Source organism: Aphelocoma coerulescens, chromosome 2 (genome assembly GCF_041296385.1).
Source record: "Aphelocoma coerulescens isolate FSJ_1873_10779 chromosome 2, UR_Acoe_1.0, whole genome shotgun sequence".
NCBI classification, from domain to species: domain Eukaryota; kingdom Metazoa; phylum Chordata; class Aves; order Passeriformes; family Corvidae; genus Aphelocoma; species Aphelocoma coerulescens.
In genome coordinates, this window is record NC_091015.1 from 85,638,286 (window position 1) to 85,710,374 (window position 72,089).

Below are 72,089 nucleotides of genomic sequence, written 5' to 3' on the forward strand. Positions count from 1 at the left end.
CAACTCAGGATAGTTATTGATTCTGTGAAAAACCTTTTGAAACAACTGAAACACCTGAAAATTACCTTAGGGCATTACAACTGGTCTGTCATGAGGGTTAAGTGTTACAGACTCAAACTGATACCTCAGAAAGCCTCATGATGCCTAAATATCTGTTTCTGGATAATATTTTCAAAGTGGTTAAGGTTATCAGTGAATCATTGACATTAGACATGATCATTGACTTTGGATATATAATTAGGCTTGTAGCAGTTGAAAAAAGGCTGCTTGGGTTTTTCAGGTACTGGGAGGGCAGTTGTGTTTGATTGCTTGGTGGGGGGCATTGGGGAGAAAGCTTTAATTGTCTTTTCAGGGTTTGGAATAATGTTCCTTTGAGCATACTGTATGAACAATGAAAAAGGCATTAACAAGGAGGGGAGCCTCACACATATGTTAGTGGACAGAAGGCATAATGAAAAGATAGAAGGAGAAATGAATCATAATGATTCTTCCATAGAAAATATCTTCCACTGGAGTCTAATCACCCATTTAATGTTAAAAGAGATCTTATGGAATATGGTGAATGTCTAATGAATAGTGATGAGATTCACCTCATTAATGACCTTAGCAGGTGAAACTGATTTTTAAGCTGAATTGTTATCTGGAGAGATTGATTGAATTGATTCCAATTGCAACTGGTTACATACTAATTTGGTACAGATTTTCTTGCAAGTAGTGTGAACTGAATCAGTTTTCAGAGCTTTAATGGCAACAGCAACTAATGTTGATTGTTCTTTGCTCATTTCCAGATAATCCTCTGAAACATGATAGCTCAAGATGTTTCTTTATAATGTAAAAATTAAGCCAGAAGAGGTTGGTTTATTTGACAGTAATTTTGGGAGGGTTTCCTCCCATGTGTTTTCTGGTTTTGATATGTCAGAAGTATTATTTTCCTTGGTCCTGTTACCATAGGATTGCTTGAGATCTGTGGTATGAAAGGATGTTCAGATGTCTCAGATTCTACAAAAATAGAGGAGTTGGTAAAAATATTAACATTTTTTCCTCAAAAATAACTGTTCTTACCCACTCATATTTTATAAAACAAAATAAAATTCAATATACTCTTTTCTGAATACTAGGATTTTGAAAAAAAAGCTTACATTGCATCTATATTCATCAGATCTCTCATCATTCGCTTTGTTCTGACGTTTTTCCTGGCATGAAAATGCAGTATTAAATCCAGGTTTTGTAGCTTTCCCTGTAGTCTTTTGGAGGCTCTATATATTCAACAAACTTTTCAGTATTGGACTAGTACTCAAAAGGTTTATTATAATCCTATTTTTTTTGCAACTGAAAATAATTTTTCAGAAGAAAAGAATAAAGAACACAAAACCAAGCCTCCCTTTACACTAAATAGCTCCATTGTTTCAAAGCTGTTCATACACCATAAAGATTGGAAAGACAATAAATGGCAACTTTTTTCCTCTAAAAAAAATACAGCCACACTTCAGTAAAATCAATTATTTGACTGTGTTGTGTTCATGTTTTTTTTCTCTTTTGATGAATGATAGAAAGTCTATGGTTTTGTAGGACTGATTTCCAAATGAGAAAGAATTAAAGTTGTAAAAAAGGCTGAATTTGCCAATAACCTCACAACAAAATATAAACAATTCTTATTTTTCTTTCAAAAGACAGCTGAAAGGGTACCTTGGAAATTTAATCTGCAGAAATTCCAGCTAGCATACCACTGATTTTGGTCCTGTTGCCAAGGAACAGTTCTCTTCTGTCTCCCTTGGTGCTAATCTCTACTTTTAGCACTGTTCCCCTATTCTCATTAGTCATGCAATGCTTCTTTTAAATGCTGAAGCTAGTGCTGAACATTTTGCCAATTCGTGTATCTGGCAATCTCGAAAATGTGCACACTATCTGTGCACAGCCTGTGCATTGACTACCAGGTTACAGCAAGCTGAAACTCAAGTGCACTACTGCACAGATGCTTTTATACATGTGTCTATATTTTAAATGAGTTTAATAAATTGAAATTTAGTTGAAATGAAACAATTTAGGTTTCCAAAGAGAAATGCCAAAAGAGTTGTGGTAACTGAAAGCTGCAATATTGCCTTTAAGAGTATTTAATTCTGCACAAGTTGTGAGTAAGCAAGGGAACAACTCATTGTTAATTCTGCAACTGAAAATAATTCAGTCTATTTTACATTTGATAAAAGAGTAGTAGTATAGCCCAAATAATGTGGTAGATATTTCTGAAATAAAGAATTATATTTGTTTGTAGATCTAAGTAAAGAACATGTCAGGAGAGAAAATGTCTCAAAAATCCCCTTCCAAATAAAAAATCCAAAGCATACAAAACCATCAAACAACAACAAAAAAATACATCAAATGACTAGTAAATTGGCTAGCTTGGGTTTAGTTCACTATGTTGTACTTATACATGGATCCTCATCCAACAACATAATGGAGCAAAACATTCTATATTTTAAGAGTACAAGTATAAAGGTATAGGTAGAAATGTAAAAACCTTAAGGCCAGCTTAAGTTTATACTACAATTTATAGAAAATCCACAAGAGTCAGATTCCCATTTTGAAACTTAAGACATCAATACATCGTTTAATTTCAACTTAGATGCACTAATACAAATTTAAGTATTTTCAATCAATATTTCATAAATAATTTTATGCACTTATTCAGCTCACTACTGAAATGTAACCATGCCTACAAAATTAAAACTGGTGCCAATATCAGTTCCATATGAACCTCATGGTGTTCTGTGCTTTTTTTTCAAGTTTTGGTTATTCTCAGCTCTGAATTTTACAAGAATTCATGAGCTCAGAGAAAAGCTTGCTAATGTAAATGCCGGTGGCTGAGAAAGGAAGAAAATACATTATGGTCTATATTCCAAATCTTTGAAATTTTGTGGAGGATGATAACAAGTAACATACCCATGGTCTAGAGAAGTGTTAAGACTTCACTTCTGACAGTTTTCTAGAATAGAATGCGGTATTGATTTTCCTTACTCTCTTCCATGTCTTTTCAAAGAAAAGCAGGGTTCCAGTTGTGAATATCTACCACAACAATTTTTAAAAAAACAGCTGTTTGAAAGACACAGTGTAAAGACACATTGTGTTCCTTTGTTTTGTTTAGCTTTGTAATCACTGAGCATTGTAAATTCCAGTGTACTTTATCAATGAGGCACAGTTTGTATGTTTGCTAGAATGAAAGCAGATCTAGAAAGGGGGGTTTGTTTGGTTATTACATAGTGGGTTTTTTCAAAAGGGAAGACTAACTAAATCCTCAAATAGAGCAGGACTTGCAATGAAATCTGAGTTGAAACTTAAAGGTGACAAAGAACAATTAACAATTCTCCGTACATTAATGAAGTAATTGGAAGTATTTCATTAGTTGCCAGGCAAATGTATTGTTAGTGCTGCATTTACCACAAATCATTGTTCTGGCTACCATGTCAGCAGCATGAGCCATTTTAACTTGTTAGCTGCCTGCCAAATCTCCCTGCTGCAGCATAATTTAACATCCTGAGAATATTAATTATTCACATGGGTATTTGTCAAAGAATAGCTTTTCAGTTTTTCTTTTGATCTTCCAAATAAAGTGGATCCATCACATCCCTAATGCAAAACAATCTTAGGAACAGCAAAATGGTGATCGCTGCTCTACTGGTGACTGTTTTGCTAGCAGAACACAGATGGCAGGAAATGCCATCCAGTAGCTCCAGTTTACTGGGTAATTTGAATCAAAGAATAATTCCAGCTGAAACGGATCTCAGGAGATCTCTAGTTCAGCTTCCTGGTCAAAAAAAGAGGTCAGATCAAGTTGTTCATGTTTTTTTTCTAGTTGGATTTTGGAAACCTTGAAGGACAGAGACTGCAAGGCTTCTGGGCAGACTTTTCTGCTGCTTGGCTCTCCTCAGGCTGAGAAAGTTTTCCTTATATGCTGAGTAAAACTCATGTTTCAGCTTATGTTCATCAGCTCATCTTCCTACCATGTACTGCTGAAAGATCCTGTTTCATCTTCTTACCTCCTCTCAGGTAGGGGCAAGCTGTACTGGGTTGCCCCGAGGCTGTGACTTTCCAGGCTGAACAAGCCCATTCTCTCATCTTCTCCTCATAGGTCAGGTCCTACAGTTATGACTAGTTTGGCCCTTCACTGGTCTTTCTGCAGTTGGTTAGTGTCTTTCTGAGGGCCCCAAAACTGAGCAGAGTATCCAGATGGGATCTTGTGAATGCTGAACAGAGAGGGATAGTCCCTCATGGCTTTGTCACCATGACTACTTCCTAGGGTGCTGTTGGTCATTTTCACAGCTGGGGCACACTGATTGCTCATAATCAGCTTTTGTCTGCCAGGTCTTTTCCTGCAGAGATGCCCCTAATCAGGCCCCAGCCTGTGTCCTTGCACTGGTGTTTCCTGCATAAGGACAGCCCTTGATATTTGTCATTGTTGCATTTCATTAGACTTTTCTGCCCATTCCTACAGTCTGACAAGGTCCCTCTGGATGACAGCTCTTATTTCCTGCATATTGACTCACCCTGCAAAAGTACTATCATCTACAAAATTGGTGAAAATATCCTCCACTAGCTCCTCCAGATCCTTGATAAAGTAGTTAAACAGGTCAGGTCCCAACTTAGATCCCTGCTGCGCTCCATTTTGTACAGACCTCCACCACTTGTCACAGGTGTCCAGGTAGATTATGACACATTAACCACAGCCCTCTGAGCCCAGACATGGAGCTAGTGCTTAGCCAGCTAGATGTCTGCCTATTCAGAGACAGTAGGAGTCGTTATGAAAAGCTTTTCTGAAGTCAAGTTAGTTAACATTCATTTTTATGTATTAGATAATCTACTACATACTCTAGATAAACTCATCAAGGCTCACTTTCACACAAAACTTGGCTCAGATGATCTATCCCTTCCTTCAGCAAGTGGAAGTCTGTTTAATGCCCCGGATACATGTTCTGCTACTCCCTCAGTATCTTCAGCTTCACAGCCACTTCAGTTTCATGGGCACTACTGTAAAAGCTGTGATCGATTGCCCAATCCAAGCAGCTTTTCCACTGCCAGTGAAGAGAAGACACAGAATTGCCTTATGTCTGTTTGGTCTCTTCAATACCTGTATTAGTAAATTATCCCCAGCATCCTTCAGAAGTCTCCACTGCGTTGTCCTTCTAAGAGACATCAGAGAAGTTCAAGTCCTCCAAGAGCATCAATCTGTCATCCCATGACTTCCTTATGTCATGTGTTAAAGAAGTCTTGTCTTTGCACACTTTATCACTCTGATCTGGTGATCTGAAACAGTTCCATCATGTTATCACCCTCATTGGCCTCTCTTTAATTCATGAGCCATAAACCATTAATGAGTCCATTATCCATCCCACAGAAGAGTTGACACCTATGGTAAAGTTCTGTTTACCATAGGGGGAAACCTTCCTCACCGTCTTCCTTGCTTTTCGTTTGAGTTTGTTTCCATTCACAGAAGTACTCCATTTGTGCAAGCTGTCCTTTGACCTCTCAGTTACTCCAACAACATTGTAGTTTTATGACTACTCATGGAGCTTTTGCTCTTTCTGCACATTTCTCAGGCTGTATTCATTTTTTGCACACACACTTAAGGCTGGTGTCTTATCACCCTTTATTTCCTTAGGTGTCTCTGCTTGCCATTCCATTAATTGCTACCACATTTACCTGCTTGTATTCACCCTCTGCCATCATTCTTTGTTTAAAGCTCTCCTCAGAAGTTTGGTCCTCCTACTGGCAAAGACACTCCCACTCCACTTTAACGGGTGAATCCTGTCTATTCCCAGCACTACTGGATCCCCACAGAGACAGGAAGTCAGTGCACTAAACATGGATTTCTGTCCCTTGCAAGGAGTTTCCCCACTGCTGTCTCCTGCTGCTTACTCTTGGTGCAGACCCATGGTTGGCTCTGATACATGCCAGGACAAGACTTTCTGCCCTTTTCCTGCTACCAGGACACTGTTTATGCTCTGCAGTTTCAGATCTGCAAGGGAGGAGATGCCTTCGGTCAGGAGTGACTGGCCTCAGCCTTAGAGCTTGGATTCAACTGAGCAGAAACATTGGCTGCAACCTCCTGTGCACCAAGGGTTTCAGCCTTGTCTATTTAGGGCCTCAGTGAAGATTCTATCAATCTTTTACCTTCCCTGGTGCTTCACAGTCTGATCAGGTCCACCCACAGCCTCTTCACATGGGAGCAGCCCCTAAACCAATACACACATTTGCCAGGCACGGACACCCTCACTATCTCCTCCAGCCATGGAAAGGGACCATAGACAGTCCCATAGCTAGGGAGGTGCATCCTCCCTCTTGACCTGCTCTGGGTTCAGGCCTTTGATGTGCCAGGAGGGTTGCGCCAGTATCATGTGGTGTGGAATCACCATTGCTGAGCTGTTCCATCACCTCCAGTGGTGTTTTTCTTCCCTTCTGGATGAATTCTGTTATTTTCACTCAGAGCTGTGGTCCAAGGTCTGGCAGTTATATAACTGTCTTCCTGGAATGGTTGGAAGAGGATCTTGATGCTTCCTGACCCCTAATCTGATGCAAGATAGAGATAAACAGCACTATTTCACTGAAGTGAAGGAGACTAAAGGCTCTGAGAGATTAGGATCAATATTTTTGGAATGTAGATAAGGTAAAATAGTAGATAACCATGCCTATCCTACTCATTTGCTGCTTACAAGCATTCAGCAGCCTAGCCTGATACAAGTATTCATGTCAGGCTATCATCTTTTATAACTGACTAAACTGATACCATTGCTTTTTATACAAAGGATGTGGATAAGGGCCCCTATTGAGCTCAAAGACAAATTAAAATGTGTATCACATTATATTTATTAGAATCTTTTGTACATTTTGCCTGAGAGGGACAGCTATCTCTCTACAAGAAGGGTATAATTGCAAGGGATGCATCTCCACAGGACTTCCAAGATGAAATTGGAAGGTTATTTATAGTAAAGAATAAATGACTACATGGTGTGGCAACGGCAAAATATTACTGAGAATTAGAGAAATAAAACATGATGTTCTGAAGATGAAAGATAAAAATGAATACAGGAATTTACAACAGATAAAATACAGGAGGCCAGAAAAATAATGACATTTAGTTTTTGTGAATAAAATGGTAACCGTAGGAAATGTGCAAAACTGACAACTAGATACTGAAGTGCTGAGGATATCAGCAATAGATTTTTCTCAATAGATTAGCAACTCCCACACACAATTTTTCACAGGATAACAATAAAAAGGACAGTCAAGCTGCTTCCTTCTCAAAAGGTTAACATCTAAAAAAGAGTCAGAAGTTGCAAAGCTAAATTAGCTTTTTCTTACAATAGGATCTCAGTAATGTATAAAATAAAGTCTTCTGTTTAGAATGGAAGAAAAGATATTATAATGCAAAGCATAATGCCTTTGCTTTATTTTAAGGAGTCTGTCTTTACCAATGATTAAGGGGAACAGAGAAATAATCCAAATTACCGTCTCTATTCATATTGTACATATGTGTCTCCCAGCTAGGAGCGGTCTCAACTTGTAGATCTCACTGCTGTTCTTAACAACAGCTAGGAGGCTGTAAGGATTCATTTGGGTTCTGTCCCCTGAAAACACTCATCAAACTCTACTACACACTTTTCAACATCTCACATTTCCACCAACAAATTGAGGAAATGACCCTGTGGAAGGGGAGCTGGATCTTCAAAAAACAAAACGATTGCCTTCACACTCACTTGCCAAGGCTCACAGGCACCAGTATACTCATGTCCAAAAGCTCTAGCTGAAACTCAAAGCAACGACATATATTTGGACCACCCTAGTCCAACCTGTATTTTGTAGTTTCTTCTTAGGTTGGCTATTGTGTGCCATTTGGATATGCCTATTGTACCTTTGAGGTGCTCACAGTGATCACAGTCTACTTTCCATCCTGTCTTACTTTTCAGAGTCATTTGAATTTCTATTTTTTTCTTTCCTAGGGACAGAGGGAATAGTCAGGGCTCCAGCTCCAGTCCTTTCCCTTTTCATCGATATGTTAGGATAGCCTGTGTCTGAAAGTCTGACTTCGACTTTCATCCAGTGGAGGCAGTCTTGTGTTTTTCCACGAGTGTTTCATGAAGCGTTATGTGCCAGCTTGTGATCTTGATGACCTGCTGCTTTAGGCATTGTCTCCTGCTGCCATTCTTAACCATGCTTCCCTTTTTCTGTGGCTTCTACACCCAGGCATACTCTTCCAATCTCCACACATAGTAGATTTTACATTTCTGTTACAATTCTGTGAATCACACAAAAAATATGCTTGATAAAAGTGAGTTAGTGATAGAGCTCCTTACTGTAGATAAATGTAGGTGAATAACTTCCAGCTTTATTTATAAAATTGATAAAATGCATGTGAACAGAATTAAAACCAACAAGAAAGCAGGACCTCCAGTTTTCCAAATCTTCTCCCCTTTTTTACTGAAGGGTTGATTTGGAAACAATACTCAGAGAATGAATGCAATGAAAGTTAATAATACATAAGATTTGAACATATGAACAAATGAGATAGATTTATATTGCTTCGAATTATTAAAAGAAAATGTTGCCAAATATTATGGGTAATAATACAAAGTGCTTCTGGGGACGCAGGCAGGACGCCATTTCCAATCTGTCCAATGTTGAAATATGGGGTCCATACCTTGGACCAACCTTGGCAGATGTCACCATAGAGGAAAACATTTATCCATACAGAGAGAAATTTTTAAATATTCTTTGTTCATTTAACATTATCAGGGAAAGAACTTCCACATTAGCAGCCAAAAATTGGATACAGTTTAACATTCAATACTGTGTTAAAACAGAATGACAAGAAGTGGCTGATTTGCTAGGCCATACCAGCCATCAGACACTTTTAATTTTATACCAGGTCAGAGTTATTATGAACAGTGTCTCAAGCCTGAGACCACTATTTGGCAAAAATATAAAGCTTCATGAAGGACGTGGTGCAAAAAACCTAAATGTTGATAGACATTGACTAGCACAATCTGAAATTTCTTCCCTACTCTGCTTTTATCCCCTAATTCTAAACCACAAGACTTTTCCTATGATGATGGTATTGAATTTGATGATGGGTGATATGTCCTTGGACCTCACTACTCTTGCCTTTGGTTGCATTAGATTTTAACTCTAAAAGAGTTTTGCAATTTTTTTTTTTCTAAAAGCAAAACAAAACAAAACAAAAGAGATACTCTCTTACATGTAGTAAAGTTTTTGTTCACTGTCAAAAAGGAACCATGGAATTGAACATTTACCTAAGAAACAGCTGCTGTACCTCTCAGTGATATGAAGATGGTTCTGTTCTGCATGCAGCCATATGAATTACCTTTTACTGCTGCTTACCATGCCATGCTAGCTTTTCATGTGCAGCATCATAAGGCTGTAGCATCTGGTATTTGCCTCTTGCACAGAGCCAAAGCCAAGAACAAACTGTGGCTGATAGGTATGTACCTTTTAACCTTGAACAGGTTCTGTTACCATGAATTGGAAGAGTGTAGTCAGAAGATGCATTTCACAGCTAGGAGTTTCTGAGAACACAGTGAAGGGGTTTCACCTGACATCTGTTTTCCGGATACTGACTGTCACAGATATTGCTGTCACTCTCAGCTGTTTCCTTCATCTTGCAGGGGATTTCAGTGAGACAGTAGAAATGACAGAAGGAATCAGCTGGAGTCTAGTTAAGTTAAAACAGAGTCAGCAGTATCTGTTAGCATACCTTTGGAACAAAGGCCTGATTTCTAGCTCAGACTTCACAAAACTTCACAAGCTAAATTGCTTATAGACATGCTTGTGAGAAAATGTAACATTCAATTCAAGGTCAGACTGAAGAGAAAGGAGGAAGTTAGACTTTCAGGGACCAGTTCCTAATACATCTTAACATACCAGTAACTTAAGAGCTAGATAAAGTCCATTGCTAGAAATTCAGAAGAACATTACAGAATTTGATTGGTACTATACATTTACAATGTACAAAAAGAAATTCCTTTCTAGAAGAAGAAACAGAATTATAGTCGAACATATTCTTTTTGTTCCAAAGGCATCAGCAACAAACCATAAAGCTTTGGCCCAAAGACTAGTCAATGTTCTGAACAAAGTATCAAAAATCTATGTAGTAACTGGGAAGAATTAACTAAATAAGAGGTGTTAAACAGTGCTAGAATATGGTGCCATTAAAATAAGAGAGACCAAAGAAGGAAAAAATGTCTCCAGAATTACCACTATACTCAGGTTAGTACTTTAAATCCCCTGGAGATTCATATTCCAAAATCTGATCCCAGAATTAGATTCTGATAGGCTTTTCTAAAGAATACTCCCTTCTTTAAAGCTTAGAAAAGGTTGTTTAACTTCTCTGTTCAAACACAGAAAACACCCAGGCTCAGCCTCCCTCTTAAACTACAAGGATTCATCTTTCCCCTCAGTGAACAGCATTTTGGTTAATATGTGGCTATAGATTACAAACACTTTTCTCCCTTTCTCTGACATTCTTTGAATGCTGATTGCACTGTTCTGTTTAATTAAAAAAAATAAAAAAGGAAAAAAGAAAAAAAGAAGAGAAGAGAAGAGAAGAGAAGAGAAGAGAAGAGAAGAGAAGAGAAGAGAAGAGAAGAGAAGAGAAGAGAAGAGAGAAAAAGAAAAGAAAAGAACAGAACCACCCACAAATAAAAGCAGCAAAACCAAAAACAACAAAGCAAAACAAAACAAAACAAAAAAAAAATAAAAAATAAAAAAAAAACAAACAAAAAAGCCAAACCAAACCCCCCAAAACCCCAAGGAAGTGAAGGAAGAACACTGATTCCCACTGCTAAGACCTTGAACATTTGAATGGCGAATAAGGCTACCTAAGCATTCAGAAAGCCTTTCTGCCAGAAGTTCTAGAAATAAAATTCTTATGGGAAGAGACAAAGGCTTTAAAGGAGTTTCTCAGATTCAGGCAGAAATCAGAAAACTCAGATTACTTACCTTTATCTGATTTATTTCCCCAAATTTAAAATGGAACTGTCACTACTTTCAACCTCATATTTCTTTTCCCAAAATATACACATTAAAACTGATGAGAGGGAGCATGAATACAAAGTAGTGGGAGTCATGTGATTTAACACAGTGAAAGTCTCCCATTCACTTTCTTGCCTTCACACTTTTGGTTCCCTTCCTCAAACCTTGAACCAATCATGATGCTTCACTCTCTGTACACCTAACTGATCATCCAGATAGCTAATCACAGCAATATTTTAAATGGCTGTATTCTGAGCCTGCTTTTTCTTGCTCTTTATTCCCCCAGCAGCGCGAGTTAATTTTTTTTCTGTTTGCTTCTCTTTCCTGCTATTTTATTTGAATACGTTTTTCTTTTCCCATTCTATTATAATAATTCATCCACTAAAGCACATTACAACTATCATTTCTCCTTTAACTGTAGTATTTCTACACGTAGGAAAAATACCTTATCTCTCAGAGGATAAAACTATAGCAAAGGTATTATCTTTTATGTGCTACTGTAAGTGAGCTTATAGGGAGGAAAGGCTTTAAAGTGTGCAAGGTTATGAAATTCTAAGCAAAAAGGTATTCTAACTCATCACAATTTTGAGCAATGTTACCTATGAACTAACAATGAATACATAAAGTGTCAACCCACAGGGTAACCCCTTCAAAGTTATAAGCACTTGAAACTTAGAGCCAATGAACACTTTTGCAACCACAGTCGCCATGACAGAGTAAATACACTGACTGAATGCTACTGCATCTCACAATCAGAAATATGGAGAAAAGCCATGGACTAGTTGCTAAAATAATAAGCTGTAACACGTAAAACAAGGAGACAAGATGTACTGAAGCAGAACAACCAAAAAAAAAAAAAATTAACTTGTCTGTCCCAGAGTTATCACAGCTCCCACTTAAATACCCACATCTTAAAAACATAACTTACACTGCAAACTACTTTAAGGTCGTTTTATGTTACATTTTAGCTGTCAATTATTCCTGAGCAACTGACACTGACTTGGTGATGTGTATGTACAATATGTTCAGAAAACCAAAATATAATGTATATACGAGGGGAAAAAAAATCAGAAAACAAGAAGAAAATGTTATGTCAAGTAATACTATTGACCTTTTCCTGTAGCAATATGTTTTAACTCACTATACCTGTAACTTACCAGTAATGGATACGAGTGGAAGTCTAAGCAAGATGGAGAAAAGAGTCTTTTTATAACATTGTCGATAAAGTTTAGAGGAGGCTCGCACAGAAACAGCAACTCCATGGAAATACTGTAGTTATAAATACACCTAGAAATTATGTTTTATTAATGGGACAAGCAAAAATTACATTCGGTCCTATATTAATTTATTAACTTTTTAATTCATATGTTATATCATAAATGACAGTCATCAGATTCTTTATTTTGGTGAACAGAGATGGTCAGATTTAAGCAATAATTGCAAATGTGTTTGGCATGCTATTTATAGCCACCAGTTCTACAAAGCAGAAAGAGACTTAAATGACTACAATCACTTCAAAACTCAGTTCTGAAATTCAAATTTTTTAAAAGCATCAACACAGATTCAAAAGCATATTTCTTTCCAAATGGATATTTACATTTGAACATGGATTTCTTTCTTCATGCTGATTTGTTACAGAGATTGCATTGGTAGAAAAACATCGTAGTATTTTGTGACAAACAATAACATAGCAATCAGATTATATCATGCAAGAGAAGATATATGAAAGGTCTTGTCAACTGAGAAAGAAATCATTAATTTAAATAATTTATTATATTTGGTTTATGTGGCAAGGTTTTCGTAGCAGGACAGTGGGAGAGACTGCAGGGGTGGGATCTGTAGGAAGATATCAGAAGTTGTCCCCATGTTGGACACTTCCATACTGGAGTTCCAGCGGATTCCAAGAAGGACCTGCCACTGGCCAAAGCTGAGCCAACCAGTGACGGTGTTTTCACCTCAATGACAACATATATAAGAAAGGGTAAAAAATGCTGTGCAACAGCAGTAGGGAGAGAGGATTGAGAGTATGTGAGAGAAACATACTCTCTTGGTCTGCAGGACCAAGACTGTGATGAGACAGACGGGCTGTCCCCTTGCAGCCCATGGAAGACCATGGTGGGACATATATCCACTCTGCAGGCCATTGGGGACCCACTGATGGAGCAGGTGAATATGCCCTGAGGAAAGCTACAGCCTGTGGAGTGCCCATGCAGGAGAAGACTCCTGGCAGGACCACTGATCCTCTGGGGGACCCACACTGGAGTAGTCTGTTCCTGAAGGACTGCACCATATCCCAGAACAGTTCTTGAAGAATTGGAGCCTATGGGAAAGATGCACATTGGCGCACTTCATGACGGATTGTATCCCATGGAAGGGAATCCATGCTCGACCTGGACAACTGTGTGTGAGGAGGAAGGAGCAGCAAAGACACTGCTTTATGAACTGACCAAAAATCCTATTTCCTATGCACCTGCACCACTCAGGGGAAGGAGGAAGAAGAGTTAGAAGTGAAATTGAGCCTGGTAAGAAGGGAGGGGCAGGGTGAAGGTGGCTTTAATTTTGTTTTATTTCTCATTGTTTCACTCTGTTACAATTAATTGGCAATAAATTAAATTAATTTCCCCAAGGTGAATCTGTTTTGCCTTGTCCTTTTCTTGACCCATGACATTTCATTATATTTTCTCCCCGGTCCTCTTGATGGAAGGGGAATAGTACAGTGGCTTTGTGTGCACCTGGCAGCCAGCCAAGGTCAATCCACTACCTTTATCTAGAAAAAAATATTTAGTATATATTTTTTAAAATGTACTAATTAATCCCTTATATGTATGTGCATCTCTAGAGTACTTGTATCATTTACTGTGTTTTTTTTTTTTTTTTCTGTTTAAGGAGTTTGTTTGCTTGTTTGTTTGTATTTTCTTTATTATTGATAGCTTCAGCAATTCCAAATCATGATATTTGCCAAATTTCTGTGAGAATTTAGTAATTATCTGACCTAGAAATCAATTTTTTAAAAATTGAAATTTGATCTTATACCCTTTTCCTCTATTTTAAATACCTATTTAACTGCCATGAAGACCGAAAGTTCCTGGTATCGTAAAAAGTCTTGTTAAGATCATGAAAAATAAATTTTCTTCCAAATAATTCAGACATACCTGCAAATATTAAATGCACAATACCTATCAATAGCTAGCAGATATTTGGTGATATGGTAACATATCAAAATCATAAAGTAAATTGTCAAATTTCTCAGAAATAAAAATTGTTCATTCTAACCTTTATGCCATCATTTTAATGCCAGCCACAATTTTAAAGTCTATATTATAAGAAACCTGGGAAAAAAAGCATCAGATAACATTTGGCAAAAAATTTACAGAACATTTTGCTTTATTAGCTTGATCAATGGATCCTCAAGCTCAGGAAGAATAAAACCTTGGTTTTCTGTACTTAAATTATGATAATGCAAGCATACTTCAGTGGTAAGTAAAGACTGATAAACAATACAGTCATTGCTCACCATCAGAAAAAGACAGACAAATATAAGCATTTTCAAAACAAATATACTTTTGTGATCATTATTTACAATACAGACAGATTTAACAAACTCCAAAACCAAGAATATGTGGGGAAAACAGAATCCTTTCTTCTCAGCTGGAATTACTCATCACATTAAATTCACTTCTTTTATAAGACCTAATTTTGCAAAAACAACATTTCAAAGACTGATTTTGTCTTATTTCAAGGCCAAGCAATTGTTTTCCAAGAAAAAATCTGGGGTTTTTCCAAGTCTTTTTCATCCACTGCTTTTTGATGAAAATCCAGGATTTTTAGCAGTTGTTGCTTTTCACACTCTCTCCAGCCTTATTCACAGCAAGTTTGACTCATGGAAACTGTTTGTTTCTTCAGAACCATGAACACAAATGAAGGTAATAATAAAAAATATAAAATAAGAAAAATCTTGAAATAAAACATTCAAGTATCACGTGTAGCTGCTTCAGTCCCCATTTTTAATCCCTGAGATTATGTCATCAAGATAGTATTTTCCAGTTTGTATGAAGGTAGTAGGACTTACAGTGCACAAATGCTCAGCAACAGAAAGGAACAGTTTATGACAGGAGACTTAACTCCATGAGCTCAGCTGCTAGAAAAGAAGTGGGGCACAAGATGACACTGCAAGTAACTAGAAAAGCATTTCTAATCCTAATATATATTTCTGAAGAGAAACATTTTTTTGAATGAGAAATCTTCCCTGGATGTTGAGAGTTATATTTTCTCAGTTTTTTCCCCATTTAATGAGCCCCACTTTATGTCCAAAAGTAAAGCTAGGTTTATCCCATTTTGCAAAGTCTGGTATACACAGTAGATTTTTCTTAGAAATTGCCATGGAACAAAATCCTTATAGGCACCTTGATTACACGAGTGTAACAAATATGCTATCCTAACTCAGCCTGCTGTCACTGATGCTGTGACCCTTCTGGCTCTGTCAGCAATGGAGAAAAAAATATTATGGCTCCTCAAACACAATGTAATCTCAGATTTGGATAAAAATAATGAATTCAAGATTCATTATGATGTTATTAATCTATTAAAAAAGTACAAAGGATGCAACTTTCTTATTAGACAGCATTCAGTCTCTTCTTTATATAACTAAAATTGATTTTTACTGTTCACAACCTTTAAAAGTAGCATGTTATTCAAATATACACACTAAGTGAATAATCAGGCAAAGTTTTAACATATGAGATTGCTGGTTGAAGTGTACTTAAGTTTTTCTGGAAGCCTATTGCTGTTAAGGGAAATAAAAATAAATAGCATCCTAAGAAAAAAGCCTGTTTTTAAACCCCAAAGATTTATCTTTTAGCCAAAATCTCTTTGGAGGGGTTATGATCCATGAGGAAGAAGCTCAAAGGAATTTTTTTCAAATATTTTCGGAGTAACAGAATTTACTAGAAAGGTATTTGATTAGTTTATTCTGTGCTAGTGATTTTTATTTTTGTAATGCAAAGTTGTTGTTCTTATACCATATATACATATTTTGCACACAACACTATTTCTAGAATTGCAAAATCAGATAAAGAAGTGAAATGAAATCTGCATTTATTTTTAGCCATGAATTTACAACACTCAGATACCTCACACAAAATGAAGAAGATAAAGTTCATATTAGCTAAGCAGTGATGGTAAAGTAGGTTATTTTTAGTATGAAAGAATACAATGTGGCACAATTTCTAATTCCACTGTGTATCACTAGATGCTATGGCTTATTGTTGTGGAGTAAAAGTACCAATGATAAGAAACAATATATTAGAATATTTATTAGAACATCACAATTGAAGTACTCAATGTTTATTGTGCTGAAATGTGTCATTGCAGTTAAATGAGAAAAGTATTCTGGTTAGTGAAATATTTTGTCTAGCATAGCTGAGGTTTTGCTTATTTACTACAGACCTACGAAATTTTAAGCATTAAGATATATTTAAATATTTATGTAAATATAATGCTCATTCTATCCACTGTTTGGAACCATTCCTCAAAAACTTGCTAGAACTAAGATGAGGAACAACAGTTTTCAGCAGCAAATAGTTAAGAAGCTTATTTTTTTCTTTTTCAGTTTAAAACAAAATTTATGTATTGTAAAAGACTCAATGAGAACATACCACAGCACTTTTTCCCCTGTGAAAGTAATACATGCTAGTTTTCAGGTATTTTAAGTATTCTTTTATCACAATTAATGTCAGTTAAAACATTTATTTAATTCTATTTCTTTAAGCGAGTGCTGTTAAATATATTCAGTATTAATTTTTAATTGTCATTTAGCCCATGTTAATTAAACATAAAATAATCAGACCTACTGAAGGGAAAAAGCATCAAACAAGAGCTTTCTCATAAAGGGCTCCCCTTAAAACACTCTTCTTGCTAATATGAATATATTCAGTGCTACTTTCATGTCTCAAGAAAGAGCAATGCAGTACTTTAGCCAACCATTTCTTAATTTATTTTTCATAGGCAACTGAAGAACAAGGTTTGCATTGCTTGGTATGGAGCTGGGTTCTATGATGAAGTAAAATAGGTGTTAATTGATTCTGACAGAAAAGATAAAATTATTAGATGTGTCACTTCGGATGGTCCCTGAGGCCTCAAAAACAAGGACAAACAGTTTTCTTAAATGAATCACTGCAGCCCTGTGAATAGGAATGTCTCATGCAGGTACCTACACTTTCGAAACAGCAAAATGTTCATCAGAAATAAATTAATTTTAGGTGCAATGAAGAATCGGATAAATGAAGGTTTGTGAGTGCACTCATGGCAGCTAACAATGCTAGTTCTCCCACCAGCCTGTACCCTTTCACTCATCTCACCTTTTCCCAGCTACTGTTGTATCTTTAGGACTTCACCTGTATTATTGAGCAATTTGGAATTAAAGAATATTGGTAAATCAAAGCAGTAGGTAGTGAGGCTCCTCATACCTTAACTAAATGAGCCTTATGAGAAATTAGGTGTAGTCCCTTGACAAAAGATCATCATTTTTCACACATGCAATGCTGTTTAAAACACCAAAACAGTCATGCTGGGAGGATATATTTTCTTCTTCAAGTGATGTCCCCATTTCTGAGAGGTACCACACTCACCTTTCACCTCTTCCTGGAGGAAGAGGTGAAATTATTGTCCCTACCATCACTGCTCTTTTAAAAAATCTTACATGCAAAATGCTTCTAATTCCATTTGTGCTACTCTCTAGGTGAAACTATGACAGCTGTCCAGTCCTCACAGGGATGGTATCTTCAGTTTCCAGAAAAAGATCACATTCTGCCCAAGTATTTAGATTTCACCTGTGGTTTCCATGCCTTGAGGAAATGGCGGTATCTATGTGTTCTCAGCTGCCTATAATCCCTTTTCACACACAGAAGTCTTCACAAATAAAAAAGATTTCAGTGTTAACCAATATTTGTAGCCAAATATTTCTTGTTTTTTCCAGAGCTTTGAAAAGCTGCACCACATGCCTTATGCTAAAGCACTTAACTTCTAGTCACACAGTGCTGATTCCATCCCCTGTGTTTATAAATTTCTTTCCCTTCCCTCTCTGCTTTGATTGTCTCACAACTTATATCAGATAAATGTAGCTCCTGTGCTACTGATAGCCCTCTATAGACCCTTGTTTTCTCCCAGATACCTGTTTTCAAGAACTGGTGGCAAGCATATACAAACAAATAAAATACCTTAACTACTTAATGATTTCTAGGATTTTCTAAGTGGGCCTAATCTCTTTCCATATATTGCAACATGAAGAGTCCACTAAAAGGAATGGTTTCACTGCAGATTTTTTTTCTCCTTCTGCAGGCAATATCACACAGGCATTTATAGTTTATAATCAGCAAGAATCAGAAGATATGGAACTGATAAGGACTTGATAATTTTTTAATGAGATTGAGTTTGAGAAATGTGACAGATTGTTTCACTAGTCTGAGCTCAGTTTGTGAGTTATATTTTGTTAAAAAAGAAAATGAGTTAGACTGAGCCTTAGAAGAGAGATTGTTTTCCTGGTAAACCTCTGAATCTGGGGGAGATGGATCCCGGGTCCAAACTGTGCAAAAGGAGCAGTGAGGGAATCAAAGCAGGGATCTTGGAGCAGAAATAGAGTGAAGTGGTGGACAGGGAACAGCCCCAGACAGATCTTTGAGGGAATGGACAGAAGTCTTCATGTCTTCATGGAGATCGGGAGCAATTGGATAGTTTCTTCTAACTCACAAAAGGCAGCAAGAAATTTAACCTGGAGTCAAAGACTCTTCCAATTCAACTATTTAAAATGTTAAGTATTGTAGTTTTGATTTAAATATAACCTGAACTTTCAAATATAGATTATATATCTGAGGCCTTCTTTTGCGAGGTATCAATAAGGAAAACTTCTCAACAAATTTACTTCAAAAAAGGTCCTGTCATTTTAATACTCACCAGGTATTGTAGGAAAGTGAGCACCTGACATGAAAAAAATATTTTATGGTCTATATTTTAGAATTTCCAGCAGAATTTTCCACTTTGGAGATCTCTAAACATACAAGATAGCCAGGTATCGATGGAAAATTTTGCCACTTGTGGAAGAACCTTGATATCATATCTGCACCCTTGATCCTTTCTCATTTCTATAGTGTATTGAAAAAGTCCTGCATTTCCTCTTTTTAAATTATTTTCTGAGCCTAGTATAGCCCCTTTACAGAGCAGGGTTGGATATACAGATATATGTAGCAGAGACTCAATACATTATTTCCAAAAATCTGGATATATTTATGTGTAATCTATTTCCATTACATGCATATGTCAGCCTTCTGACAAAGTTGATCACAAACATTAATTTGGGCAATTACGGTCTTAGATATCCTTGTCTGGAAATGAAAGCAGAATTTTATAGAGAAAATATAATTTAAGAAAATAATTCTAAAAGAAAACAAAGTAAATATTTGTTTGTTTATTTGTTTGTTATATAATAGCACACCTCTGTCCTTACAGCTGATGTGATGTCATAGTATGTCTTCCATAGCAGAATATTTGTTCACATTCTTTATGGAACCTGGAAAACATCTAGGTTTGTCCTAGCTGGTGACATCCCTTTTTCTAAAAAAACCCCAGAAGTTTATTTAATGGTTTTGGTACTTCATAAAAAAAGGGTAAAATCATGACAGTAGAAATAACTGGAATCAAAAAGAAAAGCATTGTAAAAATGTCAAGTTTGAATGAATGCAAGGCATTTAAAGAACACTATTTCTAATATTTTCATTGTAAAGAAATAAAACATAATGCAAATATTACCAGGTCACAAATGATTGCCCAATACACTTCCTGAGTCACCTTGAACTGTGAAGACTGATCTACTCATAAAGGTTAACTTCAGTAAGCTTGGAAATTCAGCAGTGAGTAGATCCTTTAGCAGATAAAACTAAGGAAAAAGGAAATTTGTGAAAAACCGCCAACTCTTCAAAGTTATAATGCTGAAAGTATAAGTATTTAAACAGAAAAACGTAGAAAGTTTGTAGGAGATCAGCTTAGATAAACTATAAGTTCTTCATTGCCCTCAAATAGAAGAAGAAAGGGTTTAGAAACTAAAAATTAGGAGAGATTACTGAAGAGAAAAATAAAGCCTAGGCATAGAAGAAAAGAACTGAAAGGTCAAGACACAAATGAGATGGAGTTAGCAAAAGGCATAAAAGTGACAAGAAATCAGTTTCTAAGTATAAGAGGAAGACCAAAGAAGGCATTGTTCTGCAACTAATCAAGAAGGAATGCTATGCACAGATAACACAGAGAAGGATGAAGCTTTTAATGACTTTTTTTTGCACCAATCTGCAGTAAAAACATCCATTAAGGAGAAGTGCCTAGTATAATTAATATCAGCAACTAAAGGAGAAAATCTCAATATGGAATAGGAAAGACATGAGTTGCAAGCACTTAGATAACTCAAATCAATGTGATCTGATGAACTTCATCCTAGGATACTGGCTGATGTAATCAAAAAACTCTTAGTGGTTTTCTTTGAGAACTCTTGGAAGACAGCTGTGGCACCAAATGAGTTGAAAAAATAAAAAACCCTGTTCATAAAAGAAGAGAACATAAGAAGCTGGAGAATTATACAGCAGATAGTCTGACTTCATTCCTCAGAATAAAAACAGATCTTTTTAAAATTAAAAAAAAACAAGCCAAAAACTACTTTTGAACACTATGAAGACAATAAGGAGATGACTAAGAGTCTACATACGTTTTTCAAGAACAAATCCAATCAAACCCAGCTGTCTTCCTCTTCTGGCAGGGTAATAAGAATTTGATTAGAGAAGAATGAGGGGAGCAAGGATGAAGCAGTGCTATATAAGCCAAATTTGGAAGTTATTACTGCTACATTTCATATAAAAGTTTAAAAAAACAGGAATTAATGTGTATTTTATTTAGTTCTTATGCAGATGAGAGCTAATTGTGAGGTAGAGAAGAGCTCTATTTATCTGGTGAAATCCTTACATCTATGTGATGAAGTGAGTAAGAAAATAAAGCAGCTGAATATGAGAAAGAAACAAATCTGTATATTGAAGACAAAAGCTTGTCAATCTCATATAGGATAGTGAGTGGTTAAAGACTACACTACCTGATTTAACAGTGATTGGCTTCATGTTGGTGAGCAAATATAGGTTTGAGCAAACTAAGAAATTCATGTCAGACAGAAGTGAAACAGCAATATCCAGGAGAAGAACACACGACACTGTGATAAAAATAACCAAGAACTTGAAAAGGCAAATTACATGTGGCTAGGAAAACTCTTTCCTGAAAGGAGTATATTGGGAACACATTTTGAAGCAAACAGCTGAAGCTGGCATCTGATCAGTACAACTCTGGATGGCTGAAAATTATAAAATCCTGTAACTGGAGTGCAGGAGTTTCCAAAGTGCCTGTGTGGCTCAGATGTCACTGCATCAATTGGTCAGTAATATTTAGTAGCCACAAATTCAGAACAGAACAGGCAACTTGTGATGTAACAGTGGCTTTAAATACTATTTCCTGTGACATGCCCAAGAACAAAACACAGAAAAAGGGTAAAGACTGAACCACAGTAACACACAAACCTGAAAAGTTAATTTTCAAGGAGCAGAGCTGCTCTTCTTAGCAAAAAGGAGCCTGTCTTGACTCTGACTCATTTCTGTGTTATAATTATTTACCTGTATTCTGCAATAAATAAAAAACAAAGACATAGGAATAGATCAAATGCTAGAATTATAAATTACTACACTGAATGGGTATAGCCAGCTGTACTGGTAGAGGATATAAACCCCAGAACAAAGGATCTGGAGTTTTTGGCAAATGACTGGTTGCTAATGTACTGAGATTATGCTTTTACAGTGAATACAAATATGTCACAAAGCCGTTATGAACAGACTTATGGGCTACTGATCACATTATTCCTACCTGTGTAATAATTCAGATGTTTACGCAGTCTCCTACTTTATGCACATTGGTAAGGAAGAGTGTACATAGTTTGACATGTTGCACTTCAGGAAAGATTTGTACTTATTGTTAAAATCATAGCACACCAACAAATATGACAGAAATGTAGGAAGCTCCTGAGGCAGGACCTTAAGTCAGCCAGGCTTTTGTACTAAGCCTATGCCTACTTTTTTTCTTTATAGTGAAATCCCCAAAGAAGAATAAATTGTTCTTAAACTCACAAAAGCCAGGGATTATTAAACTATTAACTAGAATTCTTAGCTTTTAAAATAAAGACAGATTAGAAATATACAGGATTTATATGCAGTTATGTCTCTCCCAACTCACTGCTTCTTTCCTTCCATCCTGTTCAGTGACTAAGACAGAGAAAATAAAGCCCAGTTTTCTGTGCTCCCTCTGCAACACTTCTGAAAATTTTCTTCGGCTCCCTATTTCTTCTGAGCAGCTCAGGTTCTCCTCCACCTGCAGACTTCTACATAATTCAAGTGACTTTCTCACCCTTTTCTGCTTGCCACAGCATGCAGTTTCCAGGAGCCCTGCTTTCTGCCAGCTTCTGTTGCTTCCTGAGAAGAAACGTCTCTTCTCTCTACAAAGAAGTATCTGAATTAATCCCTCTCCTGAAAGGAGGATAACATGCAATAAAAAAATGCAAAGTTACCATCTGTCCCATTCCTGTAAGTTCTCATTAGAAATAAACTGTTCTTTATGGCAGATATGGAGAAGAAAAGAAATAATAATCTTAAATTTCAACAAGAAGGATTCAGGCTAAAGACAAGACAGTGGAGCTGATTACTTGGAAGACTGGAGTCTCTCTCATCATAGATACTTTTAAAAAGAGTCAGCTATTCATCTGTCAGGAAAAATATCAATATAGTTTACCCACAGAATATAAGCAAGAAGATCCCCTATAACCTTTATTTTTTCAAAGTTTATTCAAATGTATTCTGTAGATGCTCTCACATTGTTGATTTCAGCAGGTGTTGAAGCTGGAGAATTCTCCATATTCACGATTACTGGGGACTGGGTGAACCTTGGGAGTGGCATGAAAGCTTACGAGCAGAAAAAAACTACTTGATAAATATATAATGGTTGAGTAAGGACTATTTTAAACACAATGCTTTCAAAGAAGTTATGCTTTAAAGATTTGAGTCTATTTTACTCATACTCATGGCTATGCCCAAAATCTTTTAAAATTGATGTGATGTCGTAACAACACTCTGCACAGGATAGTAGATATCATTTTAGTTCAGTACTGAATGGGCAGAGAAGTGATTTAATGTCTACAGTTAGTTTTTTCTTTGTCAGAAGTATTTCTCCACCCAAACTTGAAAATGTATGAACAACTCAAAAATTAGGTATTAGTGTAGTAACTTTTGAAAGAATTAAGAAAAGATTTTGTTTAAGGTTTTCTTATAGTTGTTCAGCTTAAATTTCATACCACAGGAAAGCAACTGACGGTTTTGTTTTGGTTTGTTTTTTTGGGTTTCTTTTGGTTGGTGTTTTAGTGTTTTGTTTGTTTGTTTGTTTTAGTTTATTCGGAGATACAATCCTTGGTGGTTTTCTTAGGGGTAGGTTGTCTTAGTTCCATTCTGTTTATTGATTTTTTTATTATCATTATTCTCCCTGGGTCTTTTCTTTTAGCTGAGACTAGTAAAGGATTCAAAGTTTTGAGCAGATATTTCAATATTAGTTAGTTGTCAATATTTCTTCTAAATGATACTTTTAACTTGTTCCTGAATTTACTTACGCTATAATTTATAACAGGTTCAGTGCTTAAAAATAAAACTCTAGAATAATGTTTTGGCATTTCTGTGTCAGTTTTACTTTAACCTTCTATAAGAAACATAATCTTTATTTTATGCAAAGGAAAAAAAACACAATGTCATGTTCCACACAGCTCACGGGCCTTGTTTTTTTCCACCAGAGTTATGTATGTTCAATATATGTCCAGAAAACATTTGTAAATGAGGCTTTTTTTTTTGTGCACATCCAATCACACCCAGAATGGCATTTGTGACATTTATTAAGAAAGACAAAAAACTCAAAAAAAAAAAAACAAAACAAACAAGGAAAACAACAACAACCAAAAAAACCCCAAAAACAAAAAAAACCCAGCCAAACAAAACAACAAAAAAAACCCAACCAAACGAAAAAACCCACAAACAGACAAAAAAAAAAAAAAACGATTAAAAACGAATGGGATACTTGTATGGCATAAAGAAATCTTATGGTTATATTTAAAACAGATTTGTATGTTGTTCAGACAGCAAATGTGAAAGTTTAGGAATAGCTGTAGCAGGTTGGTTGGTCCACACACACATGGTAATTTAATATACTATGAGGGGCACCTGCATGGTCGACCTGCAAGGAGACTTCAGCACCATCCACCTGTCTTGACTGAGAACTACAGATAAATGGGATGAAATTGGATCCTATCATATTTACATGTGCTTCATACACAACCTTATCCCTCACAGCATCAGCCAAACAGCCTGGAATTCTGACTCTGGGAATGAATAGAAAGAAGCAGGTCACTTACACCATCTCTGTGTATTTTCCAGTCTTATTTGTTTGTGAAGAAGTTGCTGTGATGGACTGAGCTTTGCTAGGATGGGCTGGTTGAACTGTGCTATTGTTTCTCTGATGGCCCAGGACCAATGTCTTAAGCAAAGTGTTTCACAACAGCGAAGGGAAACGGCTGATAAGCAGATCCTGCTGAGGTGGGGTAATGCTTTTTATCACGTCAATGTCCTTCCTCCCAGTAAGGAAAACTCCCCTCAGGGGAGGTATTGGAGAGCTCACAAGTAAGCCTGAAGGTATGCCTCTCTTCACTCATGTCACTAAGAAGACATAAACCATCACAGACTCCAGAAGCACCCTCTTTCCCCATCCATCCACCCGACTCATTTTCAGTCTGGCATCAGACAGGGCAAATCCCATCCCAAGGGAGTAGTCAGGACATTCCTGTGTAAACCTGAACATACATAACCTTTCAAACTTTGTTGCTCAGGCTCTCATGCTTACCCTCTGTGGATCAAGACTATGAGCTTCACTCCTGCCACAGACACTCAAACTGCAATGATCAAGTCTCTTGTACTTTCCTTCTCTTTCTTTCTTTTCCTTATATATTTTGCTTGTGGTATTTTGTACTTTTATAGGAAAGAACCAAACCATCTACATACCTCCTTTCCATTGCAACCAAATTGTTTTAAAATAAATCTGCCTCATATATAGACCAGTCACTTAGCATTGTCCCACTTTAATCTGCACCAAGGGATCTATTAACAAGAACCTCAGTTACCTGGCCTCAGATTTGGGTCATAATAGATGCAAAAAGACCATCAAATGGGTGCACAAAGCAACAGCAAGGTCAGCATTCACATTAAAATTTCAGGTTTAATATAGGGAGGAGGCCCAAAATTGTCACCCATACAGAGCTGAAAGGAAGTTTTCTAAGAAGGTACTATATCTATGTATAATGACTGTTGTAAATTGCATAATAATTTTTTGTGTGAACTTGTCTTACAGTATAGAGACATCTTTTTGGCACAGTTGTCACACAAACAGGATTACAGAAAGGGGAATGAAGTAGCTTTCAACAAATTAGGTGGTACACTTAAATGACAATTCCTCAGTCTCCCTCTGGAGTTCCTGAGTTGTCTCTTTGATGTTCAGAAGTGTGATAGAGACCAAAATCCACTTCTGGATACTTTTCTTGTGTAGGCCTAACATTTCTTCAGGGACTTTGGGAGGACTCAAACTCTCATTTTAAATAGAACATAAATCAGAACATAGGATTGAAAAAGAATGGAATGACCAATCTCTGCTTTGGACTTTCACTGTGGTGCTTAAATTTCTTAGGGATGAAAATTCACTGAGAGTTCTGTTGTCAAACTGCCAGGTGAAAGGGATCCTTACCTCTTGGTGTTTGCTTCACAACTTAACATTTGTTGTCTTCTAGTATATAATTTCAGCAGAAGACATAGAGTCAATTATACTTTGGTTTGTCTCACCCTTGCTTCCACAGATGGCACTGAGAAGAAGGTAAGTTGCTATGAATAACTTCTCCACAGTAAAGTACAGGGAATTTTATTTCACAGCAGGGAATGGACAGTATTGGTATTCTTTAATCTTTCCAAAAGATGTATTATGATGTATTTAAAACATGTCAGAGAATCAAGGCTTTACTTTAACCCTTTTTTCCTAATATTATGCAATCTAAGAAAGTATATTTCTCTAAATATAATAGATTTGGAAAGAAAATATATGTAACAAATTTATGCCACCTAACTGAAAAATGACTATCATTTCCTCAGCTACCCACCATGAAAAAAATTATTATTAATAGTAGACACTCAATGCTAGCTGAGTTCTCAGCAGGATTATCTTATGCACAGTTTAGTGGACTTTACTGGATTAGTAAAGTCTTCAGGGGCCTATTCCTTTATGAAATAAATTCTCATGTGGTTTTAGAGACTATATAATGTTTGATAAGACTCAGAAAAATCCTTCTGGGAAAGAGGAGAGAACAGCTTCACCACCCCTCTACGTATAACACACCAGGACAATTCACACAACTTGTGAGTCCCTGCCTGCTGAGCAAGAGCTTCCCACATGGAGACAGAAAGTTAGTTTTTGGCTATGTAGGTTGCTCTGGGCACTGGCATACTGGTCCCTCCATCTCTCTCTCTTAATGAAAAAGCTTTTGTATGACTGGAAAATAGGTGTGCTAGCCACATGAGGAAGTGCATTTCAGGTATGTAATATGTGCAGAGCTGTTAAGAGACTTCAGACAGACCTCTGAACAGTCAAGCTCTGCTTATACACCAACAGCATTTCCTCTGTACAACATCTTAGCACAGTAAAAATTCTGTATTTCTATTTTTAATGAAGAGAGGGGAATTAGGATTCACAGCTAGATAACTGATTTTCAGTTAAGGCCATAAGCAAGAAAAATGCAATTTTGCAGTACACTGCAGCAGGTCCTTTTTTGTAACACCGCGAAGGAAACACAGCAGACTGGCATGACCACAGTGAAAACTGTGTCAAGGTTGTGCCCATTTCTCAGTAGCATCTACAAGTGTGGAGAAAACCAAAATTAGCGCTTTTAGAGGCCTTCTCTCTGTGTGAAAAGAAGACCTGAAGGAAAAGCACACACATACAAGGCATAGGACGAATTCCTTTCTTCCCATTTACATCATCACACTAGTGGCATGGGATTATCCAATCTTTCATAAAACTAGCCAATGTGTTACATACTACAGACTTAAAACTCGTTTTTTGTTTGCCTGAGAAATTGTTCTCAGTTTAAAGCATACTAGGACTTTTTAAGAATTTAAAGAGAATTCTGAGGTGCAAACAGAAGTTATTTTTCATTATTTTTATTCTTTAATATTTATTTTGTGGGGTTTTTTTAAAGTGATCATTTTTATTCAGATGCTAACATAGATATTTCAAGGCACCATGTACTGAAACAGAATAGATATTTTTCTGAATTCACTCCAACATGAATTTTCAGATCAGAGACTATTGTTAAATATAAAGCTAAGCGTACCATTCTTGAATTTTTGGTGATTTATGGATCAAGGCATTACTTGTTTGGATCTTTTCTAAGACATAGTTGCTTTAAAGGACTTCCACAGGGGTTACTTTGTGAAACTGGAAGCCTCCCAAGATGCCTTATTTTGACTAATGGCCAAGACAAAACTGTGTTAGAACTTTATATGACTACACAGCCTCCTCCTCAGTGTATTTTAAGCATTCACTCACGTAGTGCTTATGCACACAAAGTTTCCGTCAGTCTTAAAGGAATAACACAAACAGAGGAACTAAGAATTTTTTTTTTTCTTTAAAAGCACCATTTCTCCTAAATTATACAGCTTACCCTTGAATAAAAACAATGTATTTGCAAGAGTTGGAAAGAAATCTTTGCAAAATCCTTTTCTTGTTTCGGATTGGAACATTCCCTCTTGCTGCACACTGCAGCAGAAAGCAGAAGTGATGAGGCACAAGCAAACGACTGAAAAACCATTTTAACTGAACATTTGTGGAATCTAAAAATATAGACCTGACATGGAGAAAGCAAATAAAAGGTGATAAGGATGTGTGATAAAGAATTTTAGAGTAGTGGATTTCCCTTTTTTTTGTCATGCATTTGAGGTTGTCTGTCTCTGGAGCCCATACTCATCTCCTCTATTATCTAGTCTAGAGCTAGTTAGTCCAACTTTCTCAACAACAATAGAAATGCAGTTTCACTCATGGCTCTCTGTTGGAAATATAAACAAATCAGCTAAAGACTTCTCCACCTGGGACCATAAAGCTGAATATTGGGATAAAAGATAAAACTGAAAATTTTAAATCCTCAGTGAACGTTAAAGTTTATGTGGAACACAAAATATGATAAAGTAAATGTGTCAAATGAGTTAAAATCACAACACAGGAAGGTCTTTGCTACCCAGTCTTTAATTCTTTTACTCCTTCTCTCTGTTTCACACATGAGTTGACCGAAGTTTTTGATTGATGGAAATGCCTGGAGAAGTGAAGGTGTATGTAGTGCTGTTCCAATTTATTGAAAGAATGTCTCAGAAGACTAAATCACCATTAATGTATTGTACATATAAATCTAGAATAACAATATCCAAACTCTTCTGATGGGGACTAGTAATCTTAACAGCACTAGACATGTCCTTAAGGAAACCTAAAATACACAAATTGTGACTTTTTATTAGTGAGGTACTTTCTCCCAAGATCATCATTAAAGGAAGTTTATTACACATACTAGCAGGATGCAGAGGCTTTTCAGAAATCTAATTTCTTTATAAAATGTACCTGTTAAATGGTCATTTCTAAATCTTCAAGCTGTCCATCCTGATTGATTTTATTTTCAAAAAACAACTTAATAGGGGTTGAATTTTCCCGGTAGTAATAGCTCCTTGAAGGCCTTTGGAGAGTGAGTAGTGAATTAAACAACCTACAGAGTGACCTAAATTATGAACAACCTCTAGGGCACCTGAGGCAAGTGAACTTTCCCTCACTTCATGCTGGAGCTGATGTACAACAACAACAGTTTTGTGAAGTAATACCTAGCTGCCATTGGCTATTCTTTAATTACTTGAGTTCTCTAAAAATAATAGCTACTGATGCCTGCACAAATCTGGTAACTTAGCTGCTTGTTTGTTGTCTTCAAATCTGCTCACAGAACTCCTAGCTATGTGGAAATTATGTAATAAAATAAAAAAGACAAAAATAATATTTCAGCTGTATTTTTGTAGTTCTAATTAGCAGCAGTTTTGATAAACATTTAAATTTGTAACTGTTGGTAAACAGTGCTTACTTCTTTTCCAGTGTTAATTCAGCTGAAGAGAGCTAACGTGAACCTTTCTTCAGTGTCCTCTGAACTAATTGCTGAAAAACAATCAAAGCTATTTTCATTAACCTGAAATTTTAAGAGACATTTTTATTTTAGCTCAAACAATCTGAAGGGGGAAAAATATCAAATTTTTTGTCTACTTTCCAAGCAAGAAATATGCCAGTGGAATTTCTCATGGTTTAAAAAAAAAAAAAAAAAAAAATCTCCTCCTTAATTGGATAGAAATATCTACTTGGTCACACCTCCAGATTCTCTAAAAGTGTATCTAGTTGTATGAATTTAAAACTACACTTAAAGAGAATAAAATTTTTATAACGATGTTCTAAGTACCATAGGCACTTCATAAAATAGTAAGAATTTTTGGTCTGTATCATATTTTAAATGTAAGACCAAAATTAGCAGAATTGAACACAGAACTTGCATGAAAGCAGAGTGACATAATGTTGTTTGTGGGAACAGTATATCTGTAATATTATACTTCTAGTATTGTTTTTGCAGCTAAAAGGAATTGGGCACAGAAATTTCAAAGGTTTTATTGGAATATGCTCAGTTCATATTTAGTATCACCTTATTGACTTCATAAGAGAAGTGTCAAATACATTTTTGTGTATGCATGTGACACAATCTAGGAAGCTCATGCTTTCCAAGCTCATTTTCAGTTTTCCCTTTATTTTGTATCATCTCTTATTTATTAATTAATTTTCTTTTTATTTTTAATACCAATATTTTGTCTCTCCATTAATGACTGTCTTAAATAACTGTCCTGTCTTTATTTGGTGGCTTATAATTTACTGAAAGGGAACCACAGAGGGTATAGAGTATATCCAAATTTTCTTCTTTGTTCTTTCTTTTAGCTTCATTCCTTGATATTTCAGGAAACTCATCTGGGGAATGCCTTAAGACAACCTGCTTTTTTTCTCTTATCCTGAATCTTTTGATTCTTAAACATAGGTGACTGTGGTGGTGCTTGCATGTTCAACTTACTAAGCAAAAAGCCAGGTAAAGCAGACAGTTTGTGGAACCATCTGGAGGAAATATTTCTCATGCTTTTAACTATCATTGGATGGTTGTGTTCTGTGAGCTACATGGTCCTTGTGATTCCTAAGATTATCTTTTTCAAACAGAGATAGTACAATACATTTTCCAACACAATATCGTGTGAAATGTTCTCCATATGAATTTAACAACTGTTAACATCTTCAGTTTCATGGTTCATATTGTCTAGCATTGGGGTCAGAAAAATATGGCAGTACTCGCTTGGGACAGCAAGTGTCACAGTAAAAGTAATTTCACTCTTTCCTTTATCAGCAATGTAAGTTACTTTGTAAACAAATTAAACCACTCACCAACATTTTACCACAGTTTTTACATACCAACCTTTTGTTCTGAGAGTTCTGTTCATTATTCTGTGACCACTGTAACCCCCAGCTACTGCAGTAGTCCTCTTCCTTTGCTGCATTTCTGGACTTTCGAATAATAGGTGTGCATTAAATATTTTTCCATCTATTTTAGATTCTTCAGTATTTTTCATAGGTTGCTTTACTAACTGTATTAAAGAAAAAAATCCTATTTCAATACACAAATAATGAGCATTTTAACCATTACCTCTATTTTGTAGTATACAAATTTCATGACATTAATATTTCCACAGAAGAGGACATTTTTAACAATGAAAAGAAATATGGAAGAAGGAAAGAGATTTAAAAGTGGAAGACAGAATTAAAATATGGACAAATCTTTAAAATTTTATCTTTCCGGCATTTATTTTTTTGTATATTTTAACAGTAATAGGTACTTAACTTTGGACAAGATGATGCATATTAGGGTATTTGGATTATAGGCATTGATGAACCCCAGGGAAGGTTTAGATTTTATATTAGAAAAAATTTATTCACAAAAGGTTTATAAAGCATTGTAACAGGCTGCTCAGGAAAGTGGTTGAGTCACCATCGCTGGAGGTATTTAAAAGGTGTAGATGTGGCCCTTTGGAACATGATTAAGAGGTGGATTTGGTAGTGTTGGGTTAATGCTTGGATTTTATGGTCTTCAGGGACTTTTCCAAAGTAAATGATTCAATGCCTAGGAGTAGTACAGAATTGTGCTGGATAAAAACATCTTAGGGATAGTGTTTTTGAAAGGGACATGTGCTTTTCACCCAAAAAAGTTCTTTCTGATAGATGACTACTCAGTATTTCACCATGTGACTTCAGCGTGCTTACATTCATATACACCACAGTGTCTTTATGCTTTTCGTACCAGTAATTCTGACAGCTCATATGTAAGTTTATACAAAGCCCCAATATTTTTTTTTTCATATAATTTGCACTTATTTACACTGCCAGAACTAATAACTTACCTAGAAGACATGCTGGATCAAAAGACCACCCTGTATGTTCTGTTTAATGGTTTAGTTTTTCTGAATTCTATAGCCCTCTAGTAATGTTCATCTTTGCATATATTTGATTAATGAATTGACTGTAATAAAGGCCTGAATACAGGTCTGATATCCAAGACTACCCGAATCATAATTTTGGTTCTTGATGACTGAACACCTGTGAGTTGGTATGTTACACTTTAGCATTCAAAGCAAGCTTCTGGGCACATTATTTTCACAGAAATATTATGGACACTTATAATGCTTCTAACCATTATCTGAAGCCAAATTGAAGCCAAACGTTGAGGTTTTTGTGGCTACAGCTCCAAGAATTCCTAGTTATGAAATTTTCATTATTTGTGTGCTTTCCATAATTATTTAATCCATAAAGGAAAAAAAATGCATTGGAACATCCTTATCTATTCATAGCTTAGACATAAATGATTGGATATTTTCATTACTACTAATCTGTGCTTGAAATCATGGGGAATTTTAACTATTATCAAAACAGCTTTTGCATTCTGGTTGGGCTTTCTTGCATTTTGTATTGAAGTTTTTTACCCAGTTCCCAGTGGTGTAAGTCTGGGTTGCTGTTGCATGGAGTGGTCTTGAGCCCAGATAGCTGTTTGTTGTGTCTGCACAAGCAGTTGCATATGTGAAAAGCCAGATCAGGAAAAAATTATTCTGAGAAGCATCAGTTTCATGATTTGAGAAGCTGCATATCTTTCTGGAGCTCAAAGAAATGCAATAAATGCCAGTCTGAAGGCAGGAGGCAGGACTGTTCTTTTCCACAAATACTTAAATTAAGTTACCATTAAGTAGAAGGTCTTAGTAAAATTCCAGCTTAAGTTATTGTGATTAGGTAGTGGGACACATTCTAATACTGACCAGACTTCTCCACGCTACTGCATGTTTATATCTACATGTCTCAAATTTTCAAGTTTCAGTGCTTGCTGATATTTTAGACTTTTTCTGTGTATGTTGTTTATCATGTTACATAAGGGATGTCAACTTTATGTATATAAAGTTTGCGTCTTTTCTGAGATATCTGCTACCTAAATGTCCTTTATGTCACATCTGTATTTGTGTAGATGTCTGTTTCCATGCATATGTAAACATAAATTTTGTAGCTGTACTGGCTATACTTCTGTGGCATTTGCTGATCATTCCATGTAAAACCTTTAAGTGAGACTTGTTTTGGTGTGTTCCCTATTAGAACAGCTGAGCAAAACATAAGAGCTGTACAGTCTCTTTAGGGAGTACAGCAATTAAAAACACAATGCCAACATCAACATCTTACCTTCCAGGGAAAAAAACAAATCAAAACAACATAAAAAACCCAAAAAGACAACTTATCACTGTTTAGTTACAGTATCACTTAGAGAAATAAAACATTTATACAGTATGCACTTACAAATACTTAATACCAACCCAATAAATAAACTAATGATTTTCAATTAATCCTAGAGATGCCCCATGCTGTTAATTGGACTAGTTAATTTACCACAGTGCTGTCAGACAAGTACCACTTACACATGCCATTTCACATACTGAAGAAATTGTTTTATTTATATCAGCTCTCATAGAAATCCAAAAGCAATTTCCTCAAGTATTTTACTTCAAAGGGTTTAAGATAGCTGTTATCTCTTCCAAAACCAGTAAAAGTATACTTTGGAGTTTTTGCTTTTCTTTTTGATTTTTAAATTTAGACAGACCCGTGGTTATTATTTAAATAAATATTGATAATAAAATTATTTATTGTTGAAAAACCCTATTTTACTGTTTCTGGGGGGAAGGTTTCTGTTTAATTTTGTAGGTTTTCTATTTAGCATTCAAATTTTTCAATCAAAATTCTGGTTTGTTTTTCAGAAAAAACCATTAATAATAAGTAGGTTTTTCCATTTCCTACCTTGCCATCTTTTAAATTCAAGCAACAGAGCACCTGACAGTGTCCCTAGTGTTACTCACACTGCAATTTTTTTCCTCTTCTTTCTAGACTAGTTGACAAAATACATCACTCTGTAAATTTGTCACTGAACAGGATAAGATTTAAAGTGGCTTCAGACCAAAAGGAATGACAGTTTAATAGGGAAAGTATAAGCTACACACACAAGCAAAGCAAAACAAGGAATTCATTCACCACTTCCCATGGGCAGGCAGGTGTTCAGTCATCTCCAGGAAACTAGGGCCCCATCACACATCATGGTGACTGGGGAAGAAAAATGGCATAACTAAGAATGTTTTCCCCTCCTCCTACTTCTCCCAACCTTTACTGACGGGAATGATGCTGTATGGCATGGAATTTCCCTTTGGACAGATAGGATCAGATGTCCTGGCTGTCTCCTCCCAGCATATTTTGTGCCCCAAGTCTACTTGCTGGTGAGGTCATCTGATAAGGAGGAAAGATCTTTATGCTGTGGAATGTTGTTTTCTTTTTACTTCCACTGTGTCCTACAGTTTGTGAAAAAGACCCAGTGAAAGAATAATGTATTATGGCTGGTTCAAAATGGGTAATTTGAGCTGCTTGCTAGTAATTCCAAGAGTATAATTTAGTTAAGAGTTCAAGAAGTGTTTGGAAAATGTCCTCAGGCAGATGGTGTGAGTCTTGAGGTTGTGTTATGCAGGGCCAAGAGCTGGATTTGATGATTCTTGTGGGTTCCTTCCAACTCAGGATATTCTGTGGTTCTGTGATTCTAGGAGTTTTATGCCAGATTAAACTATCTTGGAAGGTTATTTACCTTGAAGTTATTTCCAGAAAAGAAAAGACTTACTCACCTTTCTGGCCATGATCCCTGATCTTCAACTGAAAAATGTGTTTATTATTTCACTTCCTATTTTTGTAGATATCAGAAAAATATTTGTTCATATGTGCTTAAATTGCTTGCAAAGCTTTTGTCATCTCTGAGATATGAGTCTTCGAGACAATAAAAGATCTTTTACACATAAACAACTTTATATCATTTTGTGAAATAAAATGAAATGGTCAAATGTCTCCAATTTATATTGTCTTATTCACTAGGAAAAAAAGGTAGGACACAATTCATACAAATAGAAATGTGAGGCATAACTGCATCTACTTGCTAATGGAGTGAAAGGCTGAAAAATACAATAGAAGGCTTTATTGCAACCTTGGATGTACAGGCAGATAATATGATGAAACAACTCTAAAAATATTCTGCATTTACCAAGTTCTTATGCAAAAAAAATTCTGAAGATTTGAACCTCTCTAAAAATATTCTGCATTTACCAAGTTCTTATGCGAAAAAAATTCTGAAGATTTGAACCTATTACCTGAGCTTTTTCTAGAGGAATAATGTAGATAGAAAGGTAGATCAAACCTGTGAAAATGCACAGCATGCAAAAAATAAAAATGGATGTAGCACGGTACAAGTAGAGAAAACAGTAAGAATTATGCTTGCATAGTACATAAATGATCTATAGTAAGATAAGGAGGAACTTTAAAATAGCTGAATTCTTTGATTAAAATCACAAAGCTGGCTAAGGACAAAATTAAATTAGATTGGACTAGTCTGCAAAAAAAATATAAATTCAAATAAATATAAGTTTAAAAGATATTTAGAATATTCCTGTTAGAACAAACTAAGAATGGTGATAGCACAAACAGGAATAAATGTTGCCCATTTCCTGGGATTTACTACCTTTAACAACAGCATTCAAAATCCACATTCAGCAACTTTTAAAATTGACCAAGGAAAAAAATAGCTCTTTTTTTGTTTTTTTTTTTTTTTTTAACCAGGACTTGGAAGAGATGAGTTCGATACTGATTTGAAATGTTTCTTCAGCAATCTATGTCCTTTAAAAATGGGGATGATGCTACTGACCTATCTGATAAGAATGTACCAAGCATTTGCACAGTGGTTTAGAAATTCCAGGTATTTGATTAATATTAAGAATTACCTTCAATAAAACCAAATAATGCTGAACAGAAATAAATGTACGTGTGACAACACAAGGTCTTTTCTTCAGTGGAAAAAACCCATCATAGCGGTACTCAGCAGGAAACAAGAGTGGTATTCACATTAGTGTGGATGGTAAGTTATATTTAAATTCCACAATAGAAAGCTCATAACTTTCAAATAGGTTTCTTTGTCAGTGATAGACTGAGGAACATCAGATGTAAAGACAGCAGCGAAATCCAATGTTTTAATTCTTCCCGAAGTTTAAAGCTTTGTTATACAGAGATACTCAACTCTTCGAGATTATTTTATGCTAATGAAATCACATAGCTAATTTCTGAATTATATAATGAATAAAGTAATGTATAAATAGCATTTTTTATTATCTAATTCCTTAGTCTTCAATCACAAGTGACAAATATTCTATCATAAATCTTTTTACCCATTATCTACCCTCTCTACTTGTAATATAAATAAAGCTGCAAAGAGCGGAAATGACACAAGGGAATACTGAGAAAAGCTAAATGAGTGAGGAAATCTGTGTTGCTCTTAAGCATATCTGAGGGAAGTCTTGGGCGTTTCCATGGTTATATTCTGTTCTGCCATTGCTTATGGAAATTCAGTAGATGAGTTACATTTATGTTAATAGGATATTAGCATAAGCAACTGTTGAAATCATATATTATATTTCTGTGGTCTACCAGGAGAGGAAGCACAAAGGATAAAAAGGAACAGAAGTTCTGAGACATGTGAAGACTCCAAAGTAAAAGAAGTTTTTTGCTAAGGTCTACTATTTTGCTTGCATAGAGGTTAATCCTAGTAATTTATTACATTTTATAGTTGCAAAAATATAGAAAAAACCCTCCAAAACACATATCAGACAATGAGATGAGGAAACTTAGAAGATTTAATAATAATAGGCACATTATTTGCATGAATAAGAGGACAGTAACTCATCATGAAATAAGATAATTAATTTTTTTTGTCTTCTCCTTCATTAAACTGCTGTCAGAATTTGTGCTTCAAAAAACAATTGATTTCACTTTAAGGGTATAAAGAGAGGAAAGAGGGGAAAAACAATCTTTTCTCAAAACCAAAATACAATTGTCAGAACTTCTAGATAGGACAGATAGCAAAATATAAGGAGAGTAAAGCAGCCCCTAAAACACAGGGTCTGAGAGTTTTTGAGTCAAGATCAGAGAATAAATACCAGCAGAGTTTTGTGGTAAGGACCCATCATAAACCTCCACAAGATAAGACAATTGATGAGGCTTTTTGTAGAGAACTGTCTGAAGTCTCATGGTTTCAAAACCTGGTTCTTATTTGGGTTGTCAAACATGCAGTCCTCTTCTGGGAAGAAAATACTGTGCAAGCAATTCAAGGGGTTTGTAGATTATGGTGGTGATTATCTCTCCAAGGCAAGGGCTAGAGGACTTAACTACTTTAATGCTCTACTTGTCCTGGTGTTCACAAATTGGGATCATAACTGTGGTGGCCAGTTAGTCTGTGGTACAAGGAACAGAGAAAGTTCTTGGTGAGACAGTCCCTAGTACCAAAGACTTCTGTCCAGTCACGGTGAGAAGAAAAGCCTCTGCCAGACTGCTTTGTTCTGTTATGGTAATGCACCCCAGTTCTTCATTCCTGGTTGGCCGTTGGCTGCTCCACCCCCTTGCTGCCTTATCTGTTTTGTATCCCAGAAAGTTCTCCACTCCATGTTCCCCGCATTGGCCTTTACCCCTCACCACTCCCCTAGAGCTTCCCCATTGGTCCCCATTCCCTAGTCCCGCCTTTGCACTGCCCCTGTGCCATCAGATCATTGGTTTCTGGCACTTGCTTCATTCCTGTAATTAAACGTGAGTTCTCCATTGTTCTTGTCTTTGCCTCTGGGATCCTTCACAGCGTGGAAGCAATACACTGCTCCTGTGGAAATCTATGCAAAGACTCTTCCTGACTCTTTGCCGTCGACCCATAGTACTGAAGCTACCTGTGCGTTTGTGCGCGCACGTGTGTGAGCGTGTGTGGCTGATCCTGCTGAGTGGCTTCGCTTTGGAGATGCTTTTGAGATATTGCAACACCTTGCGCTCTGGCACAGAAGCTGCAGAGACCAAGATAGTGATACATACTATGGACTGATTGAATTCAGGATCTAGAGGAAAGATCTGGGAAAATAAGCAATATCATTTAGACTCTGGACTTATGCCAGAGAGTGGCCTTCAGTTTACTTAAGGAATTACAAGGCAGAATACACAGAGAAATCATGAAGTAGAAATGTGCCTATGAGAGATGGCTTATTCTATTTAAAGAGAAAGAGAGAGAGAGACAAGAAGAATAAGCAAACTACTTCAGAGGTCAGGAAGACCAAGGATTTCCCCAGAATGTCCACTCTGCTATATAAAGACCTTCCAAAAACTGAAAAGCATCCAAGAATTGGAAACTACTACGGGCAGCAAAGAAGGAGCATAAAATTATAGCTTGGATAAAGTTATTGCTTGGACACTTCTGCGTGAAATTAGAAGAGCCAAAGACTTACTGAAGTTAAAATAAGAAAGTATCATGAAATGTAATGAGGAAGAAATGTTCAAGGCAGGCGTAGGAAAAGAAAATTCAGAGAAGAGATGTATCTGTTGCTAAACAGCAGGGAAAGTTAGTAATGGACGATGTTGAAAAGTCTGAACTACTCCATGCCTTTTTTCCTTCTGTTTTCAGAGATAAAGTCTGATTACAGAAGTGGGAAAGCAACAAGTCTGGGAAGCATTAATGTCTATGAGACCAGATGGAATTCAATTGAAATTGCTGAAAAAGTATTCTGATGTGATTGCAAGGCCTCTCAGTAGCATCTACAAAAAAAATCATAGCAAATTAAGAAGGCCTCATATAATTAGAGGATGATACTGGACTCAGCTATCCTTAAGAAATACAAAAGGGAGGATCCAGGAGCCTCTCAGCCAGTCAGCTTCCCCTTGGTCCTTGGAAAAATCACAGACTACCTTCTCATGGAGTCCATTTTCAGGCTTGTGAAATAAAAGAAGGCAATAAGGGAGATTTTATGTGGATTTACCAGGAAAAAAATGTTTGACCAACCTTATTGCATTTTATGTTGAAATGACTCTCTGTGCGGATGAGAAGGATGTGGTAGCCTCTACTCCAGTAAGGCTTTTGTCCCCTACAGTGGAAAAGAAGTAAATATATTTTATTACCTATGATTTTTTTTTTTTTTGTTTTGGTTTACTTTTCCATATACCATATAAACAATTCAAAGCATTTTTGTGACAGAAGTAATAATTTTGCCTTTCTTTCTTGGTTATTTCAACCTCATTTCCTTACTTTCAGGTAAAACATTTCCATTGCAGGAATAAATATTTGCAGATATAATTAAATGCAGAAATTAATATGTTCATAACTATCCACACATCACTTGTCAAATTAAATACATTCTTAGATATTTATGAATTATTAAAAATTATTAGCTAACTTGTATAATACTGTTGAAATTAATATTTTAAAAAATAATTTCTGGTAATTAACACTCTAAGTAAAATTCAATTATACTACTACGGTAAATAAAGTTATTCTTTTTTGTTTGTAGGGGTCAAAGTTTCAATCAGTGCAGAAAAAAACTATTAGACTGAAATAAATTAATTTGCTGAGGACTCAAGGAACATTAAGAGATTCAAAATTTCAAATAACATGACTGAAATAAATCACTTTTTATTTAGAAATCAATATGTTTTCATTTCATTCTCTAAGAGCAAATCCATATGCTTTTACAGTTTACAATTAGAAATTCATAGATACATAATGTTTCTTGTTTTATCTTAGAAATGCAATTTCTTTAAGAAGTTTCCTGAATATATATGGAACTTTTCTGTCCCTGGAATTGAGCAACATGTACATTTGATTGTCCAATATAAAAGACTTAAAAGGAAGGAAATAATTTGTAATACTGTAATTAAGAGAACATTCAAGATTTAATAAAACAGTATGGAGACATGATGTTTCTCTGAAACATTCTTACCTTATACTTAGCTAGGTGTATCTACTCAGAACTGTTTGCTGAGTTCAGGAGCAAAAATACATCTGCATAATTTTTATTCCTTTTTGTTCCCAGCTTTTTTCAACACACCTAAATGAGTACAACTTCAATTTTGTATTTCTTCCTTCACCAACAGACCTGTCCTGTAAGATCCAATCCTGTAAAGTCCATTGAAGTTAATAGGTTTGCAGGAATATTCCTGCTAACGCACCTCAGAAGATATCATTTCCAGTGACATAAAATGAGGAACCCAACTATATTTGAATTCTCTGTAAATTGTTAACTGATAATAAAAAAGAACAATTTAGTCCAGAAGTCACTGAGGTTTTTTTTTTTTCCACTGACTTAATTCCATAGTTTTATTTTTATTAGCTTTCAAAAATAGAGTAGAAGGATGGAATTATGAGTTATAGGCTTAGTTTTCTTTGGTGCAATTTATTAACCTTTTGCATAGTTTTCCTATACACATCTAGATTAATAACTGAACTAAAGACATTAAGGCCTCTACCCTCTGCATAATAACAGAATAAAAATAATGATTTTTTTTTATATTATTAAGCTATTTGAATGAGTTGGCATCTGTCTACATATAATTTTTAGTACATTGAATGTGACAGCAGCAGAAATAATTAAAGGCATGATTTTCCCTTAGTACAGGGAGCAAAATGAGCAAAACAGTCCAAGATGCAAAGATATAACTACAGTATGTGACAGACTAAAAGAATCAGAAAGGACAAGTGTCTCATTGCAGACTAGCAAGCAGCAGTGACAAGAAAGAAATATTCTCAACTGGTACAAGTTAGCTAAAATCAAGTATGGTCCAGCTCACTCTTCTCTTATTCCTGTAATCCCATTAAACAGTTCAAGGTAAACAGCTGGATAGCTGCATGCCTCCTGCCCTTCTCTCCACCTCTGAGGTTGCTAAAGCTGTGACTCACTGCAACAGGGCTACTTCATCCATCTTTCTGTCATTACAAATTCTGAGCTAAACAGGAAGGAAATTCCCAGTGGGAAGTTGATGACAGGCAGCAAAGACCAGGTAGGGCTAGCTATCCTATAGATGCAACAAGTTGATTAGTTTCTATTCCTTGAGCTGGCATCTTAAAAGGTATATTGCTATAAATGGTATATTGCTGCTTAAATTCCTGCCACAAATGCCATGAAACAGTAATAAATTAGTTCAATATATCACCACTGTCAAACAGGTAATGCAACAAGTAGGATCAGGCTCAGTATGTCTGTGATTCCACATATAGCAAAACTAGCTCAGGAATATGGGGGAAAAATGCATGTTTGATCCTGACCTATTCATGCTCACAGTTATGCTCTCAGCAAGCTAAATTAGAGGTGTAAGATCATATTCCCTTCTCCCAGCAGGTATTTAAGAACATAAATCTGTCTATATATCATCAATCACTTGTACTCCTCCTAGGTGTTGAGGTCAGCAGAGACAAGATGTGCTGGCAGGAGCTGTGCCCTCTCCTTTCCAGTAGGAACAGTGCTATTGCTTCCCAATGAGCTGAGCAAGACCAAGGACCAAAGCTCCTGAGGTGGCTCATGGAAGACACTGCTGAAGCCTCTCCCAGTTCCCTCTCTCCTGGCCGCTGCCCAACAGCTGCAGTTGAGGCCCTGCTGTGGTGTCTGGCCAGGATGGGTGGGAGCATTGGACCTATTAGCTCACTGAAGATACTGACAATAACATGGCACATGTAATTTTTTTAGTCACTGCCAGAAGCCCCTGGCCCTGGAGTGCTCTGAGGTTCAGGATCTGGGACCTGTGGGGCCTCAGCCTGGGCGTGATCTGGGAGGATACCCTGTGTGTCTGGAGATGGGTGAGTCTCACCTCCCTGGGGCTGTGCGGTACCGTCTGTGGTGATGGCATGAGCAGCCACTGTCCTTGCGGAGTGCAAACTCCAGCCTTGAGTGTCCTTGTTCAGAGCACTTGAAAGAGTGGGTCTGGCAAGAGACCACCTACACCCTCGGATCCTCTATACATATTTGACTTTCCTGAACCTCTCAAGCAGAGATTTAAACTAAACATCAATGCCATGGTGGACATCTGCAGCCAGCTCTGAGACAGGTTTGTCCCCAGATGTCAAATATCAGCTCTAATACCTCTCAAGTTGTTCAACAGTAGCAGAGGGCACCTAGATTTTCAGTGCTCTGACAGCTTGTCAGTCAACAGCAGTTCTTAGTGGATCTTGAATTATGAAGTCATTTGACTTATTCTTTAGGGAACCGAGAGTTCCCCATAGAGTGACAGCAGCTACCGCAGCCCCAGACTAGACCATGACTACACATTCTCAATTTACTATGAAGAATTTCCCACAGTAGCATTGCTATGATCTATGTCTTTTTCCTGGGCATTGACATGTAATCAAGGAGTCCAGGAGTTGTTTTCTCCCTTTCTTCCTCAGTTCTTTTCCTCCCACTCTTCTTCCCAAATTCATCCCAAGAGAGCTCATTACTTTTCTGGTAGGAGTGAAAAAAATGCCTGTCCAAGGTTCCTTCATATTTTCTCATCCAAAATATTAAATTACAGCTATCCCTGTATAGATGCTTTTTTCAAGCCAGTTCCATGATCATTTACCCTACTGTTATAGCTAACAGGACACCAGCCAGCATCAGTGTGGGTACTCTGCTTCAACTGCTGTGCAGCTTTCACATTACAAGCCACTTGGCTTTTGAATTTTCCTAATCATGAAGAGGTTTGGATTAGAAAGGACCTTAACGATCATCCAGTTCCAAGCCCAATCTCCCCATGGTCAGGGACAGCTTCCACTAGACCAGATTGCTCAAAGTTCTATCCAACCTGGCCTTGAACACTTCCAGGGAGACACAACTGCTCGGGGCAACCTGTGCCAGTATCTTACTGCCCTCACAGATGCATGTAAATATTTCTTTCTTACTTCTTCTTTACAGCTAATCTCAACCTACTCTCCTTCAGTTTAAGGCAATTACCCTTTTTGTATCACTACATGCTCCTGTAAAAAGTCCAACCACAGCCTTCTTGTAGGCCTCCTTTAGGTACTGGAAGGTTCTATCAGGTCTCCCAAGAGCCTTCTCTTCTCCAGGGTGTACAACCCCAGCTCTCTCAGCCTGTCTTCATAGGAGAGATGCTCTAGTTCTTTGATCATCTTTGTTTCTCTCCTGTGGACTTTCTCCACATCTTTCTTATATTGGGGACCCCAAAGCTGTGCACAGTCCTCTGGGTGGAGTCTCTCTCAAATGACCAGAGTAGAGGGAGAGAATCAGCCTCCTAGTCATGCTCCTTTTGATGCAGCCCAGGATACAGTTGGCTTTCTGAGCTTCTCATTCGTCAATAGCCCCAGTCCATCTTCTCAGGGTTGCTTTCAATCCTTTCTTTGCCCAGCCTGTGTCTGTGCTTGGGATTGCTCCAACACAGGTGCAAACACTTGGCCTTGTTGAACTTCATGGTTAGTACATGGTTAGTACAGGGCCACCTCTCAAGTTCCCACTGGATGGTATCCCTTCCCTTCAAGTATGCCAAGCACACCACACAGCCTGGTGTCAGTAACTTTAGTTTGAAGACCTCGTCACCAGTTTGGCAAGCCTACTACCAAAGATGCTCTTCTCTTTCTCTAACAGGTGGACCCCATCAGCCCCCAGTGGACCAGATTTCTCAAAATGAATCCCATGGGTCTAACTAGTCTAACCGCTTGCTGTGGCACCAGTTCTGTAACTACGATCTGCCAAACTCAACTGGCCCTTTCAAACCTCTAATCATAGAGAAATTTCAATGGTGTATCTGTCTATGCACACTTGAGTACACATTCCACACACCACAGTAATAGAGATTACTGATGTACACGATATACAAAAGTAATAAGTGCACCCTTAGCTCTGGAAAGACAAAAGAAACATTTTGTAATTCTTTAGCAGATATAATAGTATTCTGAGGTGTTAGATTAACAGAGGTTTCTGTTGTTTTGGTTTTTCTTTTTTTCTTAAAGAGAAGAATGTTGCTTTTAGTCTGTGGATACCACCCCTCAATTGATAGCAGCTCCTCAAAATCACTAAGGATACACTATGCACATGCTAGATAAATTAAACCATTTAGGGAAAAGTTTTAGAGTGCTCATGGATTAGTGCAAATTTATTACCTCTTCCGGCCATCTGGAACTGGAAGTTTAAAATCCAGAATAAGAAAGAGACTCTATATATTTTCAGTGTTTGGGTATTACAAAACTATAACACATGAAATGCATTATTGCTCTCATGATAGAAAGAAACTGAGTGTAATGGTTTTTCTCCTGTTTTCATTTTCCCTTCTCTCTGGAGTTTCTGCTGAGAGGAATAGAACTGGCTTCCCTGACAGAGTAACAATTTGGGTTTAAGAGGAACATGGCTGGTTTTCTGAAAAGTTTGTGTTTTGCAAGGACATGTCACAATCTTAACAAAGGAGAAGGGAATTGTACTTTCTTTCATATCTCCATCTTTTGCTTGCAACTCAAACTGTTCTAAGGTTTTTGAGCTGCCAAGTTGTTTTAGTGAAAATCTGTCATGTTGAAAAGTCTTAAAGCCAGACTTTAAAGGATCAAGTTATGAAAGAATATACTGCTTTTTCTTCCTAATAATGCTCTAGTAAAACTGACTATTGGTGCCTCAGGGTAGTAGAAGTGTAATTCCTGAGGCATTCATATTTCATGTTAAGTACACATTGCCATGAGTTCTGTGATTCTACTCAGAAATAACTCCATTTCTTTACAATCAGCTGTGCTGCCCTTCAGGAAGGTGGAAAGGAAATCAGCTTGCAGGCAAATTTGCTAACAGCAGTGATGTAAAACTTAAAAACTTTTTATAATATTATGCACTCTTTCGTAGTGAATATTAAATCATTGATATATATTTTAGTATTTTTATATTAAAAGGATATTTGGAAAACATTTGTACTACAAAGATTTATGTTTAAAAAGAAAAGCCTTTAAGTCTAGAAATGTGTGTTATCATAATATTATCTGGCAGGAAATTAACATACTGCTTGGCTTAGTGATATCAATCTTTTCAATGCCAATTTGCAATTACATAATTGATGGCATACAAGCAACTTTATGAAGGTGTTAATGATGCACAGCAGACCAAATAAGCTACTCCCATATGTCAGGAAACAGTTCTAATAAATTCCTCATACAAATATTCACTCCTATGAGTAATTCTTTTAGATGTCTTCTACAGAGAAAGGGGAAGCAGATACATGTTAGTATGAAAACAGAGCTTCCACTACCACTGACAACGACTTATGATTATGATCCAAAATCCTAACTTTGTGTCTTGGGCTTTATTCTTGACTTTTGGTGCATTCATTCTGGTGCTACACAAAGAGTCATGTGCCTAAGCATCATCATTCTGCCTTTGGAAAAAGGATTAATATCTCCCTTGACATTCAGAAAAACTGCACTTAGCAACCTGCCTAGCTTGAACAATTTTCAGAAATCAGTGCTGATTCAGTGTCAAGATTATTGAACACACAGTGCAATATGTTATTTCTGCATAAAGAAATGGATTTATATGCTTATCAATTAGCTCCAATCCTACCTCCTTAAGTTAGACAAAATAAATAATTTTGAAATTTCTGTGATCTATGACAGGGAAGCCCAAAGATTGATTTTAGAATTTCACTTTTCTTTTCCCGTGAGGTATAACTGGAATTGAATGGAAAGCATTCTTGTACTATACACACAGATTTCATTATAGTAACTTAAGTGTATTACATATTTATATAGAATCCATTTGTTGCCAGAATTAACAGGCTCTGTTAATTTCATCTTGATGAATGCTTCCATGTAAAGTGGTCACTATAGAATAAGGTTTCTGGAAATAAGTGGAAGTCAGGAAGCACCATTTTGGGACTACTGAATTTGAATTACGTTATATCATAAGCATTTAAAACCGGGTACTGCACTCACCAAATCTGGTATCATAATGAGATCATTCTTCCATTTAAAATATGTAGACTCCTCATGCAGATAGGGAATAAAGGATATTGTTCTTTGGAAGAAATGACGTTCCTAAACTCCAGTATCCAAAAGGAAAGAACACCTTTCTCATGCAGCGACTGATTCTGTAGGATACTTACCAGAGGCTCAGTAAACTCCATTCCACAGCTGTGCAGGTCAGACAATGGGAAACCACCATCAAAGAACATAGCATGAATTGGTTTGAATTATCACTGTTTCAAAGCATATGTCATCCTAGTCTTTTGATTATATTCTGCCTTGCAAAGGAGGAATTCAGCAGAGTGCTATTCTTTCCTTACACTTCACTTTCCAGTCTCTTTTTTTACCTGTAGGCTTCTGGCTGTGGGCTAAAATCTTATCTACCATTCATCTATGGAGGGCCTTTGGATATCAAGAAAAAGAGAATATAGCAAATTAGTGTGAGGAATTATACCAAGGGAAGTGTTACTGTAGTCTTGGCTGCTCTTGTACATTTCTGCTTACCTTCTGATCCTACCCATTGTCAGTAAATGAGATGGACCTTTGGTCTGTCGCAGAACAGTCACATTCTTGGTCTTACATTAAATTTTTGAATATCAGAGCCAAACCTAGATTTATATGTAACTTGCTTTTTAGCACCAAAAAACCCCCAAAGAGTTAAAGTTGGATGAACTTACTTGAACTATGCAATTTGTTCAAAATGAATATGTAATAGTGACCTGTAGATCAGAATCACAGAGTCAGGATATTTGGAAAGGAACTCTGACAACTGGCTAATCAAATTCCCTTGATCAAAGTAGGATCAGCTAAATCAGGTTGACCAAGACCACAAGCAGTCAGTTTTTTTATTCCCCAAAATGGTGACTCGACAGCCTCTTCGGGTAACCTGTTTCAGCATTTGACCACCCTCACAGTAATTTTTTGTGCTTCTGCTTAAATGGAATTTCCCATATTTCAGTTTCTGCCCATTGCCTCTTTTCTGTCACAGGGTACCACAGAGGAAACACTGTCTCTGTCTTTATCCATTACTATCACGGATTGGTCAGGGAAGGCAGTTGTCCCATTCCACAGTACACTGGTATGGCCCAACCCCTGGCACAGTTCAGTTTCAGGTGCTTCAGTATAAGAAGCCTACAGAACTGTAAGAGTGTGTCCAGAGGAGGGAGACAAGATGGTGAAATATCTTGAGGGCAAGACTTACAAGGTGTGGCTGAGGTCACCTTTGTAGTTCAGTCTGGAGAAGAGAAGGCTGAGGTGTGACCTCATCACAGTCTACAATTTCTTCAAGGGTGTCAGCAGATGGGAAGCTGCTGATCTCCCCTCTCTGGTGATCAGTGATACGACATGACTAAATGGAATGAAGTTGCATCAGGAGAAGCTCAGACTGGACATTAGGAAAAGGTTCTTCATGGAGAGAGTGACTGGTCACTGAAGCATTTCTTCATCCCGTTGAGGTCCCTTTGGATGACAACGCATCTGTATGGTGTATCACCACCTCCTCCTTGTTTTGTGTCATTTGCTGAGGATCATTTGCATTCTGCCCCATCGTCCAGTTCTGTAATGAGGGTGTTGAGCAGTATTAGATCCAGTATAGACACTTGGGGTACTCCACTAGTGACTGGACTCCAGCGAACTGAACTCCAACAGGCCTGCAGGTGTGCACTGATCAAAAATATTTGAACCTGGAAGTTCAGCCAGTTTTCATTCCACCTCTGTGTCCATATATCTGGTTCATATTGCCCCATGATTTTCCTTTCATATATCCTACTCTTAATCTCCTTGTTCTTCAGGTATTTGGAAATGGCTTTGAAGAGGATTTGCTTCATGACCTTCCCAGGGATCAAGGACAGGTTGACTGATCCTGTAGTGTCTCAAATCTAAATGTTTGCACAAAACACAATAATTTTAGTTGAAACCAAAATGTTTAGACACTGCCTGCTCTGACAGAGTAGGCAGTCATAAAGAGAAGATAGATTAAAAGAACATTTGAGAAGCAAGACACAAAATTGAGAAACATGAATTAGATATGGTAAATTATCCTTGTGGTTCTAAAAATGGTGAGAGAGGAAAGATGTCTCATTGTTTGAATTGTTAAATGTTAATGTTTTCTCTGGAGAAAATGACTTTTTTTAGTCTCATTAGCGTTTAGACAGAAAGAAGGATATAGAGTTCTGTGGCTATACAAGTGGAGTTTGGTTTTCACAAGCAAACCATAATGCCTATCCAGATTCAAACAGAAGCTTGAGACTCTATTTTGGACTAAAATGTACCTAAATAAGTCAAAGCATGTACTTAAGCTGACTGTTGTTTTATTGAGTTGCAGGTTAAATAAATATTAGAGATTGACTTAGCATTATTGGTTTTTAAATATTTTAAAATTTTAAATTTTTATCTTACCTGTAAGGGCTAAAACTAAAGAGATTAGAGGTTCATTTCCAATACCAAAGCTTTTCACTGTCATACTTTACTGTACAGTATAAAATTAATCTTCTGATACAATTAGGACATTTTTTTCCTTCTGGAACAAGGAAGTAATTGTTTAATGACTTTTGTTCCAAGCAGGAATGGACCTGCTTAATGTTGGGCTTATTACCTACTGGAGTTTCTGTATTTGAGGTGGGCATTTCCATATAATCAATGTTTATTTTCTGGATGGAGTTTTTGGTGTTTAATGGCAAAGCTCAACAACAGAATCTTCTTTAAATCCAGTCTGTTGTTGGTGTTTGCACTCATATCATACCACCTTACAAATCCTCTCTCTCCAATTTCATTAACAGCATGTATTTGAATTCAAATTGACCATATTGGCCCCTAGAAAGATGCTTTAAAGAATAAATTATATGCTTTATCTAGATAATTTTCTGAATCCTTTTGCTCTGCTAACTGAAACAATATTAGGCCTGATTAAAAGGACAGAATGGAAAAGTGTGGCTCGGGAAGAAAGGGATATTACTAGTGTTGAATCCCAAATAATATCAATTGAGGCCAAATCCTGGGATGTACTGATTTACAATGCAATTTTTTTCACAGTCTGTATACTCATAAAAATTTCTCACATTCCTGAGTATTTTCATAAAACACATTAGTACTTATTAATCTTTATTAAAAAGGATTGTTTGAAAATTGATGTCTAAACCGAATTTAATCTTTCTGAATTAATCTAAACAAATAGTGGGTGTTTCAAAATGTATATTGACACTTAAGCCTTTGTTCATATAAAACTATAGGCACACAAGAAGTCAATTTCTCTTCAAACTTTTAACATCAAATTAGCCTTACATCAAATATGAGTGGAGGACTGTAATTTTCCTACTTGTTCTGCAAAAAAATATATTATGAAATAAAATTCTATTGAATATCCTTTAAAATAAAATATAGCAAAATATATTTCAAAGCAGAAGGTAAATGATGGAAGAACTTTAGTAACTAATCCATATTAATAAATCCTTGTCTATAGTTTCCTTTTAAGGCTCTTGAATACATTGTGCAAACAAGGTAAAGGCTTTAAAAATGATGCAGTGATCTCTTAAAGAAACGAAATATGAAGATAATAAATTTGCTTTTTCAATCACTGATTGTCCAAATAAATCTAAATAGAGAAATAGCATTGCCACCTGTGAGGTACACAAAATAGAAGAGCTATCCCAAGGAAGGATTTAATTTAACACTTAGAGAAAGCCTGTTATGTGAACAGATTCTGAAGACTGGGTGGAGGAAGGGATGCTAAGTGTTTTGTTTAATGCATAGTTAAGTCAGAAATTGCCAGTTTCAGCAAATTCTGGCTACTCTTGTGTTTGCATCTCTTCAGCATGGTAATCTTATGAGTGTATAATCAGCAAGTTGTTATTTGGTATGAGCATCATGTGGTTATACTGAAAGAGCTATTTTGTGGGAAAGAAAGCACATTTCACTTAACTGCAATTTCCCTCTATCAACAAAACCCACAATGCAGCTTTGTGCAGCAATAACAAGTACGAAACAGTGGGATCTTACAGTCTGTCAAATTGTTGTTAATTACAGAATGTTGTTAAAAGAAAACATACTATGCAGAGCAGAGTAAGCATAACAAAGGGCCATTTAATAGGCCAATACAGCTGTCATTGAAATAAGCAGGAATTTTGCTGTTAACTTCAATACTAGTAGAATCAGCTTTTTAAATTTAACTGTGAACATAAAGTGGCAAGTCTTTGCAAGCCATCTCTCTCTCTGTCAACTGAAACAATATGATTCCATATTAAGGCATAAAAAATTTCTAGGCATGTGACCTAATGTCTGCCTTTTAGTGAATGCACGAGGATATTCTAGGCATCCTTTTCTGACTGCCTACGATATTCTTCTCCAAATTGGTGGCCACTTGTCCCTCAGCAGTTAGCCAGCAGTTTCTCTCTCAAATTGTTCAACATCCAGCTGAAACTGTTCTGCATGTTGCAGAGAACAACTTGTTTTGGTTACATTGCTTATTTAGGCTCATGTTTTATTGACTATATTATATAATGCAAATGGAATATCAATAGTTACCTTTCAAGACATCATTACTGCCCTTGAAGTTTCAAAATAGAAATTGAGATATGCTTTCTCTCTTATTTACCTGCTAACTTATTCTATGACTTTATATGCTGACCTTCATCATAGTGGAGGCTGCTGACAGAGTATTCTTAAACTTCTTTCAGAATAGATATCTCAGAAGATTAAAGAGGAACCCTGAAATGCCAGTTATTTTTCATTTGTTTATGTCTCCTTTCACCAAAGTAACTGAAGGGTAGTCATAAATTTATGCCATAAGGTTTTACAAACCACACATACTTTAGAAGCATTTCAGTATCCTGCAGTAATTATTTATTTTTTGTTCCTTTCTTGTTCAGTAGCATGAACTACAATATAAACCATTTCATGGTTCTGTGATTCTGTGATAGAAATTTAAAACAGTATAAAAAGTACTATTTCTGGTAGTCTGCATTTCAGTGTATTTTGATTTCTACTAGGACCTTGCATTACATAGTAAAGAAGCAAGTAACTTGCTAAGTATTTGTGGTAAATTTTTTTTCTTTTTTGACATATTATAGAAATAGAACTGCTTATTAACCAGGAAGATTTATTACTGTCAATTAATTAATAATTTTTTAATTAATAGAAGATGAATTTAAAAGGAATTATTTTACTAATAGAATTTTGTTCAAATTGTACTTTGAGGAGACAATATAATCCTGTCACCAAGATTAAGATTACATAAATAGTATTAATGTAAGCAACAAAATCTTCCTGGGTAACATGCTGCTTTGGATCATGATGAAATGAGAAGACAAACATTTTCCTTCATTTTGCTGGAGAGCACCATTACCTCTGTAACTCCTGTATCAGATTAAAAATAATAATTTTCATGATAAAGAATATGCTCAAAGTAATTCTTCTTACTTTTATGCACATATTTTTATTTTAATGAGGGAGGGATTACACTAGATTAAGTGTATTGAAGAAGGCTGAAATAAGTTCTCATAATTAGATACCAAATTTCTGAGTTTAGTTATTAAAAAGTCTCCATTAAAATATGAAGTAGGGCTGTCTTTATGGGTATTTAGAAAACTGATTTCTTTTGTAACCTAGAGTGACATACACTTACATTATGGAATTATATATTTCTTGGTGGTTTTTTTGCTCAGTTTTCTTATCTAGAACAGAGAACTAAGATGAAAAAAATCTTTTTTCTTTTTAAATTTTTTTTCTACTTTTCAGAGTGCTAACGTCCTTCATCACCTTGGAAGACACCCTAATTTCTAACTTCTTCAGTTTAATTTTGCAATTGTTTCCACTGGAGAAGGCACCTTTCTCCAGACACCACATATTACTCCATGAATCCAACGTGGGTTTCCAGAAACGTCTGCCTAAGTCTGGCTGAAGTTGCTACATGAAATATTGCTGCCTATTTGGCAGCAACACTTCTGAAAATATCAAATGAGCTTCTGTAGGGAGAAAGACAGAAATAATAGAAAAATGGCTAAATGTCAAGAGAGCAACGAGAAGATTGTGAGCACTGGGAACATTAAATGCACACTGGACAGTGAACAAGTAGGCAAATGATAGATACAGAATTGTGCCTGGAAGTACTCCCCTGAAGTACCTTGAGAAATGTTTTTGGGAAAGGCTTGGGAAGAAATAAAGGTGCATTATTTCCTCTCACAGTGAGACTGTGCAGATTTTACACATGTAGCTAGAGTTTTAATCTAAATATTTTTTATTATGCAATGTTATCACCAATCAGACATGTAGGTATAATGCTTTCAGTTTTGAGAATCAAAACACTGTTGTCCTAAGGTTTGTTAGGGTTTAACAAAACGTGATTGATGTCTGTGTAGCTAATACTGTAATCAACCAGATGAGTTCTCTGTTGACCAGCAGTTTCTTAGATTAAATGCTCAGTCTGTCTTTAAAGGATTTGGGCTCATGGGACTCCTTTATTACGCATCCCTCTTTGCCAAATTTCAGGTGAATTCAAGGATCATAACTGTTTGCATGGATGGATAATTATGCTTCTTTGACTGTCTAATTGCTTATATCAGAGGTTCAATATGAAGCTTTTAAGTACGAGCATAGGGATGATCGCATGGCTCAACCTTTCTAAAAGGCCTCTTAAGAGGAAGATGACTGTCATCTGGTTTGGCCAGTAACCAGGCAATGAAAAAAACTTTGGAAAAAAAAAAAGGAGTCAGCCCCCAAAAAAGAAGGATAAAAGAAGCAAATAAATGGAAACAGTGAGACCTCAGAGTGAAAACGGCAGCAGTCCGCTCCTGGCTTGTCACTGTTGTCAGTCACTCTACAAGCATTGCAGCCTGAGGGCTGATAGTGCAGCCCCTCTGTGAAGCACTGGGAGCAGCCTGCATGCAGCTAGAGCAGAGAGTATGGGGGACAGCAAGCAGGGACCACAGCTCAGTGTGCCTGTGAGGACTTGTGGAGCCCTTCCTTTCTGGTGAGTAAATGATAGTAAGCAGCAGGAAAACACACAGAGCAGGATCACCCCCATCTGTCAAGGAGGGGTGTGTACTCAGAGTATCTGCCCTATCCCCCAGCAGACAAGGCTTGCTGGTAGCCCAAATGTAGCTTCATCAATATCACAGAATCATAGAATGTCTTGGATTGGAATGGACCTTAAAGATCATCTAGCTTCAACCCCACTGCCATGTGCAGGGACAGCTTCCAGTAGACCAGGTTCTTCAAAGCCCCATCCAACCTGGCCCTGAGCACTTGGAGTGATGGGACATCCACAGTTTCTCTGGGCAACCTGTTCCAGTGCCTCACCACCCCCACAGTAAATGTGAGGGATTAGAACTATTTGGGGTTAGATATCCAAATAGGCTTAAAATTTTTAGCTGTATTAACATTTTGTGTCTAAATAAGACCATCTATCTATTGAATTATTTGTACTCCTGCATGTGTACTTCAGTGATTGCCAGTTAATTAGGTGGTGTTAATAAATCAACAAACCAATTCTGTCCTGAACTACTGTTTCTGATATACTTGTCAGTATATCAGAAAAAACCCTGAGCAAGGTTTTTTCTGATATACTGACAAGTTGTTACATTCTAACCACCAAATGTGATATTTACAGTCAATAGCTAGGTACTCTATTGCACATTATGACAGACAAAGCAACACCTATTTCATGAATTTACTTTTATGTGTAAAATTTTTCATAAGTTTTCCTCAATAGACATCCAGTAACCAAAAGAGAGACTTATGGTACTAGACCTGAAATTTAGGCCTGAATTGCCAAGGGCTATACCCTAACCCCTAGCAAACCTCATTACAACTCTAGCATTGAGAGAAAGAAACACTATTGCTCCAGTGAAACATTATCAAGAGAAAGAGATACTGATATGAAAGCTAGGTAATTATCATCATTAAGAATCTTCAAACCCTACAGTAAAAAACAAACAAATCCAGAAGACTTAAATGTTTTTTTCAGCTGTGAAACCCCAAGCTACAGCCTAAACACTGGGGTTTTTTTAACTCTTCTATTCATATTTCCTATTGAAATTTTAACAATACAAGATTTTGAGGAACAAATGGAACTGGTGACCCACTTCATGATGCTATCCAGCAGCATCTTCTTGTTTTACCACTTTGAGAATGATGGGAATGGGGTGTAACAAAGAGAAACAATTACCACATCTACTTGGTTCAGTCTTCTTGGCTTCACTGCAGTTAGGAAAAAGGTTAATTAATAATAATTTAATAACAATAATTTAATCTCCTTTCACTAAATTTCACAACTCTTTCAGGAGATACATTATTAGTGCTGTTATTAGAGTTTACAGTTTTTTTTCTGCAGAAGACTGCGTAATTACAGAACATCTGACAATCCAATACAAATTCATTCTATTAATAGTTTTGCTGTGTATGTATCTTGCTATGAGAAACAGCAAATTGCTATGGAAAATACACAAAAGCCTGTAGAGAGCCTGACAGAGATATGTTCAGATGATGACAGCAGGAGCAGGTGACCTTTAGACGGATCCTTCTGCTTCTGCCCTGGGCTCTTTGACTCTCCTCAGGTAAAGACTCACCTCAGGGTTTTTTCAAATGAGCACAGTATGGGCTATTCACTTAAGAGTTGGACTCGGTGATCCTTGTGTGTCCCTTCCAACTCAGAATATTCTGTGAAATAAAAAAAACCTCCTTAAATTTTAGCTATGACACAATAAATTTTCCTTACCTCATGTGGAAGTTGACAAACAGGGAAGTTTTAAATATGTTCATAAGAAAAAAAGTTGCTATACACATTAAGCACAGGCTTCATACTTACTGCCTATAAAACTTTTGAAAAAATCTGATTCAGTGTTTGAAAGCTTTTCTACTTGTTGACAAATGTATATTTCACTCTCCTTAGTTCTTTCTGGACATAAATGAAATTAGATAACTAAATTTAAAATGTCCATATGCCCACTGGTACCGTAAATTTTCTCAGTACCTTCCAATTCCAGTTCCCTTCATCATTCTTGGTTACATTTTTCTTTAGCAAAATACTTTTACGAATATAGATATTGATATAATACAAAGTGTATATCTATATATATATAGATATATATAGATGTATAAAATTGTGGCAACTAAATCTTCAGTTTTATCATAATATTATGGATAAGTGAAATATTATAAAGATAATAAGTATCTTGATATACATTGTGTTTGAGTCAAACACGTCTTGCTGGAAAGACATATAAACTTTAAAGCATGATTGAGGTCATCAATTCCATTTTCTGATTAAAATAGCAGCTCTGCAGAGAAGGACCTGAGGGTCCTGGTGGATAAGAAGCTGTCCATGAGCCACCACTGCCCTTGTGGCCAAGAAGGCCAAAGGTATCCTGGGGTGCTTTAGGAGGAGCATTGCCAGCAGGTTGAGGGAGGTGATCCTTCCCCTCTGCTGAGCCCTGGTGAGGCCACATCTGGAATGCTGTGTCCAGTTCTGGACCTCCTGGAACAAGTCCAGCAGAGGGTAACAAAGATGATTAAGGGACTGGAATATGTGAGGAAAGATTGAGGGAGCTGGGCCTGCCTAGTCTGAAGAAAAAATGATTGAGATGACACCCAGTCATCCCTTCCACCCTTAATCTCTTAATTCTCTGAATATGTGAAAAGAACAAACTCATGTATTCATTTAAAAGCAGATTACATCTTATTTACTGAGTAAAAACTGGTAGAAAAAACCCAGTTCTCTCAGCCTTTCCTCACATGGTAGGCTGCCCAGTCCTTTGGTCATTTTTGTGGCCCTTCTCTGGACCTTCAGCAGCCTGTCCGCATCTTCTTTGCATAGTCGGGACCAAACCTGAATACAGTACTCCAAGCATGGCCTGATGAGCATGACTCAGGTAGAATAATGACTTGTTTATCTCTTCTGTTAATGCCCTTGATGAGGCAACCCAGAATCCCACTGAATTTCTTTTCTGCAGCAGCACACTATTTGCTCATATTGAGTTTGTTGTCCACCAGGAGTCCCAGCTCCCTTTCCACAGAGATGCTCCCCAGCTGGGTAGATCCCACCCTATGCTTCACTCCCGGATGATGTTTTCATATGTGCAAGACCTTACGCTTGTCCTTGTTGAACTTCATAAGGTTCTTGTTAGCCCAGTCTTCCAGCCTATCCAGGTATTCCTACAGCTGGGTCTTCCTTCTGCACTCCATTTGGTATCATGGACAAACTTCATCAGTATCCACTTGATCCCATCTTCCAGACCAGTTATGAAGATATTAAACAATGTTGAGCCCAATGTCAGTCTCTGGGATCCCATTTGTGGCAGGTTGCCTGTTCATAAAGGAGCTGTTTACCATTCCCCTCTGGGTTTGTCTGGTCAGTCTGGTTTACTATTCCCCTCTGGTTTGTCTGGTCAGACCCAACCACTGGTCTAAACTGCAGTGCATCGATCGCTCTTACCACGAGTTGAGCTGGTTACTTTGTCATAGAGGATGATCGGATGTTTCAATCACAATTTGCCCTTGGTGAATCCGTACTGGCTTTTCCTGATCACTTGTAACTTTCCCAGGAACAGAAATAAGACTGATGTGCCCATAATTTCCTGGATCCTCATTTAAGCCCCTTTTGTAGACAGGGGTGATATTAGCCTTCTTCCAGTCTTTTGGGACAGCCTCTGACCCCCACAGCATCTAAATTATTATGGAGAATAGCCTCCAAAGAATGTCATCTAGCTCTCTTAACACCCTTGGATGGACATTTTTTGGTCCCAATAATTTATAGGGGTCAAACTGCTGTGACAGCTCACATGTCAACTCTTCCTTCACTGGCAGTGGTTCTGTGTTTGCATCAAGCTGGATTTTTGTTCCCAAGGCTGGGAGCCCATCAGTGCCAGTAAAGACAAAGATGAAGAAAGTATTGGGAACCTCTGCCTTTACAGTGATGATGTGACTAGTTCACACCTTCTGTTTAACAGATAGGTTCCTACCGATATTTGATACAATATTTTTCTTATTGTGCATTGGGTTCTCTGTTTATTTTGTCACTGTAGTGTAAGAATCATCACATAAGTCAGTCTACTGAGAGAAAAACTCATTTGTCAGAATATCAACGGTTTGATGGTTGGAGTGAGGACAGAAATATCTATGAGAATTGCAGGCATTGAAACAATAGAAATCACAGTTCTGTAGTGAACCAATTACCGTAAAGACTCTTGAGGTATTACCTGATCTCAGAAAGTACACAGTGAAGAAGTATTTAAAATACTCAGTATGAATATCAATTTCCTTAAGTACACAAAACCAGTTTTCTAAATTTAAACTGATAGTTTACATTCTGTATAGCAATTTACTGGAATATAGATGGACAAAAGGCCCATTTACTGGAACATAGGTGGACATAAGGCCAGCCCCTGTGCTCCAGTGTAAAAGGAGGACACTTTTCAAAAGGCTGAAATCCTGCTGGCAGAGATCGTGATAGCAAGATACAAGAGAGCTGATAACAAAAATATTAGAAACTCTTCTTTAAAGTTTTTCAGTTTCTGATGAATTATGCCAAAACAACATAATTGATTGTTGAATTATGCAGCTGCATTTTACCACTATCACAGAAGTTTGTGGGGCTTCTGCCCCACTTCATACACAACAAACAAATCACACTTTATCAGATCTACCATATATACTCCTTCAGAAAGAGCCATTTACAGAAACATTGAGAGTGACCTCTTCTTTTTGTGGAGGTCCTGAATCACATAAACCAGATATTGCTGAAGTCTGAGAGCAGTGTAATTTCATTCTGCTCCCTACACTGTGAAATATAGAACCACTGGTGTCATGAAATCGAAGAAGTATAAAAATGAAAGTTCTTACTGATAGAAGCATGTGCAGTCTATATTAAATTAAGAAGGATGGAAACAGATCTGTGACTTTTGAAGTACATGAAAAACTACAGCACCACCAAAGACACCAGCAGGTCAAGGGTATAAATGGAAATAACTACTTTAGGGACAGATTGTTCAGGACCCATATTGAAAACGTGTGTGTCGCATATTTTCAAAAAATCAATTTGTTTCCAGCAACTTGGGAGCTTTAGGATTTATGAAATATAGTTATACCCCAACTTTCAGCAAAGAACAAGTTTTCTAAAAGTAGAAAAGCTATTGAAGGCTGTGCCCCTTCAAGATAAACAAAGAAGAAACAAACAAACAAAATTCAAAACTATTTCCTTCCATACAAGTCTAATGTCTGTTTTGTGATATTTACCTCCTGCAAATAAATGGTTATATTTTTATATATGTGCATATGTATTTATAAATATGTATGTGTGAACATGTGCACAGGTACTGTACAAAGCACATATACTTCTGTGGTCATACAGGGTAAAACATTGGTATGGTTTGATGAAAGACAATTTGATTATTGTTCACAAGTGTTTTTTAAAGAGTCTAACACAATTGCTAATGTTTTGCAGAGGCCTAGTTGTACCTTATACATTTTGATATTTTACATTTTTTCAAATGAATTAATAATAAAATCAAATTAATTTGAAAACAATTTAAAATTAAAAATAGTTTAAATGAAACTGTTTTTAAGAAGGATATGTTAAATGTTACACAGTTAAAATTGAATCCAAATTAGACAAACTGTATTGTGCAATATTGTTATGGTTTAGGCACAGTCAGCAACTAAACACTACCGAGTCACTCCATTGAAAGGATTCAAAGATCTATTAATGATTACAATAAAGACATCTCTCACTATTTCTTAACACCTGCTTTGATTCAAAAGACTGAATCAGGTAGGAAATATTGGCTATGATTTGCACAGATTTTGTTTTACTAGACTGGCTAATCCCTATTTAGCATTTTTAAAATCCCATGTTAAAATGCAATCTAAAATTTATACATTGAGACAAAACTCACTGCCCAAATCAGTGCAATTTGTTCACTTAGTGAAAAAAAACATGAAAAAAGGTTGTGAGTATGCTCACTCTTACTCTCCAAAACCCAGTTAGAATGCTGTCTAGTACTTCACCACATACATCTACTCTCTTGCAGTGTACTTCATTTTCTTTTTAATAGGGAGAGATCAAGGGATAGTCTTGCTGCAGCCTGGTAACACAAAGGTCTGTATAATTAGAACCTTCAGAAGGAAGAAGTTGCCAAACAACTCTTTGCTTTTGATGGTCTCTTAGGGCTGTCTGCAGAAAATGGAAATAGCTTTTAGCTGCAAGATTTGGGGCACAGTGCAGCAGCTGAATTGAAGGTCCCAAAAATAGTTTATAAAGCCCTCTTTATGCCTGCCCCTTGTCTGCCTTGCTTGCTTCCTCTTAACTGTTCAAAGCATTTAGCAGTTAAAGGAGGCAGTCAATAAGTGCAGACATAGAGTCAGAGGCGATAGAAGTGTTCTCACATACTGGCAGAGCCTGGGATGGATTTATTTACCCTTGAATGGTGCTTCACATCAGGCAAATCAGAGAATCTAATAATAGTTTTATTTCAGACTATGATATATTCTGTATGGACATTATATTTTCAAGGAAAAGTGTCAGGAAACTCTATTTACTGCCATTTATAGCATAGTGTATACTCAGTTTCTACTGTTGTCTGGAGCAGGACAGGAAATTGAAAACAAGGCCAAGAAATGTCTTGCAGCAAGACTACTTCTGCAAGTGCCAGGAAAGCAAAGAGCTTACTTGTTTCCACAGTGCATATTTTTACTACTTTCTGAAATAGCCTCTCTAAACCTTAATCTTAGCTGAATCATATAAAATAGATATTTCTATAGGTGTTGTGGTTGGGAAATCAAATTAATATGTAATGAATATGTATACAACTACATGCATGCAAATACATGTATGTGTTCATATATGTGCTAGAACTTTTTAAAACATTTCCTACATGTACACTCTTTGTAATATTGACCTGAATATTAATACATAAATGGGATTAATTTAATACTATGTACTATCAAAATAATGCAAAGAGTATCCTCACTTGCAATTAACTCCAAGGAAACTGACAGTCCACAGAAGTTGCAAGGTAAAACAGATCACTATGCTTATATCAGGAGTATTTTCTCCCTGAAAGCTTGGTGTCAGAGTTAAGAGTGTTTTCTACTTCATGCATCTATTTGGTAAAGTATTGCTCGTTATGTAATCAGTATAGTTTTCATTGTCAAGAATCATTGTTTCTAATAGTCCACTGAAGAAACAGTTATAAAATGCAAATATTAATGTATCAATATTGATCTGCATAAATCTTCAATAAAATCAATAGAATGTACTTTTCTATAAACTGGAGAGAAAAATAAGGATTATCTGGCATTCAGACAGGAGACCTAAAGGTGTATTCTCATAAGTATTATAAATTCAGTGCAATTTTGTCTTTCCATCATAATCACAAAATTGATGTTTCTTCCATTTTAAATGTTTTGAAAACATATTCCTGATGAAAATGTTTCTATCATTTTAGTTTTTGTATTTTATTAAAATAATTGCAAGAGAATTTTTTAAACTACGTACATTTCTTTAAATAAGAAATAAAAATAGCTTCTTGCAAGCCAAAAATTTCGATAGATATAAAAAAATGAAATACTGATAGCTTTTAAAGAGCTAAAGAATAGTAAAAGCCAAGACTTACTGCTGAGCAGCTATAGGAAACACAGTTTGTTACACCAGGTGTCATCTGTTTGTTGAAGTGTTAAAGAGCAGAAATAAGTAAGAGCTATTTATTTTAAAAGATGAGAGAAAATAAGAGGAAAACATGGAAGTGTGGCATACAATAATAGGAGGTATCAATTGTACAAAAAGCCTTTAATATGGCTTTATTCAAATGCCAGTTAAAAGAATTAGATCTATAAGAAAGCAATACTTTCCTATAATTCCCCATTTGAAAGAAGATGCATATACCTTTCTATTTTAAGGCAAAGAAAATACAAAACCCAAGCCCCAAATCTCTGCAATATTTGCTTTCTTTGTGAAATTCATATTGATTTTTCCTTGCTTCTGTTTGTCTTTGTATTTTGCAATTGCATCTTGGATTTCTACTTATTATTATGTGAAGAAATAAATCTCGCAGTTATGGTCCTATTGTTTACAGCAACAACTAATCATCTTTTTCTGGAAAATAGCTCTACTAAGGTTCCTTGCTGTGAAAATTCAGTTCTTGGCCAACAGATTTGAATGTTTCTTTCTGACAAAGAAACTACACTTCCCACAAGGCAGCGGGAAATAAAATAGAAAATAGAGTTTAGTATTATGATTAAATTATAGAAAAATAAATGTCTTTGTTGCATTCAAAGACAGAGTATGCTTGAATAGGTCCAGACTGATGCACAAAAAATAGTTCTTTTTTCATTATATCCAAATAATCTTATCCTAATTAAAAATGGTTTTAACATACAAACTTTTAATTACAATGGAGTTTGCAATATGCTTAAGAAAGCATTCAGAACTTAGAGAGCCTGACCAGGCAGGTTTTGAGGCATAATGAGAATCTGAAATACCATATTAGGTGTCCCTTAATCCTAGCAACCTTAAAGAATAAACTAAGAATGAAAGTGACAACAGTACCAACCCAAAGTTTTTTATCCATCACACTGAAAAGAACAACCAAATTACATTTTGTGGCTGTTGGATGAAATAGGTATCACAGATCATAGAGATGACTTAGTAACTGTCAAAGTCAGAGGATATTAGATTATCAATTGTCACATAAACACAAAATCATTTCTTTTTGATAAATTGCCTAGCCTTTTTAAAGAGTTCATGACCACATAGACATGTACTTAGGAGTTACTGTTTCTTTCAAAATCAAGTTTGACCACATCAATTATTTTATCGTTTTTTCTTTCTGATTTTGATATATTTTCTTCAGTGACTACTGCTCACTTATTTCCACAGTTCCACAAGGTCTACATGAATAAAGATGGTGGAAGCGGTGGTTTTCTTTAGTAATAAAGTAGTTAGTGTCATGATCTGACAGCACAATACCTGCCTAATGTGAGCAAGCTGTCATTTCTTTTGATCCCAAGTTTGTCTTACTAGCTTCAAACATCTTTCTTGGTGTTCAAAATTACTTCTGAGAAATTTTGGTAGCCAGTATCACTTCAATTCATCACATATTTCATGTCTTCCAGTCAAAGAAGGCAGACAGAACCTACTTTAGACATACACTTGAGAACTCCATTGACATTCAGGTAATATGTAAAGATGATAGCTTTAATTCAGGCTTTAAAGAAAAATCAATTTTCCACTGACACATGACACAGTCTGAGTATGTATTTGGCTCATGCAATGACAGAGTTGACCCGAAGCCTAAGTGTATTTACTGGTTTTTGCTGCAACAAATTTTTTCACAGTAGCTGATATGAGGCTGTATTTTGGATTTGAATAGAAAACAGTGTTGAAAACACAGGGATGTTTTGGTTTCTTCTAAGTAAGGCCCTTTCTGCCCCTCACAGTACCCCACCAGTGAGGAGCTGTGAAGTGCACAGGGAGCTGGGAGAGTTCATAGCTGGGACAGCTGGCACCAATTAACCAAAGTGATATTCCAGACATCATGCTTAGCATATAAAACTGGAGGGTTATTTTTTTCAAAGCCACAAGGTTTTTTTCCCACATTTGCCCTTCCAATTCTCCCCTTGATCCCACCAAAGGGGAAGTGACTGAGTGGCTGTGTGGCGTGTATTTGCCAGTCTGGGTTAAAGCACAACAGAACAAAGACCTGTATTGAATCTGGGCAGGATGAGGTTAACTTCTTCATAGCAGCCTGTATGGTGCTGTGTTTTGAACTTGTGGCTAAACCAGTGTTGACAGTACACAAGTGTTTTATTGCTGAACAGGACTCGCATAGAATCCAGGCATTCTCTGTCTCCCACTCTGCTCTCACAGTGAGTAGGCTAAAGGTGGGCAAGAGATTGAGACACAGCTGGGAAAGCTGAACAAAGGGATATTTCATGCCATATGACACTATGCCCAGCAATAAAAGCTGGGTGGTATTCTTTCCAAAACAACTTGCTTGCTGGGTGGCTGTGCATCAGTCTGCTTTTTGGACAAAGCAACCAACTGTCTTTGTGTCACTTGGTGTTGAAAGATCCCCTTTCCCCTGCCCTCCCCCACTTTTCCTTCACTTAGTGAACTGCTTTTGTCTTGACTGACAATTTTTTCTCACTTTTGCTCTTCTGATTCTTCTCAGGGTGAGGAAGGATAAGCAGCTGGGTGGGTGCTTAATTATTGCCTGAGATCAACCCACCATAAGAACAAAACCTTTCTAGTCACTTCCCATTTCACATAAATTTTTAGTAGAGGTTATTTGTATTTTAATATTAAGACAATAGAATGGTTAAATTACATGTTAATATTATCACATTCCAGACACTAATTAAAGCTTCAAATGGAGAATACCTTACAATAAAAATCTGGTCTAAGTGATAAATAAGAGCTATAATAGCATACTATAGTAACAAGAAAGAACTCTATCACAGTTTGAAACAGATTAGACCTACGATTATCTGTTTCTTCCTCTGTTGGAACCCTGGGTTCAGAGAATTTCAGTCTTTCAGTGCTGACAGGCAATGATCTTCAAAAGCACACTGCATTTGACCTGAGGCCTTGGGAAAGGCTTCCCAGATTATGTAATAGCACTGAGATTGTTGCCGTGTAATTGAAAAGAAATTTGTTATATCACTGGGTGGAATGTGTAGAGATGTAGAAAAATAAGGTTTCTGCAATAATGTAACAAGATGGAGGATTTTGGGTGTAGGTTAGTTCTTCCTTCCTCCTTCTTCTTCACAAATCTGGGTGGTCTGGTATTGGTTCAAAAAACCTGCAGTGCGGAACATGAATGATTACTTATTGAATTATAAGTAAAAATAAATTAGTTGGCATTCCATAATTGAGTAATTTGGACTTTAAAAGACCTTGAAAGCTCTCGGGGGCCATTTTCACCTTGTTAACTTAGAGGAACATTCCATGCAGCTGTACCATAGATAAGAAATAATAAACGTCTGAGTCCAAAGAAAAGGCCAGCATCTCCCGTGTTTCAATCCGAACTCTGAGTAAAAGAACTCATGAAACAGAAACAAAGAAAACAGGAACAGGAACAAGAAAATTTAATATTCCTCCTCTTTCAAAATTGTTTTTTTTTCTTACTTTCTAGAAATTACATTTCCTTCATCTTCACCATCCTTTCTGACTCAGTACTATTTTCACTGATGTACTTCTGTACACAAATATGGAAATTGTATCATTGAAATAGAAGGCAGGAATGAAATGTCAATACTCTCTTTGTAACCGATGGTTTATTCCTACCATGTGTTTCAATGAGAAGATTAAATGTCAAATATTGGCAATTACACGATGAACACATGACATTTTATATATTTGGTGGCTAAAGAAGGAAAAGAATATTCACTGAAATTATATTTTCATTGAAACTCCTGTACAAGTAAGAACATAATTAGTCTCAGTTCAAGTAAAATTTCACATACTCAATACTTTGCGTATTCCTAGTACAGACTTAAATACATTGTGTGACATTTAAGAAAGAATGAGTACCATGACTGAAGGGAACAGAAATGGGAATTTTAATTTTTCTGCATGGATTTTTAGTGCTCAAGGAACTGGATCAACAACACTGGCAACTAAAATCCCTAGTAATATCTACGTAATGCATATTGTTAATTCAGCTAACCTATATAATTTATAGCTATGCATCTCACATTCATATTCAATTTAGATAATGTTGTCTACATTCATATACTTAGTACCAGGAATTTCCTGTCTCTATCTCATGTTCTAGTTCAGGCAGTCAAATAATTTTCATTTGGAGATAAGCAATGTGATAAATTGCCTTTATACACTTGTTAACCACAAATTATCACCTTTGACTCTTAGTCAGCAAGTAAACTGCCACTTCTCAGAAACATTAAGCAGCTGCTTCGATTATTAGTCTTGAAAATAAGAATTGAATAGAAGTGTCTTTTCAACTTTTCCCAAATTGCCATACTCTCCCTCATATGTTTAGTAAAAAAAGTTCTATGACTGTGGTAAGAAGTGTTGACATTTGTAGCAACAACAGGTTTAAGTTACAGTATTTTTCTTGAAAAAAGCTGTAAACAAGTGTTTGTACATTAGACAAGGGTGCATTCCATCTACCCAGCAGAATGCACTCAGCATTGTTACAGTGCCCTGGAGAGCCTGCAGTTACTGTGTTTCAAATCCATTGTGCTTGTTATGTAAGACTGAATCTTTTTTCTTGTCATTACCTTGCTGGTAATAAAGGTTGAATTCATGGTACTAATGTCTTTGTTCTTCAGAAAGCCAATACAGCCTCTTGTCGTATAATCAGGTTTCAGAGATTGTGCCTTTACAGGTGGAAACTTTGAGAATTTTTTATCAGCATTGTTTTTATAAAGATTTTCTTAAATCCAGGTGAAAATTTCTCATACTAAACTATCTGATGTTACACAGCTGTACATAAATAATATTGGGAGTCTTGGTAAGACTTGCATAATTTACATGAGAATGCTGTCTTTGAATAGGAAACTAACATTTAACTCATGGCAGTAAATTTTTGCTATAGATATGTCACTGTAACGTACTTTCCATCTATCCAGCAGAAAAGTCTAATTCAAATTCACCTTTTCACATATCCACAGCTTTGGAACTTGGAATCTGACTCTTCATATAATTCACTGGTAAAAAATAAGTATCCTTTTTGCATAAAAGTATTTATTTTTGCGTGATGAGTGGAAAGCATTTATCGATTCCTTTAAAAATATTACTGGATTTAATTTTGTTTCTTCCGACACATTCTTTGATGACAGCGTTTTGACTGTTTAATTTAAATTTAATTTCTTAGAGAATTAAGACATCATGCAGACTAAAACCTTTAAAACTCATTTGACATATTTTATTTATAGAGGATATATGAAATAAATATTTGAAATATGATTGAAAATGTAATTCTACATTTTAATTTTGATCTGCAGGAAAAAAAAAAAAAACTAATTGCATGACTGGAGTAAAAAGATGATTGATGACTTCATATGTCTTTCATTTCATCCTAAAAACACCCCTTCAACATATAATAAATTTTAGACAGGAATATAGTCTGGAACAGCATTCCCTGCATTTTAACTTAGTGACTAATCCAAGCACATGGAAAATTATACTAGCATTCTAATTATGATTTTGTTAAAGTGATGGACACAAAACTGCTGGGTAATGCCGAGTGCTGAAATTTCATCAATGATATTATAATGATGGAGGGTACTATTATGTAAGTGGAAAGATTTTATTTAAGTGGAATGATTTGGGAGTGTGTGTTGAATCATGGAAACATAGTGGCACCTTAAAGAGCATTTATTTCCAAACCACCTGCTGTGAGCAGATGCCTTCCACTAGACCAAGTTGCTGAGAGGTCCATCCAATATGACATTAAGCACTGCCATGAATAGGCCACCAACAACTTCTCTGGGCAACCTGTTCCAGTGCATCATAACCCTCACAGTAAAGAATTTCTCGTAACATCTAATCTAAACCTACTTTCTTTTACTTTGAAGCTTGTCCTGTCACTACATACCCGTGTAAAAAGTCCCCTTCCATCTGGTTTTCAGGCTTCTTTCAGGTACTGGAAGGCCACAATAAGGTCACCATGAAGACTTTTCCAAATTTTCTCAGCCTTTCCTGGTAGAAGAGTTCCTCTATCCCTCTATTCAACTTGGTGTCCCTCCTCTGGACTTGCTCCAAAAGGTCCACATCCTTCCCATGCTGGGGACCCCAGAGCTGGATGCAGCACTGCAGGTGGGTTCTCCCCAGAGCAAAGCAGATGGGCAGAATCCCCTCCATTGCCCTGCTGCCCACACAGCTCTGGCCGCGGCCTAGGACACATTTGGCTTTTTGGGCTGCAAATGCACACTGCCAAATCACATCCAGCCTCTTATCCACCAGCACACTCAAGTCCTTCTTGGCTGGGCTGCTGTCCACTTCATTAACATATATAATAAGGGCACCATTGACACAAGACAGACCGGTCAGTGGTCATGACTGTCAAGAGTTTCAGATTAAGAGTATCCAATATAAGGCATTTGAATTAAAAGATGAAACTACATTATCTGCTCCACTTCATCTCAAATAATTCTAAAGTTTAGGCTCCATGTTAGTCTAAAATTATCTGAAATAGTTCAGAGAAGATTAGATGAATAGTTGATGTGTCTTGAATTCCTGTTATAGAATACTTGCAGGTTGCACTTACTCGCTTTGTTTCACTGTGAGCTTAGTCTTCCCATTCAAAGTTGACATCAGTAAAAACTAACACATTTTGTTTGGTTTGTGGTCCAATCTATGCAATTCCAGCAGACTTCCTACTGTTACTGTCACAATATGGATGAAAACGCAATTCACTTCACTGAGTCTGGTTCCTGCTTTTTGTTCCTAACCTCTCCTATAGCCCAGCTGTATTCCTGCTTATACATGCATAAATATATTTAATATAGTAAGTCCTGCTTCTCAGTATGTTGAGAAGCTGTTTTACAAAAAATTCCAATCTTTTTGGACTAGCACTTTATGCTACAGGAGTGGGAATGCTACAATTTTTATGGCATGCACAAATTATTTACGGAACATTACGTATGTATCCTGCATGATTCTCTATTGCATTGTATACTTGGGGAGAGAAGGAAGAGGCTATAAACAATAAATGGGTAGTCAGGGATTGCAAAGACTGGGATAGTGGGGAAATGTGGTTTGATACAAATAGGATTATACTACCAAGTTTGAGAAGTCATGTCTATTAAAATGCTGATTCCTAGCAACAGACTGATTAACAGCATATTTGCAATTTTAAAAAACAAGGTTATTATTCAAAATTAATTTTTTTTTTCTAGGAAAACTCTGCACCTTCTAGCAGGAATTTTTAAAATCTTGAAATGTTTTAATTTGACAATATTTTGTAAAAAATATTTTCTTTTATGAAGAAAATTTTGCTTAATGCAGTCATACCATTGTGAATATTTGCACTAATTGTGGGATATTTTCTGAAAACTGGCAATCAACAATTTTTGACATATAGCTATGTAGGCTGTTGGGGTCTTTTTTTTTTTTTATTTATTTTGTAATAGATATGGACACTTCTTTTTTCCTTATTTAGTCTTTGATCATATAGATCATATAAATGAGATCATATCATTTATCAGATCATGAATCAGATCATTCACTATGCCTAGAAATGCATAGTCTGTTTATGCCAGAAAAAATTATAGATACTGTTGGAAATATTCTATACCTTAAAATAGCTAAATATTATAAGTAAGTTTTCATAAATATTGTATAAAGCAACTAACTTATTATATGTGTCTATTGTCTATTCTCACAGCCCTTTGTTTATTACTGAAATAAAATGACCTGCTTTTATTTTTATTTGTATTTGATCCACATCACTTCATAAAATTATTCCATCACCTTACAGATGTTTTCTACACTCAGCACTCAGTTCTCCTCTGTACAAAAGAACAATAGTCTATTTTGCAAACCAAGATTTTTTTCTATTTTTCAGTTTCTTCCTAGAAAATATTATGTCATGTTTCTATTTGAGATTAATTCCTAACTGTTTTTGGCTGTGGCAAAGGTGAAATTTATAGCATTCATACCTTTTTGTTTACTGTTTTTCTCTCCCTTCTTTCTCCTATATGCTTGTCAAAGACTGAAATGTTATGGTTCATGGCTCAAACATTGTTATGAAGGAGTTTTGGCCATCATGGCAAAACTGTATAAAGAAGCTACAGCCACCAAAGCCCTCCCCTCCCTGAAAATGCCTTCTAAGGGGAACTTCGCACTATGAGTTAAGCCACCTAAGGGAATAAGAGATAAGACACTATTGTTCAATCATCTGAGGTCTAGGAAAAAAAAAAAAAAAAACAAAAACAAGGCTGAGGGAGAAGAATGCATCCACAAGAAAGCTAAACCCAGCAGCTGTGCTGAGAATCATCTCTGGCTGGGTTCAGAGTGGGGGAGGCCACAGCCCACAGACTCATCTGCTAGGCTGGGTTTGCACACACTCCCTCTCAGCTGAGGGGGCAGGAGGAGAGGTTTGAGTGTGTGGTGTAACCTGTGGTCAGAGGCAGTGAACACTCATCCTCCCTTCACAAACTGGCTCAGCTGTGAACCCCCCACCCCGGGAAGGCCACATCCATGGGACATTCAGGTGAGAGGCAGCTGAGGGGGTGTCTTAATCCATCAAAGACCCCACAAAGTGCTCCCCAGGCTCATTCCTGAGGCTTTGCACCACAGGATTGCATGTGATGCAAAGTGATGCAACAGATCCAGAGTCTGTTGCATGAGTCAGTGTCAAAATTTCCTCCCCCACCTCCAGGGGAAGTACCTGGGCATCCCACCTGGCCTTAATGTATATTAATCCATTGGATTCTACGTTTTTCAGGGGACCTTTGCCACCAAGAAGACCAGCTGGAGAGGATCAATGGAACATCATTGGGATCCATGGGGTCGTGATACTTCCTTTAATCTGGCTCTGTGGTAATCTTTCTGTTTCCCCACCTCTTTTCTATTTCCTTCTCTTCCTTTTCTTCTCTCTTTTATTTTTACGATTAAATAAAATCCATGCTACTGACTTTGGCATATGGTCTCATTTGCTCCTTAATTAAAGCAGAGGCATTTCTAATAATTTTAATAATCAAACCTTAACAATGCTTCATTAGTATTTGTTGCTCACAGTTAAAAATCATGTACAGTCATTAAAATATTTGACATAGTAGCCTAATGAAGTAATAGAATATTTTTTATTTAAAGTGTCATTCTTTCTTGCCATATCCTGCAACTTCCAAAATCTCCCCCTGAGTAAGCTTCATGCTTCTTCAGAGTAAAATCAATCTTCTCCACTTTCCAGAAAGATAATCATAGCAATACAAGACAAAGGTAAATAATGTAAATAAATGCAACAACTGTCTACTGCAAGTTGTTACTGACCTCATTTCAAAAATTCTATTGCTTTCACATACTTTTATTTCTATATGATTAAATGGTTTGCTCTGGGCATTCATTCCACATCTCCTATACTCTAAAAATGTGTACCACAGTTTTCAGGAGTTGAATGACTTGGAGCTTTTTTGTGTCATTTACAGTACAGTATCTTCACACAGTTTATTAGCTTGTGGGGTTTTCTGAGCTCCGTGGTATATTTTGGGCCCAAGATTATTTCCTATAGAAGACTATCCCTTTCATTTGTGACAGTATCAGCCTGTTAGCAAGACATACAGTAGTATAAAATACCCTAGGATGCCTATTAGCCCTCAGAGTGAAGACATAAAATTGACATGTGTTAATTTTGCCTGCCAGTTTGCATCAGTTGGTAATGAATGGATGTGATATATTGTGGTGACATGAAGACAAGCATTGGAGTTTTCTATCAATAGACACTTAACCTGCTTTCTTAACAGTTTAACTGAACAGATCCTCCTTCGCTTTTCTCATCTAGAACATGATAACATGAGTGTTAACATCTCTCAATAAAGAAAATGCCATCAAAACTCAGAAAATATGGGATAGCAGAGAACATTTCTTTTTTCAGTTCATGTGGGGCCATTCTGTCCAGGGACTTCTTAGAAAACACAACAGTGCAAAACATGACCTCTTTATCATCTCTCCCGCATTTTAGATCACTTGCTTCTAAGGATATACTCTGTCTTGAAAAGTGCTTTTTAAAATGCAGCCACATAAGGTTACAAGTACAGCTCTTGTTTTATACGTGGCATCTAATTTCTTTGACACCTTTTCAACATTATTATAGATGTATATAAATATCATTATATTGTAAGTACCTTTTAGATTTCACTTACTGTAATATTTTGACAGAGAGTAGATTGAGCATCTTGTGAGATCCGTTTGTTTATTTTCCACTGAATGGCTTTTCTAGCCCAGAATCCCCTAAAACCTAACATCATTTTGCCCTGAGCACAAAAGTTTCATGAACTCCAGCTAAACCCTGGCCTCTGTTAATTTAGGAAATTGTCTCTAGTCTTTTTGTCTCCTTGATGCAATTGTAAAAACCCATCACATTACCACTAAGGTCTTTGATTGCCAATAATTTTGTCTGGTTTATGACCTTTATTTACTTTCTGCTAGCAAGATTTAATGGACTGTATACTCTCATTTTCTTGACTTTTCTTATTTTTCATATCCAACCTTATTAATCTTCTGACATCTACTTGCTTCAATGTCTCCTTTTTCCCAGCTATCCCTTTTATTCTTCTGCCGACTATTCCTTCCCTTTTGTTCCTTCCCTGAAGTTTTTTATATTATAACTATGTGAATTCAGTAAATTTTCTGCATTAATCCAGAAAACAGAGCTTAATTTTTCAGTTACATACCTTTCATGCCTCAGTGTCCTTACAGTAAGGAACTGGGGATTTGATGATCAAATATTCACATCCACTGCCTGTTCAAATTCAGCTGGACTTGTAAGCATGACAGAATTGAAAATTTTGTGAATCCCATGAAGATTAATTATGTGAGCAATAATAATCTAACAAATATTTCTTCCCTGTCCAAAAAATAATTCCGTGAGTTCTGATGAGCTGCAGATCTACATCCATATTTAACAAGACAATGAAGCTATGTAGCATATACTGAAATATTCAATTAAATAAAAACTGACTTGTGTATTTACTCAAACAGACTGTATTTATAAATGTATTTATATTCCTCTATTACCATCTGTATAGTATTAATAGTATTAACCATATTAAATACTACATATTTTGAAAATTAGATTACATTTAGTACCTAAATATATGCAAAGGATTGTAAAGGAAGTCTTATAATGCAGAGTATAAGTACTCAGTTTTAAGTACCTTTAAAAAGCTAATACATGTTTTCCAAACAGATTAGGTCTTCTGAGTTAGGTAGTAAAAAAAGGACAAGAAATTGTCCAGTCCTGAATCCATCTTCCATATTAGATACATATGCAAGGTCCTCAATTGTAATTGAAGTATTTCTTACCAAGTTATAAAGGTGAGCTCTGTGGTACTATCAGCTAGGAATACATACTCAAGAAGGAATATGACTACCTCTTTTAGTTGACAGACACATTTGTGACTAAGTAGATTCTTCCAGGAAGGATCAGTCCTAAGACTCGGTCTCTTGCATTCTGTTTCTCAGTACTCAATGGTTTAGCCTCTGTGACAGAGAGACTTTTTTACTGGGGTGGTCAAACTGTAAAACACTGTAACTGATGTGAACATAAATGAATAAAGCAACATGACTGCAAAAATCATGAATGGAAAAATTGGGGGAATGATATTTACAACTTTTTGTAATTTCAGCCAGGGATTTTCAAACTGATTTCTTCTAATATTTGCAACATATTCAAATTTTCCAAAAATTTTAGGCATGAATTGCAGCTTGATTCAAGTAAGAAATATCTAGAGATCCTTAATAGACCTCAATCTTCAA